This window comes from Triticum aestivum, chromosome 7B (assembly GCF_018294505.1).
Source record: "Triticum aestivum cultivar Chinese Spring chromosome 7B, IWGSC CS RefSeq v2.1, whole genome shotgun sequence".
NCBI classification, from domain to species: domain Eukaryota; kingdom Viridiplantae; phylum Streptophyta; class Magnoliopsida; order Poales; family Poaceae; genus Triticum; species Triticum aestivum.
This window is the reverse complement of record NC_057813.1, coordinates 156,369,568-156,441,656: the sequence shown is the minus strand read 5'-3', so window position 1 is coordinate 156,441,656 and position 72,089 is coordinate 156,369,568. Positions and strand designations below refer to the sequence as shown.

Here is a 72,089-nt window from a genome sequence, read left to right as displayed (position 1 = left end):
GCGAAAGAAACGGATGATGTGAATTAAACTCTTTATTTACACTTTGTCCAAGACAATAGTGAACTTTAGGATGGTAAGAAATGAGTTGCCTTTTCCCCCTGCCCACAACAAGTTACTCTATTAGACCTCAGTATCTGATATTTTTCTTTTTTCATTGGTTTCCGAAGCTATTTAATGATGATTACCTTGTAAACTACATGATTGGAGTGGAGGCAACTAAGGTTAAAATATTTAATTCAAGCTACCATGATAATGCTCTAGAAGTCTTCCTGAAGGCGGTGAAGGATGGGATGGCGATCGTCACAAGGGGTTGGACAAAACTTGTTCGTTCCTATGACATGCATGAAGACACATTATGTGCATTCCGCTTCTTCAACACCATCGGCAGTCAAAATGATTTACACTTGTCTCTTCACCTTTACCGCCTCTAAATATTGTGGTTCATCGTAGTTAATTGATGTCTAATCCTGTAATTACTGAACATATTATACTGACAATTTTATTTATGGATTCGTTGTTGAACCACTGTGCTCAGAATTTGAATTGCACGTTTCATATTTCAAAATTTCCTATTTGAATAATAAATTACAGGGGAAAATAAAATTATACAGGAGCGAATAAAACAATGTGCACACGGTTAGAAATAAAAACGGCGTGTGCGATAAAAAATAGAGAACAGACAGTTCTTTGACGTGAAACGTATGCGATGCCCGACAGACACAGACACGGTTTCGTCTCATATGCGTGTGCGATTCATGGTAATATGAAAAAAGTTTCAAACCATGTGCGTGTGTGATAGGAATACCAACCGCACACAGTTATGAAAATGGACACGTTGGCGTTAGTAGAGGCACCACACAGATTTTACATTCTTGAATCGTGTGCGATAACGTACCTATTACAAACATATCGGTAGATTAAATGTTGATGTCGACCTTTTTCACAAGACTATAGCGGCGTAATCGTTTAGGATGTCTCTTAGTCAGAAACCTAACGTTGAGATGTAACATGTGGGACTGGGACGGCTTCTCATACGTTTATTCTATGGCAATCGTCAGTAGCCGCTCGCCTATCCCCGACGGTTTATGGGTCGTGTGAGACGGACCCCCCTATCGCCCACACTCACTAGGTGCCGGTTTCAAATGCCGTCGCGGAAAGGGGTTAAAAACCGTTTGTATAGCATGATACGGTACTAGTGGTAGAACATTTTTTTTTGTTTTAATACTATGTTTCCCAACAACATGCACGACCACCAACGAAGCCGTTAGCGACCGTCTAGATCAGAGCGGTTCGGGACCGAGAGGCACTAGGCCGGGAAGGCGGTTGGTGAAATTGTAGGTACAGACCACGTCCATGACAGACACCCCTTGTGTCCTCGACGGGTGGGCCAACCTGGTTGGTGCCACCCATCCCTCCCGCCACCACTCCAAACATCACCCCCTGTGAGGCCCCACCATATCTCCCAACCTGACACGGCATATGGTAAGCAACATCCACCCGCCCACCGGTGGGAAGCGCCGGACTGGCCATCACCCGTCGCCTCAGAAGAGCTTAGGCACCGTCCACAAGGGCCACTCATAGACGAGATGCTGCCAAGACCTGCCAACCTCTATGGAGCGCCGCACCGCCGGTAGGCCACCGTGCCGCCATGGACCACAACCCATGCATCAGCCCCGAGGGCCTCCCTCACCACCCCGCGACGCCCACCGACAACCAGGCGCCATATCTAGCCAGATCTAGCAAGCACGCATCGCCAGGAGGCTGCAATAGCCGACGACCTCCGGCCTAGGCGCCGCTGCAATGTGGCCAGACCCCATCGACCAGGCTGCCCTCGGCACCAGATCCAGCCGAGCAATAGATCCAGCAAAGGAAGGCCAATACGACACACACTACCGTGGCCCACTACCCTTTACACCGCCTCCAGAAGGCCATGAGCCGTCGCTACACCCTCTGCAAGCGCTCCACCACCACCTGACTACCTCAGCCCGTGTTTAGCCACCCCAAGTGAGGGAAAGAGAGAAGGCCCTACTGAGGCTAGCCGAGCTTCGCCCGCCAACGCTCTGAGGCGGTGGCAAGAAGGGTAGAAGGGAGCGAGGAAGAAGTTGAGCGGGGCAGCTAGGGTTTCCCCTCGGGTCGCTTGCGATAGCGACTGCAAAAGGTGGAAGGAATAAATCTAGTGGGCTTACTAGCTAACACTAAGGTATCATTATTCCAAACATTATAATACCCTGGTAGCCAACTGTGTGAACTAAAGAGTTCGGAAAAAAGTTGCCAAAAATCTACCCATAATCATAGATATGCCTGATTATTTGACAATACAAAACCTCATTTACAACTGGTTATAGGTATGTTGAGTTGTTGACCATCTAATACAATGGCAGGGTGTAACTAGTTCTCTCGAGCTGCCGTGCTCTCTCAGTCTGACGACCATGGTTGCACCCTGAACAAAACTTCAACATGACTTAGAACCAATCATACAAATAAAAGACTGGTGAAGGAGATGGCGACACTCGATGGCTCTGGCGACGCCCCTGGCGACCCGGCGGCTCCGCCGCCGCCCCAGCCCCCGTCCCCTTCCTCGTGTGCTGCCCAACCGCCGGTGCCCCCCTCGCCTACCCCGCCGTCGACTCCCCCCGATGTCCCAACGCGCGTGGTCTGGGCGGACATCGCTGAGGCCGACGACATCACCGCGGGGCGCCCCATGGTGTGCCGGGACCGCGTTTCCCCCAAAGCCCCAGCCCGGTTGCCTCGGCTTGACTCTGCTGGTGGCCTTACTCCCAGGGGTGGGAGTTCGGCCGCCCGCGTGTCTGCCCGGCGCCGGCGCCGACAATCGGGCTCGTCTCAGTCAGTAGGGGGGCAAGCTGCCCCCTTGGACTCAGGATCTCGCCCCCGAGGACGTTGTGCCGGCGGTTGGGGAATCGCCGGCCGCGCCGACCGCGGCCTCGCGCGTTCCTCCCGAAAGGCCGCTGCCCCAGCGTCGTCCTCCTCCGCTCCGGCTTGCCCGCCCCCAGCGCTCTCGTCGGAGCTCTCGGCTGTATTTTTTCGGCGCTCCCCCTTTCGGCCCTTCATCTCCACGTTCGGCACCTCCGTTCCTCCGCCTCCAGGAGCCCTGCGCGCCCCGACCTGGCCTCGCTGCTCTTGCCCTGCCCCACCAGCGGCCACTGCGGCGGCGCTCGGGGAAACCCTTGGTCGCCCCGAAACTGTCGTACCGGGTCGCGCTGGTCTTGCGCCGTCCCGTGGGCCATGCCTTAGGGCCCACCCAGAGTGCCTCGGCCACCGGGCCGGCCAGTGGGGTGAGGGCCTTAGATCGCTCCATGGGCCGGTCTCGCCTCCCGCGACCCAGCCAAGCCCCTCGGTGAGCTCTAGCCCGGTCCGGCGTTCCATATGGCCTCCTCAACGGTTCCCTCGTCAACCCGCCCCAACCCCGCGCCTCCCGCTTCCCTCCCCAACGCGCCTCCCATCGCCCCTCGCCGCCCTCTGCTCACCGGCGCCTTCGGCCCCCTCGCGACCCGGGAATGGGGCGACGATGCGGGACGCCCCAAATGTCGTGCAGACGACCACCGTGAACCCCCAAGATCCTCCCCTGATGATCTCCGGCACGAGGCCGATCTCAGGTAGCAACTGTCTTCTCGCCCGTCCTGGTTGTCCCCTACCCGCGACTCTCGCCGTTCCTCCCCCCGCCCCGCCCGCCGGTCTCCTACGCGCGATGACCGCCGCTCCCGTTCCCCGGCGCGCCGCTCGTCCCCTCTGGCGGACTCGTGGGACCGCGGCAGGTCATCGGCGGGGGAGGCCCGACTGTCCTCCCGACGGTGGTCCTCCTCCGCGTCGCATCGTCGGGACCGATCCCCCTCCCCTTCCCGTCAGTAGCCACACACCGACGCCACCAACGCCCCGGCTGCCCGCCACTACCAGCCCCCACACACCCAAGCTACGTTCCCGCCTTCCAACGGTGGCAATGGGAACCGGGGATGCCAGGGTGCCAAGAAGAAGAAGAAGAGGGGTCCCCCTCGCCCCCCGATCTCCGCCACCACCGCCGCCGCGGCGGCTCCACCTCCGGGCACCAACTCCGCCTCTGACGGTCCGCCGTGCTTCAATTGCGGATTGACCGGACACTTCCAGGTGGCCTGCCCCAACCCACCGACGTGCTACCTCTGCAAGGACTCAGGTCATCCCGCGATCCTCTGCCCGGACTGCCCGTGACGGAGGAGATCATGATGTACGGTCACGGCATCGAAGACATGTGCTTCTTCCACATCGAGGTGCCGGAGGTTCCTCCTTGCTCCTGGCACTTGTGTCTGTCGTGGGCGAGGGCGTCGCCACCCCGGAGCTGATCGAGGCCGAGCTCAACCACTTGTGCAGGTGCACGTGGGATTGGCAGGTGACCCCCACTGCTGCCAACGTATTCATGGTGATCTTCCCCGATACCCTGAGCATGGGATTTTGCACCCGCAGCGACAACATCACCTTGGCCCTCAACGGGATAGTAGTGAACATTTGCGAGCCGAGGTAGGATCCCAAGGCCGTGGCGGTCCTGGACACTGCTTGGCTCCTCATCGCCGGCCTGCCAGATGTGGCCCGGTCTGAGCGTGTCATTCGCAGTATGTCCAAAATCCTGGGCAAGGTGGTGGTGGTCGATGAGCTCTCTCTGCGCAAGGAGGAGGAGGTCCGGGTCAAGGTGAAGTGCCTAGACTCCTCCAAGCTCAGTGCCACGATCCAGGTCTTCTTCAACGACGACTGCTACGACCTCAAGATCTGCCCCGAGCCTCTGAACCACATTGACCGTCCTCGCGTCTATGATGACAGCCACCCGGGGGGCGGCCCAGCTGATGCCGACGACTCCCATCGCAGGCGGTCCCGCCACTCCCGCCTCGACGACCCTGAAGATGATGAGGACTTGTCAGAGCACTCCCGCTCTCCGTCCCGCGAGCCCGTCAACCCACCTTCGGGCCGTGGCGGCTCCGATGCGGGGCACACCAGGGTGTCGGCCGCTGACCTCGCGGTGGCCCTCCGTCTGGCCGCCCCCCGGTCGCGCCCTCTCCTCCTCCGTCAGAGTCGGCCAGTGACATCTCCAGCGTGGGCCTGCTCGTCGTGCCACCTTCGTCGCCTCGCTCCCCGTCCACCGACTCCACCCTTCGCCCCACGCCGGCGGGCCCGGACTCCCTATCCCCCCTAGTCTGACCTCCTCGGTCCCCATAGGTGACGATGGATGGGCTCCACTCGCCGCGCCTTCTCCAACCCGCCCACCCGCAGGGGACGCGTCCGGCGACACCCTGGAGCTTGCCTCCCCGCTCCCCCCGCTGGTGGCCTCTGTCATCCACCATGCCTCTCCAGGCTCTCCGACCGTGGCGGTGGACGTGGTCATGACCACTCCGATCTCCGCGCACCCTCCTCAGAGGGTGGCGTACGCCAGGAGGCCCCGCTCCACCTCGACGCCGGTGACTGCGTCCCGCCGTAGCGCCCGCCTCGATGCGGCCCACCCGACAGACTCTTCGGCTCCGTCCATCTCCGAGCGTGCTGAGCTCCGGGCGGCGGCCCGGAACCTTGAGCCAGGTGTGGATCCCGCCCTTCACAGTTCTTCCAGCTGTTCCTTTTCCGTGCTTGAGGCCGTCCCTCTTGGTCACCTCGCCAAGGTGGCCACCGACTCGGCCATCATCTTTAGGGGGAAAGTTGGTCCCCGCGAGCAAATTGCGGCCATTAGGGCACGTGAGATCCTAGATGGCAAGCTGGCTAAAACACGGGCTCGCCTTCTTCGGCCTCCCGAGGAATTGACCGCCACTCCTGCGGTTCGAGCTCCTCCGGTGGCCGACGGGGTGATCCGTGGGACCCGTTCTCGCATAGCTGCTCTTCGCGCGCAAAGCGCATCTCATGTCCTGGGGTCAAGCAGCCCCCCGATGGGGGCTTTAGATGCAGGCCCTTTTCTGGAACATCCACGGCTTCGGCCATGATGGTCGACGCCGCCAACTCATCGTGTACATGTGTGATGAACACATTGACATCATTCCCATCCAGGAAACCATGCGCACATAGTTCTCCCTCCACGAGCTCGACTGTCTTAGTTCCCACCTCTTCGTCTGGCATTGGCTCCCTTCTAGTGGGACCACGGGTCATTCTGGTGGCATCCTTTTAGGGGTAAAGGATGCCACCCTTAAGGTGGGTGGCATGGACCGGGGGGAATTCTTCGTTAGTATGGAGATCTTTGAGCGTGCACTTAACCTCAAATGGGAGATCGTGATTGTGTATGGACCGGCGAACCACCGCCACTCCCCGGCCTTCCTTGTGGAACTACATTAGAAGATCTCCAACTCCCTCCTCCCAGTAGTAGTGGGCGGAGACTTTAACCTCACCCGTTCCCCGGATGAGAAGAATAATGATCAGATTAACCTCCCCCGGACGCAGTTGTTCAACGACTGGATCGCGGAGCTCGGTCTCCGTGAATTAGAACGGACGGGTGCCCGGTTCACCTGGACAAACCATCAAGTTGACCTGATACAATCCGTCTTGGATCGCGTCCTAGTTTCCTCGGAGTGGGAATTATGCTGCCCCCTGGCATCGCTTCGTGCGATTACCCGGATTGGATCTGACCACGTCCCTCTCCTCCTCTCCACCGCTGACGAGGGCCCCCCCCATCCCGCCGTGGTTCCGGTTTGGGCTCTTCTGGCTTAATCAGGCGGGCTTTCGGGAGGCTGCCGTCTCTTGCTGGATCTCCGCTCGCTCTTCCCCTCATCGCTCCATGTCCACAGTTGACACGTGGCACTTTTGTGCCAAGCTCGCCTGCCAGTTCATGAAGGAATGGGCACTACAGGAAACAGATAATTTGCCGTCTGTGGATTACATACGGCAAAGACCTAATTCCAGACGGCAAAGACTTTGCCGTCTGGAAGCAGACGGCAAAGATAAGTCGGCAAAGAATACTTTGCCGTCTGCTGTTTATCGCGATGACGGCAAAGAGTTTGCCGTCAGTCAATAGGGTTCACCGTGAGCGGACTAGCCAGACGGCAAAAATATGCCAACACACGGAGCGTCGCGCTAACGGACGGCGTCAAGTACTTTGCCGTCAGCTAGGCTATGTCTTTGCCGTCATCCTCATATACCCACACGGCAAAGCAAATATTTTTATTTTTAAAAAATGAAACAATGTAGAAGCCGTAGATGGCCGAAGGCGTAGGGAAAATCTTTCACAACTACGACGAACGAACGAACAAAAGTACTTTGCCGTCAGCTAGGCTATGTCTTTGCCATCTGTGTTTTCTTTAGAGACGGCAAAGTATGTATTTGCCGTCAGTTGTTCTTTGCCGTCAGCTGCTGTCGGCAAAATTTGTCTTTGCCGTCTGGCCCGACGAAATGCTGACGGCAAAGAACAGTACTGACGGCAAATCTCCTGTTTCCTGTAGTGGGGGCGCTAACCTTGGCCGGGACCTACGCGAGCACAGAAAGGCCCTCCTGCTGGCTATCCAAGCCATGGACGCCCGTGCCGACACCTTCGGGATCTCCCCGGATGAATGGATGCTGAGATATGATCTTGAAGACCAGCTTTCAACCATTTACACGGATGAGGAGGCTTACTGGAGGTTGCGTGGTACCCAACGGTGGGTGCTTCGGGCAGACGCTAACACCACCTATTTCCAGGCGGTCGCGAACGACCGGCGGCGTCGGAACTCCATCCACTGCCTATGGGATGGAGCTACGCCTCTCATTCGCCCCTCGGCCATCCGTGCCCATGTTGACGGCTTCTACAAAGCTCTATTTACCCCCACCCCTCGAGGTGGGGCTAGTCTCGCCTCTGACATTTGGTCGGGTGAACAATTGGTCTCTGTGGAGGCCAATGCGGCTTTGGTGGCCCCCTTCACCGAGGACGAGGTCCTCGCCGCTATTAAGGGGATAAACTCCTCCTCGGCCCCGGGGCCGGATGGCCTGCCCGTAACGTTCTTCAAAACGTTCTGGCAGACCATCAAACCGGAGGTCATGGCCCTTTTTGAGGAGTTCTTCTTGGGGTCCATGGATCTTGGGCGTCTTAACTACGGGATCGTTACCCTCATCCCCAAGGTCCCGGGCGCCTCAGACATCCGCCAGTTTCGCCCCATCACAGTGATTAATGTAATATTGCGGATCCTGGCTAAAGGGTACGCCAATAGGGTGACCCTGCTCGCTGACGTGATTACCCATCCTAACCAATCCGCCTTCATACAAGGCCGATTTATTCTGGATGGGGTGTTGGTATTCCACGAAGTCCTTCACGAAGTCCGGGTGAAACATCACCGTGCAGTCTTCCTGAAGCTAGACTTCCACAAAGCGTACGACACGGTTCTCTAGTCCTTCTTGCGGGAAGTGCTGCTCCGCAAAGGCTTTGACGACCGGTGGGTGACTAGGGTGATGCAGCTTGTCTCCTGCTGCCGAACCGTTGTGAACATTAACGGTGACATTGGGCCCTACTTCCCCACCCTTTGTGGGGTCCGTCAGGGTGACCCGCTCTCGCCGTTCCTGTTCAACATGGTGGTGGATGCCCTTGCCACCATCCTTGACAAGGCCAAAGCTGTCGGCCATATTCGCGGCATTGTTCCCCATCTAGTCGGAGGGGGAGAGGTCTCCCTCCTGCAATATGCGGATGATACCATAATAATGGTGGAGGGATCTGTTCAGGACATTGCTAACCTGAAGTTCCTCCTCCTGTGCTTCCAACGGATGTCGGGGCTAACTATCAACTTTGATAAGAGTGAAGTGATGGTTCTTGGGTATCCCCCGAGGAAGCACAGGCTATTGCGGATCGACTGAATTGTTGGTTGGGTTCTTTCCCCACGACCTACCTGGGGATCCCCATTAGTGATTCGCGCCTAACCGTGGCGGACCTTCGCCCCATGGTGACCCGGATGCAACATCGAGTTGAGCCCTGGAAAGGGCGCTGGCTGTCGAAGGCTGCTCGCGTGATCCTCATTAACTCCTCGCTTGCCAGCCTTCTTTGGTTCCTCATGAGCTTCTATAGCCTTCATGAGACGCTTCATCAGGAAATCGCCAAGTACCAATCCAGATTCTTCTGGGCTGGAGAGGGTGATAAGCAGAAGTACCATATGGTGAGCTGGCCCGATATTTGCAAACCCAAGGACCAGGGCGGTCTTGGGATTTTATCCTCCCGACGCATGAACATCGCTCTCCTGACCCGTTGGCTCTGGCGCATTGCTAATGGTGATGGAGGCCTTTGGCTCACCATCATCCGGAATAAGTACCTTCGGGGCCAGCCACTCGCATTCTGTGAGCGCTCTAGCGGCTCCCAGTTCTGGCAGGCTGTCATCCAGCTGCTACCTGTACTCCGCATTGGCACGTCCATCTCGATTAGTACTGGGTCCTCGACCCTGTTCTGGTTTGATCGATGGATTGGCGACCTTCCCCTGGCCGCGCGATTTCTGGAGCTCTTCGCCATTGCGATCGACCCTCGGGTCTCTGTCGAGGTGGCCCTTATTGACTTAGGGTGCCTCGCCTTCCGCCGCCCCTTCGGCCCACCTGAAGTGGATGCTTGGGATGCCCTCCTCCAGGACATCGCCCTCCTCCCGATGAACATTGCCGACACCCCAGACGCCATATCTTGGCGACTGGAGCCCTCCGGCTGCTTCTCCACCAAATCCCTCTACGCGGCCATCGCCCCCTCGATGGCCCCCGGGCCCTTTAGTTTGATTTGGGACATCCGCTTGCCCCTAAAGATCAGGATCTTCCTATGGCAATGGATCCGCGGCAGCCTCCCGTCCGGCGTTGAGGTCCTTAAGCGTAATGGACCTGGAGATGGGATTTGTCCCCCGTGCGGCACGGTGGAGGATGCGAACCACATCTTCTTCACTTGCTCCACGACCCAGTTTCTATGGTCCTGTTTCCATGAGACGATCGGTGGCCAGTGGTGCAACACCAACTTCCCTGACCTGCTTGTGGAGATTCACGCCTTCCCCCCTCGCTATCGCCATATTAGATGGCTATGCATTGGGGTCCTTGCCTGGATGCTTTGGACCGTCCACAATAAGCTTGTCATCCAGAAGGTGCCTCTTCGACGTGCTACTGACGCAATCCTTAAAATGTGTGGCTACTTGCAGCTTTGGCGGCCGCTTAGCCGTCCCCAAGACCGGGACGTCATCAATACTCTCCTCGCCGACCTTCGATTGATGGCCTTCCGCTTGGCACCTCCGCTCCCACGGCCCCCCTCCCCCGGAGCCCGACTAGTTGCTCTTTGCACCCCAAGTGTGCCTGTTTGTTTTTCTGGTTTTCAGGGCTTGTTGAGCTGTGCCTTCAACATTAACCCTTGGATTTCCCCTCTGTGTGAGACTTTTGTGTGTGTGTGTGTGTGTGTGTTTGAACCTTATTGGATGTTTAGCTTGGGCACTTGCTTTATAATATAAAGCGGGGCGAAAGCCTTTTTCGGTAACTAGTTCTCGAAACAGGCTTTTGCCCCGCTTTATAGATAAAGTATATGTCCATACAACCACAACTCAAGCACAGTCATAAATGAGAAATGCTGGGGCCACAGCACAAAGACGCCCAAATGAAAGAAGAAGAAACAGAAAGGCCACCAGGGGCAAGCTACGGGACCGACGAGCGATCGGAGAGCTGACGCGCGGTAGACACCAGGGCATCCAGGAAAAGCTGAAGGCGATCATGATCCCTCGGCCTAGCGAGCGGATGCCAATGCTGCGGGAAGGCAAGAAATTTGAAGAACGAGTCAGAAGCACGCCGCGGGGACACCCGCTCAATCACCATCTTGTTGCGAGTAGTCCAGAGAGTCCACATCATAGCCGCAAAGATGAGCCAGAACAGTCGACGCTTACGGCCAATCTGAGTAGCCCTAACATGCGGAAACTCTGCTAGGTCCTGAGCCTCCCACTCTGGCCCTAGAGTCTCACAAACAAAGCACCAAAGTGCCTGCACTACTAGGCAAGAAAACAAAGTGTGCGTTCCCGTTTCCGGGACATGGCACAAAGGGCAAAGGCCATTGCCCGGACCATGGCATTTCAGCACCTCGGTCCCCGAAGGCAGACGGTCACGGAGAAGCTGCCATACAAAAATCTTAATCTTCAAGGGTGGTGCCTTCCACAAAGGGGATAACCACTGTAGAAGCGGCATACGACATAATGCCTGATAGGCCGAACTAACGGAGAATTCACCCGAAGGAGAAAGGCTCAAAGAAACAGAGTTAGGGTCCAAGGACAAAGGAAGTGGGACTACTTCCCTCAGGTCAGTCCATTTCCGGACCTCATCTGGACCGAATGAGCGGCGGAACGCAATGTTCCACCCTTCCTCCAACGCAGCCGCAGATACAAGAATGGCCGGGTCATCACAAATCGCAAAGAGCCGCGGGAACCGCAAGCGGAGAGGCTCGCCCTCGAGCCAGGGGTCCAACCAAAATTGGGTCCCAGAGCCATTGCCAACCGAGAAACACACATCCAACCTAATATCTTCCTTGATGGCCTCAATAGATTTTTAGAACTGGGACCCAGCTTAGTGAGAGCAAGCCATGAGGGGTTGACCCTGCAAGTACTTGGACTCAACCAGCTGCAGCCACAACCCCCCATCTCCCCGCCAAATCCGCCAAACCCAACGCAGCATAAGCGCAACGTTCATCCGACGCGATGCAGGGATGCCCAACCCACCTCGATCCTTCGGCAAGCAAATGTCAGCCTACTTCACCATATGATACTTGGGCCGACCATCCCCTACCTGCCAGAAGAACCTAACTAGCTCCTTGTCAAAGGAGCTATGCACCCCATCATATACATGGGGAGGCTGGCAAGGTTAGAGCTAATGAGGACAGTTTTGCTACCTTTAGAAGTGAACCGACCGCACTAGGGCTCCCCACGAGACGCTACTCGTCCCACAAGCGGATCATACCCACTCACCAAGATCCTGGACTCAGCCAGAGGCATCCCCAAGTAAGATATGGGGAAGGATGCTAGTTGCCTCGATTTCCTTGCGTTTCACCACCAAAACATGCTACTATTTCTTTTGGTAGGCATTTAATCCCAGATTTCAGCATGAAAGTATTCGATAAATTTCAAATCTGGGCGCAAGGAGTAGACCGAGTTTCTTCACAATCTACTCTTATCTTTTGGATGGTTAGAAACATGCATGGTGTGATGGTGGAAATAGCTTTCTCTTAGCCCTTTGCACTATACAGAGAAGACAATAAAAAGCCACTATCTAGCAATTAATGCCTACATATATATGCCAATAAATATCTATACGGAGATCAAAAGTCAAACCAAAAAACATATGCCAATGGCTCCTTGGGCGTTTCTGATGGTCAAAGGCAAACAACGTCTACAACCTCCCGCTTGCATGCGCGCGCCCTTGGCAGCTACCACACGATACACAAGCAAACAACATCGTTGGTGCTCTCGAGGAACTCGATATCCCGTCGATAATAACTCGTACTCCCTCTGTTCCTAAATATAGGTCTTTCTAGAGATTTCAACAACTGACTATATACATAGAGATTTCAACAACTGACTATATACAAAGCAAAATAAGTGAATCTACGCTCTAAAATATGTCTATGTACATCTGTATGTGGTAGTCCATTTGAATTCTCAAAAAAGACTTATATTTAGAAACGGAGGGAGTAATAAGATAAGAGAGAGCAAAGGAGCTTTACATAAAGTCATTATTATACAAGCAATAAAACCCCGAGAACCCACGGATACCCAGCCAGGCCATCCGGAGCCGGGAGCTGCACTCCCCCGTATGCATGCAAGGCAACTCATTAATCGAGTACACTAAATACTTTAGCAGGATGTGTATCGCCAGCGTTTAATGGCCAGGCCGGGGCAGGGGGCCCACGCCGCGGTCCACCCACCCAAATTCCCGACGCCCCGCCGGCCGGCCTGGCGCCACGACGATTTGAGCAGAAGAAACAGAAATAGCAACCCATCAAAATCAGATCGGAGCCGTTTTTATTCCTAAAAACGAGAGCCATGATCACAACCTACTCGCCGCGGTGGGCTTCCTCCTCGCCTCGCAGATAAGGATTTGCGCTTGCCAGTTCCCACCACCATTACTCCCGACCGAGGAAGGAACGCGTTCGTTCATCATATAAATGCGTCCGTTCCTACTCCTTACCACCCGAAGAGCCGGCGGCTATCCCTCCCACTTCTCCACCACCGCAGCGCCCAGCTATAAGCAGCCATCGACTTCGTCTCCCCGCCCAGCCACCAAACCGATCCACTCCCCTCCCTCGCTCCGCCTCCTCCTCTGATCCGTCCCTACATGAGTAAGCGGAGCGGCCTGCTCTGCGTCCTGCTCTTGTCGCTGGTGGTGCTGCTGCAGGCTGCCTCTCTCCGCTTGCCCGTGGCCGCAGGCAGCAACCGCCAGCTCGTCGTTGCTGCTGCTGCTGCTCGGATTGGAGACGAATTTTTGTGTCAAGATCCGATCGGGCGACCCAGCAGCAGCAGCGTCATGTTCAGCAATGCTGGCGACGAGCTCAGCAGCCTACCCGCTGCTCCTGCTGCCGCCTTCACCCAACAGGGCTTCACTGCTCCTGGTGCCGCCTTCAACCAAGAGGGCTTCACTGCTCCTGCTGATGCCTTCACCCAAGAGGGCTTCCTTGGTGACGAAGCCTTCTCATCAGGTGACAAATACCCAAAAGAAGATGAAGACGAACTGCTATCCGGTGATGGATATTCAAGAGATCCCGAGAGATCTGTTGAAGAAGAAGGGCCTCTAGGCGAAGAAGAGGAAGACGGAGATGATCTGTTGCTCAGCGTTAAACAAGGTCCTCAAGTTGAGCCTAGCAGCAACAACTATGAATTGGATGGGAGCAGTGCCAACGTGCAGTGCCCTGAGTGCGGGAAGCTCTTCAGGAACGACAAGTCCATGTTCGGTCATCTCCGAAGCCATCCCAATAGGGGGTACAAAAAGGGTTCTGGTCATCTCAAAAGCCGTCCAAGCAAAGGCTACAAACCACCTGCCAGGCCCAGGCCACTGCCGAGCCGCAACGGTAAACTGTCGCCACTGCCAAGCCGCAACACTAAACTGTCGCCACTGCCGAGCCGCAATGCTAATCTGTCGCAACTGCCGAGCCGCAACGGTAATCTGTCGCCACCTGCCAACGACAGCAGTCGCGTGGCCAGGTACAGCCAGCGTGATCCCGAATTAAGTAGATTTGAAGTAATGATCGCTTACGTGATGCTCACGCTTAAGCAACGCGGTGATGGGGTAGCGCAGGATCAGTCTCACAAGAGAAAGCATGAGTCCAGCGAACTAGATGTTCCTGAAGAAGATTTGGTAAGGAACCAAGCAGGAGATGATGTCATGCTCGGTGATAACCATGGCACCTCTGTTGCTGAGATGCTAGGAGATGATGTGGTGCACCGTAGCGAACAAGGCAGTTCCCTTGTGGAGATGGCAGTAGATGATGCCGTGCTCGGTGATAAACATGGCACCTCTGTTGCTGAGATGCCAGGAGATGATGCGGTGCACCGTAGCGAACAAGGCAGTTCCCTTGTGGAGATGGCAGTCGATGATGTCGTGCTCGGTGATAAACATGGCACCTCAGTTGCTGAGATGGCAGGAAATGATGTCGTGCTCGGTGATAAAAATAGCACCTCAGTTGCTGAGATGGCAGGAAATAATGTCGTGCTCGGTGATAAACATGGTACCTCAGTTGCTGAGATGCCAGGAGATGATGCGGTCTACCGTAGCGAACAAGGCAGTTCCCTTGCGGAGATGGCAGGAGCTGACGTGGTGCTCCCGAACGAGCACCACGGTTCTGCTGCAGTGATGGCAGGAGATGACGTGGTGCACCGTAGCGAACAAGGCAGTTCCCTTGCAGAGATGGCAGGAGATGATGTCATGCTCGGTGATAAACATGGCACCTCAGTTGCTGAGATGCCAGGAGATGATGCGGTGCACCGTAGCGAACAAGGCAGTTCCCTTGCAAAGATGGCAGGAGATGACGTGGTGCTCCCAAACGAGCACCACGGTTCTGTTGCAGTGATGGAAGGAGATGTGGTAGTTCGCAACGAACATGGCAATGTCGAGGTACCAAGGAAGAAGGGGAGGAAGAAGTCCAAAGAAAGCACAGAGGCACGTAGAAAGGAGAAGGTGCCCAGTGCAAGTACGGTCAAGCGTTCTTACACATGCAAGCAATGCAAGGCAGAATTCCCCACACATCAAGCTCTGGGCGGGCACATGGCTGCGCACAACAAGGACAAGAGGATCCAGGCCCAGAATGAGCAAGCAGCAGCAACATGGGAGGCACATCAGAACCAGATAGACCGGAGCCTAAACAGGCTGGTAACCAGCAGCATGAAACCAGCATGGGAGGCACATCAGAGCCAGAAAGGCCAGAACCCGAACAGGCAGGAAACCAAAGGTGGCGGTGAGGAACCCAGGCAAGGTGGCGGCATGTTCATGTCCACCAGAGAACTGCTTATGGAACGCTACACCAAGCTGTTCAACCAGGGGTGGCTATCCAGGCAGGAGGCTGGAGGGTCCTCCAAGAGGCAGCACACTGAGAATAAGGATGGTGGCTCTCCATCGATAGCGCCGCCCCTTGCAGATGGAGGTAGGCGCAGGCCATTTGACATTGACCTCAATGCCGTGGCTCCAGAAAAGGAATAGAACAAACACATACCTTTTGTGTGTTTTAGGGAAAAGCAGGAACAAATAAAGCCATTCTGTAGGCATGTATCTTGAGAGAATCTTGTACTTTCACAACAATATTATATAATGTCTCTCCAAAGCTATACTTCCCAACAATACCCAGCAGAAAATATGTCATGTGAACACAGGTAAATTCGCCACCATGACACACTAAGAATACTATATATACTAGTAAAGATTGAATAGTAAATTTTATTTTGCGTCTATGGATCAGAATTAGTTCCAGACTAAAGTTTCCAAATAGTAGAATCGTGCTTGCAGTAAATCAATTCCAGACTATATCATTTTTAAAGACTAGTACACTTGATTTATCGACCAATGGACAGCATATATACATTCTTACTGATTTCTAAAAACTGCTGCATAATGCAAAAACATAATTCTATTATAATATTCATTAATATGGTCCAGTTGTAAAGTCAAATAAATAAGAACCTGCAAATGAACATATTGAGTATTAGCATGTGACGTATTCTTTGTTATCCGATCTCACATGCATGCTAAAGGATAGTCAGATACATACAAATCATGCTTGAACATCGGTTGTTTATTGTAATCTCCTTATTTCAAAGCTAAGATAAAAAGCATCATAAAATTCGTACTACAGGACATAATTAATATATACAAGGAAACGCCAAAAGAAGAAAGTTCTGGACCTCATGCTTTAATTTCCAATGCAAACGTGCTCTCCAAGATACTAACGTGCTGAATTGATAAGTTTTCGCATAACGTATTGTAGTATTCTCCCATGATCAAAGTAAGACAGTTCCACCTGCAAAATCATGTTTAAGGAAAAACCTTAAATTCTGTATGCATACTACTTGAAGAAATTATATATAATAAAAATAAAGCCATATCATACAGCCTGTCTACTAAACTATGCATATTTCATTAGAAATGAAATTTGATCATACAAAAATCAACGTTCTACTGCATCCTAAGATGTTATAAATAAGGAAATGTTGAAGACATTGCATTAAAGCTCAGGAAGATTGAAGTATTTTTTCGTTAGCATAAATTCTCACACGAAGTTCTTTGGGGTTTCATCTCCATAATAGTGGCTGAATTTTGATGTTGGCTCGCCAAGCCTATCACAACTCTCCTCCTTTATCTGGGCTTGGGACCGGCTCAGGATAGACAAAACTTGACATGGGAGGAGTCCATAAACAGGGACCTGAAGGACTGGAATATCACCAAAGAATAGCCATGGATAGGGGTGCGTGAAAGTTAGCTATCCACGTACCAGAACCATGACTAGGTTTCGAGATCTTTTAGGTTTTCCACCCAACTTGTTTGGGACTGAAAGCTTGTTGTTGTTGTTGTTGTTGTTGGTTGTCAGCATAAATTCTCACATGATATTAAAAATATAGATTTAAACAGTTTTTTTTATTTTGTACATTTCTTATAAATATATTCTATAGTTTCATAATATATTTCAAGAATTTCCTGAGTTATGTTTATCTCGTATCTTTTATATGATCAAACGTCAACCTAATGTGGCGTCAATAATACGGCACAAATAGATGCAGCAAAAGAGAGAAGGTTGGTTTTAGATGGCATGAAGTATTTTCAGTACAGGAACAACTCCAGAATATATATGAAATAATTTACTTCTCAATTTCACATTCCTTACATACAGAAGCAGCACTAGTTAGCATCCTTAAAAGGAAATTAGTTTACAGAAAATTAAAGGCTCCTAGAGGATTAGATACTTGAAAATTATATGCAGTATATTCTGAGAAGTACTTTGTAATTTGTTATTGGATTTAATAAATATATTATGATATTTTGTTAGTAAAAGTTGTGTTTTAGAGATCATATCTATGTCTAATATTACAGCTTTCAGGGAAACGGAAGGAGTAATAAGTAAAGGTTCCATTTACCTCTGTGTCAAAGCGAAGCGTACACGTAAACGATTTTCGTGTGCTTGTGGTAACAACAATATCCTGGCCGGGCTGCATTTCATGAATACTGCTTGGAAGATGAATAGTGTATTGTTCTTGTCCAGTCAAACCAATTGAGTCCATATCTTCTCCAGACTTGAAGCACAGAGGAATTACACCCATCCCGACTAAATTGCTTCGATGGATTCTTTCGAAACTTTTGGCAATTACAGCCTTAACTCCCTGCGGCGACACATTATTCCATGAGCCTACAAAGTGAGGACGTGCAAGGCAGGAAACTTCCGTACTAAAATATTTACCAGCAACATAGTGCCTTTTGCATCCCAGTCCCTCGAACTTCCAGTCCCATATTCAGAACCCGCCAATACAATTGTGTCTTGCCCATCATTCTTATACCTCTATCAATAGTATGGAGAAAAGAAGAAACATGAGTAGCACAACTGCTCTTTTTCACAAATAGAAAGTTCTAAAATTTTTTGCAGCAGGAGAAATAGCCATCAACTAATTCATGAATATGGGAATTATGGACAGTGGAAAAAACCAAGACCAGTCTTTTTGTGCAAAGGAACTAACCATGGCAGCATCATAGACATAAAGCTTCTCTCTTGTTGGAATGTGAATTGTTTTTGGTCCAGGTTCACCGTCCAAAAGCTTGTTGACAATCCTAATATTGCCGAAGGTTCCCCTCATCATTACTTCATAGTTTCCGCGACGGCTGCCATACGAATTAAAATCCCTGTGCTTCACAGAATGGCCAACGAGATACTTGGCAGCTGGGCTATCCTTGTGAATGCTCCCAGCTGGTGAAATATGATCTGTCGTTACACAGTCACCAAAGCTCAACAAGCAGTAGGCATCCTTTATACTATGAGGCCCAGGTGGATCCATACTCATGCCTTTGAAGAAAGGAGGCTCACGAATGTAGGTTGAATTAGGATCCCAAGAGTAAACATCTGCAGTTGGAACCACCAGTTGGTTCCACATGGGATTGCCTTTCGTGATTACCTCATAAGTACTTTTGAACATATCAACCAAGACATTGGAATGCACAATCTGTGATTTGCATTGTCAGCACACAACAATTAGAATCACCATTGAATAAGTTCATGTATGTCGTTTGTGTTAGACGTAGTGAGGGCAGTACCCGTGCGTATGAGGGTGATACCCAAGTGTGTCTGGATATGTTGTGTGTGTCTGTGTGTGTTAGGATATTTGTGGTATTCCACCTCTTGTATATATATAGTACAAGGGTAGCACCCGTGTGTATAAGGGTGATACCCGAGTGTGTCTCTAACAGTTAGAAGTGCCAATGTCCAACAGGAGTGCAGCTCCATTGCTAAATTGAATCTTGTTTGTGCAAAGGTGCATATGTGAATGCTGCCTATTCAACCTTTTCAATGTGATGTGCATCAATTGCTTTCCAAGAAAACTTACTTCTGATACTTCCTCGCTAGATGGCCAGATGTCCCTTAGGAAAATTGGTCTGTTGCCCTTTCCAGTTCCAATTGGCTCCTCTTCAAAATTGATATCAACCTAAACACGACACTCTAAACATAAGAATCCATACGTTTTGGGGAACAGGATCCACTTTTCTTCTTCTATTATCACAGTTCTAATTGGCAACATGATTTAACTATACAAAACAACCACTATGCTAATGGATATTAATAGCAAAACATACATAACAAAATACCCTATAAGTTACATATTTTTACGTTAGCTGGAAAGCATCATTGCAAACATTTACAATATTTCCACTTACGTGCCAGCAAGAGCATATACAACGACTAGAGGAGGAGAAGCAAGATAATTAGCTTGAGTTAATGGATGTATCCGCCCTTCAAAGTTACGGTTTCCAGAAAGAACAGCAGCCACGATGATGTCTAACAAAAAGATAAAAAATTATTCTAGTGTCTTCAATATGATACTTTGAAAGGAGTGAAGAGGCACATGCAAGAAGATAATACCATTTTCTGTAATTTCATCTGCAACGATTTGATCAAGATCACCTGAATTTCCGATACAGGTAGTACAGCCATACCCAACTAGATTGAAACCCAGGTCGCTCAAGTACTTCAGCAAACCACTGAAAATGTTATATTGCATCCATGATCAGTATGTTTGGAGGTTACAATACATAATTGCATCCAGGCCGGATTGCAGGAACAACAATAAGGGGCATATGATGAATTAAGTGACATGTAGAAACATACCTCCTAAGCAGATATTTGGTAACAACTCCTGACCCAGGGGCAAGACTTGTTTTAATCCATGGTTTGACCTTACCAAACAGAAGTAGGCAATTGAGTACCCTGGCTAGCCAAAAGGGCAGAGAAGGAAGATGCACACCTACAGTAACTATAAACTATTGACCATAATTAACCAAGTGCTGACCTCGAGGCCCAACTCGTAAGCTTTCTTTGCAACCAACCCAGAAGCAATCATAACGGTGGGGTTTGAGGTGTTTGTGCAGCTTGTGATAGCAGCTATGACAACAGTCCCATGTTTAAGCTCTGCAGTTCGCCCATGAAAATCAAACTTCACAACTCTATTTTGCAAATCTTTTGGGATACCATAACCCCGAAATAAATAGAATGAATCATCCTTGCTTCTGTCTTCTCAAGAGAATAGTTACATTAGGTAAAGCAAACACACTCAACATATCTTATGACCTAAAAATACCATGGATGTTAGTCAGCGCATGAAGCTATTGGAAAATGAGCAAAATTGGTAATTTTAAAATGTATCAGCACAGCCCATGAACTTTTTATGAATACAGACTTGAGACCAGAATTCTGGAATTTGTTTGCGAAGACAGGACAAGAGGCACACTTATAGGCTGTAACTAACGTCTAACGTAAGTTTTGATATATTATGTTTGCTCTCTTGCACAACACCTCAACCACTTGGAATAGACTTAAATATATAATCTAGGCATCAAGATTCCTTCAATTAGTATGAGCAAACAAATTTTATTTGTCTGATGATCTCCGCACCTTGAAACCAATTTTATTTTCCAGACATGCATGCCAGTCTGTCTTCATGTCTTTTAAGGTGACTCGATCATGAGGTCTGCAAGAAGAGCTTGTATTAAAACCATGCAAGAGAATGGAAGTATACCACAACATAACAGGATAAATTACCTCTTCGGACCAGAAATACATGGCTCAACATCTCCCAGATCCAATTCTATGTATGATGAATATGTCGGTTCTATTTTAGGCTAAAATCATAATGGAATACGCAGTCAATATTCCTGCATGGTGTTCACTATATTGATAACAGTGAAGAATTAAACTTACTTCATTGTAATCCACAAACATTTTGTTTGCACGTAGATATGCCTCTATTGTTGATACCTACATGGTCAAAGCATTCAGCATTACCGAATAAGAATGTAGTTCTCAGTAGAAATTATGTTAACCATCAGGACATGGATATACTAGTGTACGTTTTTGTTCCAAACAGCATCTGCAAAGCATAGTAATGTATATGTAGCAAAGTCATTTTGAAAGAACAAACAACCATTATACTCACAGTTTCATCTTCTCTTCCAGTCATTTTAAGATATTCTAAGGTGATATGGTCAACTGGAAAGAAACCAACAGTTGCTCCATACTCTGGTGCCATATTTGCAATTGTTGCTCTATCAGCCAATGCAAGCTCTTCCATACCTCGGCCTACACTTACACAGTAACAAAGCTAAGTTCCTGATAATAGCCGCTAACTGTTTGTGACAGGACAAAGGATATCTGCCAATGATCCAGACAGTAAAATACCATAGAACTCCACAAACTTTCCAACAACACCATGTTTCCGAAGCATTTGGGTAACCGTGAGAACTAGGTCAGTTGCTGTGACCCCATCCCTTAGTGTTCCATGTAGCTTGAATCCAACGACAGCAGGTAATACCATGCTCATGGGCTGCGGACAAAATATAGAAGAGGTAAATATATAAAGCATTCACTGAGCTTGTGGGAAATTTTTGTTCTCATGTACTATCGATTCATGGCTCGGTAGTCGCTGAACATTTAATGTTCATCAAAACTGCAGCAACAGACTGACAGGATCATTTACATGTTCCCAACAACTACCTAGACTAAAGTTAATTGTTATATTGATAATTTAATCTCTTGTAACCCTGTGCTCCTGATCAAATAAAACTATCTGCCCTGAAGGTGGTTCGAGGTCCGAACATAACATGAAGAATCAGCTAAAGGAACTATCTTTGCGAAGAATCAAATGGCCACCATGTTAGTCAGAAAGTTGAGGTCTCTAGACTCTGATCGGAAGCAATTTATGTGTTCCACATTACAGATTACTAGGTTGCTAATAACTTTAATTCCTGCTGTAGTAACAGACATGCTTTTATATTAAGTATGGTGATAATGGAATTAAAAAAGTATGCTGATAACTGAATATCTGAGCAAGGCAAAACATGCAAAACAGGGTCCTTGCACCATTTATGCAATAGTTTTAGTTGCAATAGTCAAACAATTATAAACATCATACTTGATTTGATCCCTGCGACAAATTGTTTCAAACTGAAAAACTAGCAAAAGAAACAGGCAAATATCACTCAGCATACTGTTTTCCAGGAAATTGCATATGCAAGCACATGTCAAGGCCAAAAGAATTTGAGCATGTACCTGACCAAGCATAGCTGCCTCAGCATCAATCCCTCCAACCCCCCAACCAACAACACCCAGTCCATTTATCATTGTAGTGTGGGAATCAGTCCCCAGGACACTATCGGGATAAAGAAGGCCATCTCTGTTGAAAACAACTCTGGCAAGATACTCAAGATTTACCTACACTAGATAACATAATATAAGAGTTCAGACATAAAAAAAGGGAACCCTTGATTTTATTCCTTTCACCTGATGAACAATACCAGAACCAGGAGGTATGATAAGCATATTGTGAAATGCAGAAGACCCCCATTTAAGGAAGGCGAACCGTTCCTTGTTTCTCTCGAATTCCAGTTCCATATTGGCCTGTATCGCATTTTGTGACCTCACCACATTAGCAGTTACTGAGTGATCAATTACAAGATCTGCTGGAACCTAAAAGCAGAAATACGGAACTGTATATTAACTACAAAGAATATGTGAAAGGAAATACCCTCTGACTAAATATAGTATAGGAAATAATTTAATACCATCGGGTTAATCTTATCAGGATTGCCACCTAATTCCGACATTGCGTCGCGCATGCTTGCAAGGTCAACAAGGACAGGCACACCAGTAAAATCCTAAGCCAAGGTATCATTAGAAAATCCTGCATGCAAAGAGTTTTATATGGGAAATCAACTAATGTTAGATCCTTGTACAGACGTACCTGAAGTATCACACGTGAGGGTTTGAATGGGATTTCAACTTGCTCCAGGGAGGTCTTCTCCCAGCCCATGATCTTTTCTACATCCTCCTTGGTTATTTGGAACTCGTCACAATTACGCACCGCAGATTCAAGAAGAACACGAATGGTGTATGGCAGTTTATCTGGAGAAGGCATCACCAAGCACTCTAATAAGTGATGTACTTCCTTCACCGTTCCTAAATGCAGCTTTGACAAACATTTTCTTATGATGTTCAATATATTTGCAAATATGTTGTTTGGTCCAACTTCAACCCTTAACTATACAACCTGTTTATAATAAACACTGAACTTTATAAAACCATTTAACCTGAGCCATAGCGTGATACTTGATAGTTGATTTTGTATTATAGGATTTTAAAAAATTATAAAATTCACAGGGGTAGAGAGTGCTCTGAAATGATAATCTGCGAAAATTCAATCAACAGTATGAATATATGTGTCCTGTGTAAAAATGAAAAGACAAATTCCTTTATCTCTTGTGGTTTTTTTGTATAGAACACAAATAGTTATACTGTATGATGCAGTTTTGATGGTTCTCACTTTATAGCATTTCCCTTAGGCATGAATTGTTTCAGATTATTGGTAACCCTTGGAGACCAACCACCCTTCAAGCCTTCCCACAATATTTAGGGTGGTTTTGAACCTATGAAACTTCAGAAAGCTTTGAAGTATGGAAGACTGAGAAACTGCAAATATTCATCCAAACATATCCGAGTATTTGTCCTCTGTAACAAAACAGTACTCTGTTTATCTATTCTCATTTCGTAAAATATATTTTTGGATGATATAGTATCATAACATTTACTGCATATATCAACTGTTTTACATTTTTTGGAAACCAGAAATTACGAAAACATTATACAAAACCAAGGAAGGGTTCAGTTTAAATGATTTTAGAAGTTCAGTGTTTGACATAGACGGTTTCATAGTTCAGAGCTTATGTTGGACCCAGCACCATAGCTCATGGTTAAAAATGGACGTTTTGCTACAATAAAACTGCAATGGAATTGTTGTAAAAAGAAAAGCCTAGGGTACCAACGCTAAAACAGAAAACTTGGAGAATATCATTATTACACAACTATTAGCCACAGCCCACATGTAACATGCGCCTGGCCCTGCATGCCATTCTTGCATGTGACGATTTATTCCAACCTATACCCCTTTTATTATGGCATATTCATTTTCATGCAGTTTATACAAGAACGTGTTACTGTCCGAATAACAAACCGGTTTGACCGTTAGCGTGGTCGTGGTGGAAGCATTATTTGTATGAAGCGGTTTGACCGTTAGCGTGGTTGCGGAAGCATTAATTGTATGTGAAATGCTGTTTTGTCCAAACATTTCAGTGGATTTCACGCGTGGATTCGAACGCAGGGTGCGCGAGTTTACCACCGCAAGATCTATCCACCGAGCTAGCGGCCGGTTCTCTCGTGGAAGCATTATTAATTTGTATGTGAAATGCTATTTTGTCCAACCCAGCATTTACCTATTCGCTGATCGCCTAGGTCAGGGATGCTGTAGTAGCTGCCACAATTGCCACCGTCGCGGTCTCGGAGCCCCCTCAAGGCGAAGCTGAATGGATTGCTGTTGCTGCTGCTGGTAGCTGCACACATAATCATCAAAAGTGCCTGATTTAGTTAAACTGATTCCATGAACTGCTACAAAATGACGTGAGAGCCGATCCCCTAAGTCGAACCGAATTACGGACCACAACGACGAAACAAAAAGGAAGGCTAAAAGCACATACACTTAAATTAACCCCAAAAATACGGCGAAATTCTTTGCAGCAAGGAGCAACGAGGACTCGACGTGCCTCGAAGATAAAAGTAAAAGTACAGAAATCGAAAAGTTGCAGCAGAAAATCGTACCCATGGCCACCGGACCGATCGGACGAAGAGGGGAGCAATGCGACGAGCGGCAGGCGGCGGGGGGATAGCATTTGGCGCGTGGCGTTGATGAGGATGGGGAGGCGCCGAGGTCGAGGCGCTGTCGTGGCGGGGCGAGGAGGAGGGACGCGAGCGATGCGCCTCGTGTCCCCCCGCGGCATTCCCCACCTGGACGACGACGGACAGCGGCGGCAGGGATGGAGACAAAAGTCCCACCAAAACGCGGGCCTGGCTGGGCCGCAACCGCTCTGCGCAGCAGGAGATTGGGCAACCGCCGATTCGTGATCGGACGGTGGCCGAGTGTAATTTTGAGTTTCGGGCCGACGATCTCCGGCCCAAGTTCTGTGTAGCAGACGTGTGGCCCATCATAAGCCCATCCAAGGTTTTACCAACCAACCAGGCCCTGCTAGCCCAAACACACAAACAAACACAGTTGGCCCTTAACTGAACACCTCGGGTGTCCGGCGGCCGGAGCGCCTCACTGCTCAGTCGCCATGGCGTCCCTCGTGCCCCGGCTCCTTGGCCGCCGGGCTCTGCAACCCGCCGTTGCTCTACGCTCTCCACGGTTCGTTGCCACTCCTCCTGTTAATGCCTCCATCGCCATCTTGTATCTTGGATTTGATTTATCCATTGCCTCCTAACCAGCGATCCTTGGATGCGATTCCACGGCGCAAATCCCCCACGCCCCTGCCCGCTGTTCCGGCCTTCCCTGGGGGTTGATGGATGCGCGAGAGCTGCGCGGAGATGGTGGTTTCTCTCGCCGGTAAGGCACCGGAGCACGGCGGTGACGCTGAACACGGACGGAGGCTTTGCGCGCTTCTCGGTCGGAGATCCGGGCACGAATCAGAATGGGGGGCAGAATCAGCCGCAAGCGAAGAAGAAGAAGATGTCCAAGAAGTCCAAGGTCAACCAGCTCAAGTGGTATCGCCTCAAGGCCAAAAAGAAGATGAAGTCGCCCAACCCCGAAGTCAGGATAAGATACAAGCTCGAAAAGGTCACTTGGTTTTAGCATGTTATATTACCACTCTGTTCCCTTTCGTATGTATAGTTGAGGAGAAATGCTGAAAATGCTGCATTGTCAATTTCTCATGTGAATTCAGGCCAAGAGGAAAGAAGAATGGCTGATTGAGAAACTCAGGAAGTACGAGGCCCCGAGGGCTCCGGAGCCGGTTCATGACCCTGAGATTCTGACCGAGGAGGAGAAGTTCTATCTGAAACGGACTGGGGAGAAGAAAAAGAACTATGTTCCTGTTGGGAGGAGAGGGGTGTTTGGTGGTGTGGTTCTCAACATGCACCTCCACTGGAAGAAGCATGAGACTATGCAAGTAGTCTGCAAGCCCTGTCGACCTGGGCAAGTGTATGAGTACGCAGAGGAGTTGGCGAGGCTCAGCAAAGGGACAGTTATTGATATTAAACCTAATAATACCATTATCTTTTATCGTGGAAAGAATTATGTGCAGCCAAAGGTTATGTCACCTCCTGATACTCTTTCTAAGCAGAAGGTAATCATCAGTAGTCCTATACCGACAAATCTGCTTGTTCTCATGGTACTCTTTTTCTATCTGAGCAGACTATCGTTCAGTTGGTTCAGTTGAATTGACATCATGTATCTATACTCCATGTCCACAGGCCTTGGAGAAATATAGGTATGAACAGTCTCTTGAACATACCAGTAAATTTATTGAGCAGCTGGAACAGGAGCTTGAAGATTACCAGAAGCATGTTGCTTTATTTAAGAAGCGTGAAGGGGCTATTTCTGAGCAAATCAGTAATGAAGACTCTGATGTGGATGACCTCACAACTAGCTCAGATACCGATTGAATTGCCTTCTTCCTCAATTGACATCTCATATTCCGTGATGAAGGTTTGAGAAGATCTCGCTACCCTAAAAACTTATGTCATATTTTCTTTTCACTCTTCCAAATGTTTGGCAGGTGCAAGAAACGTTTGGTAGCAGCCACATTTGTGGCGTGCCACACTTGTCTAACATTGTATTTATACCCCACCTATCATAGACCTTTATTTACCCAAGTTTTGCCACAAGTGTGGTGACCAATTTGATCGCCACAAAACTGCCACTTGCCATACCTGTGGCACAAAAGTGAGATAATTTATGGATGGCAGCCAAACATGCCCTTAGATGCAGAGCTTAATATTCATACTCAATTGAAAAGCTTGCCCTCAGATAGGTTGCAATAGGAATTAAACAGCGCTTCAATGCTCGGAATCAGGTAGAAAAAGAGCGGTAGAATATTCAGGAGTATTATACTTGAAATTATTAGTCTGGGTAGTTAGTAGGTACTTGGTACAAATGTTCTTTGTTTGTGTCTTGATGTGGTCTTGGGTTTGATACATCCATTTAATGAAAGATCTGCTACTTGAACATCAATGTTGTCTGCATTTGATCTTCATAGGGCTGGTAGTGAGTAAAAAGCTAGTTTTTTCTGTCCAGCTTGATTATATTGGTATGATTAGTTTCATGGGTTTTTATCATTTATGCCACTAGTTGTGTCCCACTAAGTTTTGCCGGTAGAAGTTACAACTGCTAAAAAATGCCATCGTTTTGTGAGATGCTTGCTCAAAAATGCCATTAGACACCTAAAAAATGCCATCCTTCCGTTAGATGCTTGCTCAAAAATATCATTAGACACCGTTACTGTCAGGTCGAACCCGTTGACCGTGTTATATGACCAAAATACCCCTAGACCCACATGTCAGCTCTCTCTATTTCACAATGATAAGTGTGGGCCCCACTTGTCATGAGTAAGCAAGCAAATAATTTTAGAGGAAAATAAGAACGTTGTTGGGGGTCGAGTGGGACCCACACTATCATAGTGAGATAGAGGGAGAGCTGACATTTTGGTCCATGGTTATTTTGGTCATATAACATGGTAAACGAGCTTTGAGCTGACAGTAATGGTGTCTAGTGGCATTTTTGAGCATGCGCCTAATGCAACGATGTCATTTTTGAGCAGTTGAAACTCCTAGTGGCAAAACTGAGTAGTGGGACACAACTAGTGGCATAAATGATAAAAACCCTAGTTTCATTGCACTGTTTTTAGGATCCTAAGAATAAGCGACCTTCTCTTTTAGAATCTGTTGTACATTGCCTTACAACCATTACCCGTGACTTGTAATATTGCAATAACCCTTGTGTAGGGTTCTCACGCTTCCTCGTCAAATGGAAAAAGGGGCAGTTAGTAGTTCAAGAACTATTATACTGTTGGAGTACCATGAACCCAAAGGAGCTACACCTATGAGGAATCAAGTACCATAAACATATTTATGGGATGGTCACATTGAGAGTTAGTAAAGTTTACGGTTTGAAGATTTAAGGTAGTAGTGGATGCTGATGGTGGAGGAGACGAGTTGAACTTTTTGAGAGAGATGGGCTTGCTTGTTGCTTCAATACTGATAAATCAACTTGGGTTATCGCTGCAAAGGAAGCCTCTCAAATGGAAACTGGTAAGCTCTTACCTGGATCTCAATGAGTAGATTAAAATAGCATACGTAAGATTGATGTTTTCAGATTAGAATTTACTTTTGTAAGAGTAGTTACTATACCGGCGGTGAAGTCAAGATAATGTCAAATGAAGAAATTATGGTTTACAGTAGCAAACTTATATAGTTTATACCATGTTTTACTCATGAGCAACATTTTGTTCTACTTATTGTTTTCCTTATGGTAGCGGGTAGCCATGAATGGGTTCAGCCCTATTGTCAAAAAAGTCAACTTTTTGAGTTTGGTTTCTCTTCTTAGTACTCACCATCCCTTTTATATTTCACATTTGATTGAATGCTTGATTTGGACATATATATTCCAAAGATAGTTTCAAAATTTTAGTTATTATAATATTAAAATTCAACCCAATCTACTTTTGGAAAACTGAATTCGGCAAGGATCATAAGATACTTGCGGTAATTGGTTTTACCACTGGGGTCTTGAACGCTGGTACGACTTACATGCCGCTAGCCATGATGCCACGCCATATGTTGGCACAATTGATGATCTCACCATTTCCAGCAATGCACAGACCATCTAGGGGAATACTAACTTGTGGCCCCGAAAAGGAAATGAAGTTATTGCTTGACTTCTTCACTTAATGACACTAGTCAAGTGGAGGACTACACATAATTAGTGAAATACCCACGCTTTCCAATTGATAAAGGATTATAAAGAATCATGGCATGCTATCGCCGCCGGCTCAATGGGAGTTGTACTTCCAAAAAAATTGTTTGGAAGTGGCTCAAGCAATGATCGTTCCTTGCATATGGTGTACAACATATGAATGGGACAAAAGGAAGAAGGTGGAATACACGGAGTCACAAGCAAACGAGCTAAGAGTTATGGTTAAGAGGATAGAGTTTAGTTCGGATGTTGTTAAGGAAGTAGAGTTGAGCAAGAAAACAACTTTCAAATATGTTCGTAACAAGCTACATATGGCAAATAATACCTTGTGGCAAAGATTAAAGGAAGGAAGGCTCATGTGTCACATCAATGCCATCAAGTCCATGTTGACCGAGAGAACAAGTTAGGCAGGATCCAAATTTGTTTATCGATGTTGCATAGCATTACAGAAGAGCCTGTATTCAAAGGAATGTAAAGTTTCATACACATTGATCAAAATTGATTGTACCGCACTTGTCGTACTTAGATTATAACTGGGCACTAGATGTGGCTGATCCCTATCGCGGTGAGCAGAGCTAAGGTTTTATTGAGAAATCTAAGGTCTTGGTAGTAGTAGCAGGGTCGATATGACATTGATTGTATCATGACGTTTGTTGGAATTTAGGCATTTGGTCTTTCTCGTATGAAAAGCTGGCGAAAAGTAGTGAAAGATGTGAGGTGGGATCAATGCTGAACAAGGTTCTGCTGGCACTGACACGGGATGTAAGCCATGATTATTTGGTTAATAGACTTCTTCCCGCCATAAAGAAGATCTGTGGTTAGCGAGTGTGTGTGCCTGTGCCATATACATGTTGCAATGCAACGTGAAGATCCACATTCTCGAATGTTTACCTGTCAACAGAAGACGTTATTCTTCGGTGCTGCATGAGATATCTTTCGGACTGAGGAGTTAGCATTTCTTGCTCCGCAATGAATGTTACCGTTGTGCTCAAATTCCGACCGATGGAATCGTGTCGTTCGGCCATTGGTTGATCCGCATGTCCAATTTGGTCAATTTCCATTAGGGAAAGCTGCGGCTATAAATAGCCACCCCGCTCCAACATTGTCCGTTGGCTGTTCTGCTTAAGATTTATGAGAAGATTGATTAAGCATCCCCTCTCCAAGAAATTTGGGTTTAAAATCCACCAAGAGAAAACCAAGAACCGAAATAGTAGTTGTGTATCACAGTAGTTCTGAGTTAGGGTTCTTGTACCTATTACACTTAGAGCTGCGCACTCTCTAGACCGATAGGTGTCAGCTTGAGTGACGAAGAGTAATTGTCTTCACCAAGCAAAGTCTTCAGCAACCAAGAGTAGTTGTGGTTCGCGAAGAAGTTTGTCGAAGGTTTGGAGATCGTCAATAAGTATCTACCATGAGTGAAATTAACTGGAGTCTGATCAGCTCCTAGTTGAAGGAGAATAGGACGGAGAGAGGTTTTCATCCGGATCATCCTACGGGCATCACCATGTCAAGAGTCCGTTTGGCATACATAAAGGTGAATCATCTCCTTCACGTGTGTTTACTTGACCCCTTCGAGGATCGTATACTACTTGACACCCCTCTCGTGTGCATAAATAGGTATTGTCGGAACTTCATGGACGACGAGGAGGAGTGCAAGCGTAAGGGAACGACTACACCATCCAAGAAGGAAGCTTGGAAGCGGAGAAGGAACCGTCAAGAGGAAGGCCAAGTTACACCAACACCGACGGGAAGATCTCGAGAAAGTCGGAAGCCAACAACACGAAGGAAGAAAACGCGCCCAGGCGACCCCGTGCGCACGACCCCTCCTGATCCGTGTGCACGACCCCTCCAAAGAGCTACCAGACTCCGCTGGACATACTCTATGCGCACGGGCCCAAGACCCCGTGCCCACGATACAAGCCCGTGTGCACGGGCTAAGTCGTCAAGCTGCTGGATACCCCGTGCGCAAGGGCTTCACTTACCCCGTGCACACGGGGCTGCCTGTGTGCAGCTGTTGGGCTTTGCCCCTGTATTCCCATTTCGCCCCTCCTTACCCCTTCATGTCTTGGACCATATATATTCCTCCATTTAGGGATAGCTAAGAATAGACCTAGACATTAGAGCTTAACTCATGTATCTCCCCTTGTGGGATTCCTCCTAAGAGAGAGAAGACTCCATTGGAGTTCACGACATCCATTGGAGAAGATCCTTAGGCATTCAAGACCCCTTCAAGGAAAGATTCCTCCATGGAATTCAAGACCCATCTCTCCTGAGATTTGGATGAACTATCTTGTATCTTTATTTCCCTTGTCGTCTTTCGATTTTGATGCACCTCTTGTATTACTTGTGCTTTGAGGAGTACGTCGTGTTCTTATGTTTTCCCCTTGTGTTTTGGTGTTCTTCCTCAAATCCACCTCCCATTAGGTGGCCTGATGTTCACGAATTGGAGGTGGATTTGAGGAAGGACACCAAGAACACAAGGGGAGAACACAAGAACACTCTAATGGACAAAATTCACTCCAAGTACTCCTCAAATCACAAGCAATACAAGAGGTGCATCAAGATCCAAAGACAACAAGGGAAATAAAGATACAAGATAGTTCATCCAAATCTCTTGGAGAGATGGGTCTTGAATTCCATGGAGGAATCTTCCTTTGAAGGGGTCTTGAATGCCTAATAATCTTCTCCAATGGAGGTCTTGAACTCCAATGGAGTCTTCTCTCTCAAGAGGAATCCCACAAGGGAGATACATGAGTTAAGCTCTAATGTCTAGATCTATTCTTAGCTATCCCTAAATGGAGGAGTATATATAGGTCCAACACATGAAGGGGTAAGGAGGGGCGAAATGGGAATACATGGGCAAAGCCCAACAGCTGCACACAGGCAGCCCCGTGTGCACGGGGTAAGTGGAGCCCGTGCGCACGGGGTATCCAGCGGCCTGACAACTTAGCCCATGTGCACGGGCTTGTATCGTGGGCACGGGCTTGTACCGTGCGCACGGAGTATGTCCAGTAGCTCTCTGAAGGGGTCAGGAGGGGCCATGCGCACGGGGTCGCCTGGGTGCGTCTTCTTCCTTTGTGCTATTGGCTTTCGGCTTCCTCGAGATCTTCCCGTCGGTGTTGGTGGAACTTGGCCTTCCTCTTGACAGTTCCTTCTTCGCTTCCTTCTTGTATGGTGTAGTCGTTCCCTTGCACTTGCACTCCTTGTCATCCGTGAAGTTCTAACAATACCTATGTATGCACACGAGAGGGGTTCAAGTAGTATACCATTCTCGAAAGGGCCAAGTGAACACGCATAAAGGAGATGATTCACCTTAATGTATGTGAAGTAGATGTGGCACGTGTCACCTGCCAAACGGACTCTTGACATGGTGATGTCCGTAGGATGCTCCGCATCAGGTTTGCTCTTGTGTTCAACCACAAGTCCCTCCAACCAGACATAGTCCTTTGTCAGACGGGTGAACTGGTCTATCAAATTCATCTGTCGCCATCGAGCACCACTGGTTCACTTTACTTTACTTCTTTTCCCTTAGCAGTTTACTTTCGTGCTCTTTGTCGATAGACTTATCTGATCTATTTTAGTATTTCGTGCTTTCCTCTGTTTCACTCTATCGGTTCGCATCCTTTTAGTTCGTACTTAGGTTGTTTGTCAGCATGATCTTCTCTGTGCTTGTCTCTATCTATTCAGCTTGTTTTCATTCGGTGTTATACCTGTTTTCCTAGCTAGTATTCCTCTTGGTTATATTGTTGTCATATATCTTCACATGCTACTATATCTGCTGACCTACTACATTATCATCGTAATAGTCAGACCTGTGATCTACTATGCACGAACAATTATCGCATCTTTCCTCAAAAGATTTGTTCCTCTCTGAAGTGCATGTTTACCTTTTGCTTTAGCGAACTTAATCCGCCGCTGTGATTGGTCCTAATAGTGTTGTCTTGTTGTATGTATGTGCTGCAGTTGTGTTCCGTTGTTTAACTATTTTCTGCTTTATGGCCGGAAGAAGCCTATCAACCATGTAATCATGACTTACATCTGCCAGTAGAACCTTGGTGACCATTCCCGCCTCACGGATTTTATTACTAGTCTTTACCATTTTTTCATACATGAAAGCTCAAAGGCCTATCTTGCCAATAAAATGTAATGGCACCATCAACATCTGTCGAGGCATTTCTACCTCCGTCAAGAACATAACTTTCTCGATAAAACCATGGCTCTGTTTATTGTGGTCAGGATCATCCTCATTTGGTGCCAAATAATAATTCTGAGTACCCCAAGTGCGGTACAATTACTTTGCATCGATGTGTATGATATTGTACATCCTTTTGATGTGGGCTCTTCCAAATGCTATGATCATCAAAGATGAATAAAGAAAACCATATTCTGCCAAACTTGTTCTCCTCTGTTAAAGTGTGCTTGATGACATTGGTGTGACGGATGAGCCTTCCTTCCTTTAACCTCTACCACAAGGTAGTCTTCGCCATATGTAGCTCTTTAGGAAGATCTTTCAAAGTTGTTCCCTTGCTCAATTGTACTTACTTTACAACATCTGAATTAAATTCTTATCTTTTAGGACCATAATTCTTAGTCCATTTGCTCGCGTCTGGATGTATTCTACCTGCTTTCTAAGCTCTCTTCCATATGTTCTACATTGTACACAAACAGCAACTGATGCCACTTCCAAGCTCACTTTCGTGGCTGAATACAGCTTGTGTGGTTCTCTCTAGGCGCATCGCATATATGGCATCTTCTCTTCATCTTTATATTGTCTGGTTTTAGCTCTTATGTTACCAGTGGTGCTTAAGAACCACTACAGTAAAAATAGTGACATGCCAAAATATTTTACTCGAACAAAATAGTGAGAAGATGCTGCCATTTCAAGAGAAAGTCACTGCCGTGGCAGAGAAAACTTGGATTCACTCAGGTTTCTCTGTCATGGCAGTGTTTTCCATAAAATTGCTTATGCACATAAGACTTGAACATGGTCTCTACGCCGACTACTGCATTCTCAAAAATCTGACCATGATCTCTACTCCTACATCATGAGTACATCATTTGCTCCTACAATCATGAGTACACAATTACCTGCGCTATTACGACCTTGTACATCCTCTTGGCCTCCCCTCTAGTCTCACCACCTCCATGTCCAAGCCCACTGCCCTCACGACCTTCGTCTCTCCACTCCCGCTACCCTCACGTCCTTCATCTTAGCCATGTCGCTCATCGTTTTCCGCCAAAGCCAACATTCATGTCCAGGCCAATAGTGGGGTGGCCAGTGTTCATGCTATGCCCGCGGCCTTTAAGACCGGGAGGACGAAGTTTGCATCTACTGCTTGACTGGCCGAGCCATTTGGTGATCACGGGACCGTGCTCGGCCATGACCCATCAGTCTAAGCCTTCCAAGGCTGCATGCGTTTGGACGCACCCGCCATGCCTGCGACCACCATGAGTGTGTCCACTGACCCCATGACTAACTGCTAGACTGTTGTGATTGTGACCATGTTTGCCTTCCATGTCAGGATGTAGGCGGGGCGGGAAACGGTCAGCCTGCACTTGCTAGTGCGGGTGGTCGTGGTCCCGGCGGTTTGCATGTGCTCGGGTGTTTCCTTGTTGGTTAAGCGGCAATTCGTGAAAGCCGCATACATCCAAAATCATGCAACTGTGACAGGGATTAGAAAGCAGGTAAGGGCATAAGGCGTTTCCTCACATCCAGGGCACAGTTCACCTGCAGCACGCAGCAGCCAGCACAGCTTCCCTACTGCGCATCCATGCAGTCCATCTCCCGCGCCACCTCAGGCAACACTGCCCTGCCGCAGACCGCCCCCGGCCGCGCAATTTTCAGGGTGCGAGTTTACTGTACATGTATAGTAGATCCGGCTTGCTCGTTTACTGGTGTGAATTTTTGGGGATTCTCCCGGTTGGATAGAGCTCATAGTACGAGTTATGTTTTAGTTGGAGATGCAGGATGCTGCAGCGCCCGCCGGACAAAGCGGCCATATCGTTTGAGCCCTCTTATGACCATATGGTCTATCCAATGGCGCTTAGCGGGCATACTTTGCGGGGCGGTGTTGCGGCCGAGCGGGTAGTCCCGTCCAGCTTGCATCCTGACTTCCACGCCACCCTAGGCCGTTCTCCTCATGACCGTGGACATGTCCCAAGTCGTCGTTGGCGCTATCAACATGATTGCAGGCAAGTCGAAGACCATTTGGGGCACTCTAATAAAACATGGTTCTCGATTACCTTGAGCTTTTGGGTGAATTGTCTGGTGCATGTAACTCGATACCACCTGGGGGTGGGGGGTTGCTAACTTATGGCCCCAAAATTGAAGTGAAATTATTGTTGAACTTTTTACTTTATGACACTGCTCTACTGGAGAACTAAGCGTAATTTCCAGAAACATGGTTCATCCAACTTTTGGTACAAGGGTCTAGGTCTCTGCAGTGCCATCTCTTCCGAATTTTGCTGTGAACCTGAACCGTGTAACCTAAATTGGTTTGTGTATGACAAAATTATTATGACATAGGCTTCTGTCACAAAACTCAGACCATGGCCCTAAGTTACCTTCCTAAAATATGTTTAATGTGGCAACATCAGAAAGTGAAACACCAACCAGCACATGTTTGTTGCTCTTTGTTTTTATTTTGTGCAGCCTTCACTTAATACCATATAAAGAATCCAACAATAAGAAACTGAATATCATAAATTGTTCTTGTCAAAGCCAGTTGCCTGGTGGGTACCACGTAGAAGTGTTCCAATTTCACAGCTCACGTGTCAATGTCGAAGAACCCTTTCATATTATCCTATCTGTAGGCCATAGCCAACTCCAAGACAAAGCACACCCCAAAGCCATTTGGATGTCTTGCACACCGCTGCCATTACCCCACATGCAAGACTAATATGGTCCCTTTCAGCTGTCCTGTGGTGTATGCTGACGAACAATATATGTTAGGCCCCAGCCATTGACATGACATGAGCCCTTACCAGTTGGCTCTGAAGGATTCCTAGTCTCCATTTTTGGTTCTAGTCCAAAAGATGATTAAATCGGTTTATCGGCAGCGAGATCTGTCAATCCCCAGAAAGCAATCACTCATCATGTAGAACTGGTCATCCTGCGGCGTTTTACACCATCTACTTCTGTGATACAGAAATGGTTTAAATTTAGAGCATCATGTCAATTGTGTAATACAGAGACCTCTGAATTTTCCCTTGTGAGTTTTTATGCTGTTACCATATGACGTTAGTTGGTTCTTGGTTGGTCATGTGTACTTTATGAAATATGAATTACTTCTGTGGATTTTGTTCGAAACCAACTCATACTGTATGACACATGAACAACATTACTATAACATGTATGCATAAATTTAGTTACAACTCAGAAGCTACTATTTTTCTTATGAGGACCCACAATCTAGTGCCTGACACTAATTGTACCCTTGTAACAGTGAAGACCTGGAGACGTAATGGATGCCGATTAGGGATTTCTGGACCATTGAAGAGCTGATTTACAGACCGTTGAAATGACAACATACTGGTTATTTTATATGTAGGATGATTTCTTGGATCATCTATCTGTGTTCTGCATGGAATGTGCTGCTTCACAAACTTTTGGTCTTCTTCACTCGAGAGATTAACAGATTATAAATGGACGAAGTCCTTATCTGCATGTAACTGTAAACTAGTTGTACTTTCTCATATATTAGAAGAAGAGAATAACACCGGTTAGTTATCAGTATCTTTGTTTTGCTGTTACTTTCGATATATGCATGTCCTGGGAGTCTTGCCATCCATCATGGGCAGCTCCCTCCACATCTAGAAGTACAGTACTTGTCATCCATCCATGTACTCTCTCCTTTCACAAATATAAGATGTTTTAACTTTTTTCTGAATCAGATGTATATAGACATGTTTTAGTGTGTTTGTTCACTTGTGTCAGCCTGTATGTAGTCCATATTAAAATATTCAAAACATATTATATTTGTGAATAGAGGGAGTAGCTGTTATTGGACGCGGCAAAACATCCAAACCAGTTGAATAGTTTGCCTCGGTGTTTTGCATTTGTCATTTGTTGCAAAATTTATGATAAGGAAATTGTTCGTCAAATGGAAATAGGAAAACAATGAATCGTTGGAGAACACACATTAACAAGTCATAAGTGTATCATATCCCAAATCTTTAGGCCATTGCAATACTTTTGTACATTTACAATACATACAGTGGTTGAAGCACTTGTACAGACAGAAGAAGAGCAAACACTGCAGTTGCCCTGCCTGTGTTTGACACAGTACTATTTCACATCCATCAGTGCTTTATGACATTGTTTATCTTCTTTGGTGTAATTGTAATTTGCAAGTACCTTGGCGTGCTCTGGTTGCAGATTTACCTAGTTGGGTCCATGCATGCGATGCAGGTGCGGTTCATTTCAGCCATTCTTCAGCTGCAGCCGCCGGCCGCGAAGCCGATCCTGGACTGCGCGACGTCGTAGACGACGCCGAACGTCTGCTGCTGCGTGTTCCCGATGATCGCTGTGCTGTCGGTGGCCGCGAACGCGAGGCACGTCGTGGACTCGTCCACGTCGATCAGCACATTGCCCGGCGCCAGCTTCAGCGTCGCGCCGCCGGCGAACGCCATGTCCACGGCCGGCACGCGCAGCGTTGACACCTGGCCCTTGAAGCACGTGTCCAGGATGGAGTACGCCGGCGCGCGGGGCGCCCCTCCCATGGCCGCGCCCAACGCCTTGCTCAGCGCCGTGTACACGGCCATGGGCAGGCGCGTGATCACAGTGCCGGAGTCGATGATCGTCGGCTGGCTGCCGTACTCCGAGGGCGACACGGCGAGCGGGCTCCCGGCGACGGACATGCTAGCGAGGCTGACGAAGTAGAGCGAGGCGTCGAGCGAGCTGGACACCATGGGCGTGTACGAGTACTCCGCCGGGTTGTACGACCCGATGGACAGGTACCCGGTGGACGCCGTGGTCGGCAGGCAGTAGGAGAAGGAGTCGCCGAGGCTCGGCGCGAGCTGGTAGAGCAGCGACAGCTTGTTGCGCGCGAGGCCGATGAGCCCGGCCGACCGGCCGAAGAGGCCCTCGTTGTCCTGGCCGCAGCCGTAGTAGAAGCCGGGGAACCTGCCGGAGCCAAAGGAGACGGTGTCCCTGCTGAGGTACCCCAGGGAGAAGGAGCTGTCGCCGTAGGTTGCCTGGTAGATGCAGACGCCGGAGGCGGAGCACGAAGACGGGTTGAGCGTGGCGGCCTGCAGCTCCCCGCACTGCGGCGCCGAGCACGGCACGGCGGCGTACGTGCTGGACGCGCGCGGGTTGTAGAGCGGGCCGGCCTGCCGGTGGCACGACACCACGCAGGGGGAGCACTGGAGCCACGTGAGCGACGACCCCGTGTCGACGACCATGGCGTAGGTGGTCGCCGGCGTGCCGAGGCCCAGCTGGGTGACGTAGTTGCCCACGCCGACCGACGTGCCGGGCGCGAGCGGCACCGAGCTGGCCAGTGAGTCGGCGAGGTGGTTATCGCCGGAGGACTTCTCGAGGTGCTGTTGGCGGAGCGACGTCGGGTGGCGGGAGGGAGTCTTGGCAAGGCGCGAGGCGAGGCGGGCGATGCGCGCCTCGTCGTGGGCGATCACAGCGGAGAAGGGGAGGTCCGAGGGCAGAGGCGCCGGCGAGCAGGGGCTCTGCGGGTGGTGCAGCGGCAGGTGCATGCCGGTGCCGTTCACGTGCTGAAAAACTGCAACAAACCATCGCATAGTTTGTTATTACTCACGCCATTACCTTCACATGTTACCGTTTGCTTTTTTTTTCTTTTCTTTTTTTTTTTTGCAAATACATGTTACCGTTTGCTGAGATTAACTGGTAGTAGTGGTTTATAATTTTCCAACTTAACTCTTCACAAGGGATCATGAAGAGTGCCCCTGCATTTTCTTTTTTACTACTCAAAATGTGGTTTGCTTTCAGATGGAGCTAGTCCGTCCGTCCAACATATTTTGGTAGCAGCGGACTGCACGTAACTTTGTACGCACATGACTATGACGCGTCGGGTTATTCACTCCAACGATGTTTGGATATAAGTTGGTAGGGAGTCACGGTCTGGTGTTGACGTGGAGAATTACAAAACGAAAGGGATCGTCAGCAGATTAGCAAACAGGAGAATCTGGCCTAACATTCTATGAAGACGAATTTTGTCACAACCCATTTTATCAATTATACGCGCCTTCCGTAACCATGTAACTAAAACCCTATCCATTTTGTCACCAGCTGCAACATAAATTTGTCGCCGAATCTTCTTTTTTTTTCTCCCTTTTTTTTCCTCTTTCTCCCTTCTTCTCATCCAGGCACCAACAGACGATGCTCCCATCCCATGGAGCACCGGTTGCCATGCCCTCTCATTTGTCTCCACATCACAACTTTCAAGTCTTTATCAATTATTGACAGGTTACCAATTTGTCCATGATTGTACTACCCAAAAGTCCAACGCCAGAGGAAACCCGTCAAACGGAGTAAACTGAATTGATTCGTCGACAGTTACGGGGAGGGAGAGTCAGACTGGTTCACGCAAGCGTCTATTCGTGCCACTTATCACTGCTTGGTTCGCTCTGTATGGTCACCTTCTCTTTTCCTAAGCACTGTTGCTTAGCTTAATGGTTGCTATCTTTGCTAATTATCTGGTTCGGTAACTATCTGGCGCCTGAATTTCTACAGAAATATGCCTCGTGAATTTCACATATTGTACGTGTTCTTGGAAATGTGTAATGCAAATCTCTAACAAAGTTGAAATCTGCGATGCAAACTGATTCTAAGATGGTTAGGTTAGTGAAACCGGGCCGCAGGTCGGGTTAGCAATCTCAAATCTTGATAAGATGGTTAGCGAAGGTGGTTAATAGTTATCACCCCTTTGCATGCTAGGGATTAAAACACATGAGTTGTATTATGTGTTTATATAAAGAATAAACAAAATTGGCGTCCTAAGCAGTAAACCACTAAATAAGGAAAATTTTGTAGACCTGACAATTGACACACCATCTACCGCCACATCCTCTCTATCTAAGCTCTACAACTCCAAAAGAACAAAGGACATAGGTATCCAGCCCTGATTCAACCATAAGCCATCCATCCGTCTATTTAAGTATTTATCATGGTCCCATGAACGGTTCAAGCTAGGTTGTGTACTGTGCAACAACATGGTATCTGACGATGATGAAAACTTCTATAATAAAAAAGCTATGATGGACGGAAAACTAACTGGGGAAGAGATAAATACACTGCCAATATTACTGAGTATTATGGGAGTACCATTAGCTTGTGAGGTGCAGGCGTTGGTGATCTCCCTGGCAGGAGCGGCAAGAGGGAAGATGAGAGAGCATGCGAGAAGAAGAAGAAGAAGAAGAAGAAGAAGCAACTCCATGGTGCTGCCGGCTAAAAGCTTCTGCTTCTTCTTGAGGACGTTCAGTAGGCTTGTTCTTGTGACCTCTATATAGTGTGTGTGAGTGGTTCGTTGGAATCTTCCCGGTAGCTTTCAACGCACATAGTTTGTCACAATAGATACGTTTGAGTTTATCCACCCAAATGATTATTTCTTAGGGACACAAATTATTGTCTGTGGTGACGATGCTCTGGGCGAAGTGATTACTGAATTATTTGACGAGTAAGGCCTTGTACAATGGGAGATGCTTAGAGAGGTGCTTAGAAAAATAAACCTGATTTTTTTAAAGCACCGGTGCCTATTCCTATAGAAGAGACGTTTAGTTAAGCGTCTATCCTGTACAAATAAGCACCGGTGCTTAAGAAAAGCCTGGTTTATTTCTCTAAGCACCTCTCCTAAGCACCTCCCATTGTACAAGGCCTAATATGGCGCTGCTTCTCAAGTCCCGACTCTCAGTTAAGTGCATAATTTGTGCACCGCTTTTGCTTAGGGAGCACAAAATTTAACTGCCAAATAGACGTATCTACGGTAGTTACACTTAGATGTAGGGTTTATTTTGTCGGCCGGTGCACGAGCAGAAAGGGAAATTAGGCACCGTTTGGAAGTTGATATTGAGGCTCAAAATTGGATAATGTTAGGACGCCGATAACGCCCACAAATGTGGGCATTAAGGGGTCTGCCCACACAGTTTGTGTGGTGTTTAAGAGGATTAGGCCACACGCTTACGTGTGGGCAAAACAAGTAATGCCCACACGCCTTTTTTTTTCTCACGGTCCCTCTCACATGCCTGCGTGTGGGCAAAATAGATAACGCCCACACGCCCGTACGTCAGACCTCCTACCTTATGGTCCCGCACGCCCCGTGTGACAGTCACCAGCGTCCCCACAGTTGTCATGGTCTGGACCCTCTTCCATGTTCATTTAACTGCAGTTGCCATATCACTGAACTACAGTTGCCATGTCGGACAACTACAGTTGCCATGTATGGTCTGGTCTACTGTAGTTGCCATGATTTCAAAACTTTAGAAGTTGCCACCTACTAACACTAGGCAGTTAAGAGAGTTGCAATGTGCTCACAAGCACGCTAGGGCAGTTGCCATGTAAAAGGAAGAGTTGTCATCTGCTTACGTGCACGCTAGGGCAGTTGCCATGTACCATGCAAAAAAACATGGCAAGAGTTGTCATCTGCTTACGTGCACACTAGGGAGTTGCCGTGTACCCTGCAAAACACATGGCAACTGACATGTTCGGGTAAAAAAAGAGAGTTGTCATATGCTTACAAGCACACTAGGGCAGTTGCCATGTACACTGCAAAACACGTGGCAACTAGCAGCTTGGGTGTGGGAGAGGAGACAGGCGTGTGGGCGAGATAGCAAATGCCCACACACCAGCCCTTGTGCGTGAGTGAAAACTGGCATGTGGGCGAACTGCTAAACGCCCACACACAGGCCCCTCCATGTGGTGAAACGGATGTGTGCGCGACTGGGTGAATGCCCACCCACCAGCCCAGTCCTACCTGGCACCACAAACATGTCAAGATTCATGCACCCACAAACGGACTCGGATCCACGGGTGTGGGCGAGATGCAAACACCCACACGTGTGGGCGTTAGTGTTTCCGTAATGTTATTGGGGCTATCTGAGTGTTGATATCTTTTTTGAGAAACACAATAAATATGCAGAAGCTCACAAACACGTACATACACTCATCCCTATAAATGCATGCACGCACACTCTACCCCTATAAACATCTCGAAGAAACTGAGCCGACGGTTCTTGAGATTGATGAAGACACCACAGACACCTTGCTGTCTACGGGAACGTCGCCTCCCCTGAAAGAATGTTCTAACTTTATGGGACATCAAAGCATCAAACCAGGGGTTTGTGATGGGGAACGAAGCATGAAAATCAAAAAAAAATTCTACAAACACCCAAGATCTAATCTAGAGATGCAAGGCAACTAGAGGGGAGTGTGTCAACATATCCTTGTAGACCAAAAGCGTTAGCGTCATAACGTTGTTGATGTAGTTGTACTCTTCACGACCCAATCGTGATCCAATCCAATCTAGTGCCAAACAGACGACACCTCCGAGTTTAGAACATGTACGGCTCGGCGACGTCCTCTCCTTAATCCAGCAAGTGAGGGAAAGGAGGTAGATAAGATCTGAACCAACACGGCGGCATGGTGGTGGTGGTGGTGGCAGCAGAATTTCGGCAGGGCTTCGCCAAGTGCTGATGGAACGTGGAGGAGTAACGGGAGGGAGATGGGGCAATCATGGAGGGGATGGCTGCCTCCTGCGCCTCCCCACTATATATAGGGGTGAGGGAGGGGCGTGCCAGCCTTAGCCTCCCTCCCAAAGCAGGGGGCGGCGGCCAAGGGGGAGGAGTGCCCTCCTGGCCAAGTGGAGGCCCTCCCCCTTAGGTTTTCCCTTCCTCAGGTGTATGGCCCTTGTAGGGGATGGTTCGCCTGGCCCAATAAGGCCAGGGTGCCCCCTATAGCCCATGCTACTGTATGGGGTGTGGTGGAACCTTACGGACTTTCGGACCCCTCCGGAGTCCTCCGGAACCTTCTGGAAGCTTCCTGGTACAATACCGAAAAAACCCAAACTTTTTCCGGAACCCCGACAACAACTTTTCATATATAAATCTTTACCACCGAAGCTCCTCGTGATGTCCCAGATACCGTTCGGGACTCCAAACAACCTTTAGACTTTCCACTATTAATATCTCAATACTACCCTAGCACTACCGAACATTAAGTGTGTGACCCTACGGGTTCGAGAATCATGTGGACATGATCGAGACTCCTCTACGATAAATAATCAATAGCGGGACCTGATGCCCATATTGATTTCCACATATTCAACAAAGATCTTTATCGCTTTAACCACGATGTCAAGGATTCAGTCAATCCCGTATGCAATTCCCTTTGTCCAGTGATATGTTACTTACCCGAGATTCGATCGTCGGTATCTCCATACCTAGTTCAATCTCGTTACTGGCAAGTATCTTTACTCTTTCTGTAATACAAGATCCCGTGACTAACTCATTAGCCACATTGCTTGCAAGCTCTTTATGATGTTGTATTGCCGAGAGGGCCCCTGATATCTCTCCATTATACGAAGTGACAAATCCCAGTCTTGATCCATACCAACCCAACAGACACCTTCAGAGATACCTATAGAGCATCTTTATGATCACCCAGTTACGAAGTGACGTTTGATAGCACACAAGGTATTCCTACGGTATCCAGGAGTTGCATGATCTCATGGTCTTAGGAATAGATACCTAACATGATGAAAGCTGTAGCAATAAACTTAAGTGATATGATCATATGCTAAGCTTACGGTTGGGCCTTGTCCATAACATCATTCTCCTGATGATGTGATCTCGTTATCAAATGACAACTCATGCCTATGGTTAGGAAACCTTAACCATCTTTAATCAACGATCTAGTCTAGTAGAGGCCTACTAGGGACACTGTGTTGTTTATGTATTCACACATGTATCTAAGTTTCTGATCAATACAATTCTAGCATGAATAATAAACATTTATCATGAACGAGGAATATGATAATAACCATTTTATTATTGCTCTAGGGCATATTTCCAACAGTCTCCCACTTGCACTGGAGTCAACAATCTATTTCACATCGCTATGTGATTAACATCAACGAGTTCTGGGGTTTGATCATGTTTTGCTTGGAGGTTTTATCAACGGGTCTACAACATTCAGATATGTGTCTGCTTTGCAAATCTGCATGTCATACTGTAGATTGTGCTACCACGCTCCACTTGGAGCTATTCCAAATGACTGCTGCACTATACGTATCCGGTTTGTGACTCAGAGTCATCCAGATCAGTGTCAAAGCTTGCATCGAGTAACCCTTTATGATGAACTCTTTATCACCTCCATAGCCGAGAAACATTTCCTCAGTCCTCATTAGGTGCCTAAGGATAATTTTGACCGTTGTACAGTGATCCACTCCTGGATCACTCATGTACCCCCTTGCCAGACTCATGGTAAGGCACACATCAGGTATGGTACACAACATTGAAGGAAATATGCCCTAGAGGCAATAATAAGGTTGTTATTTATATTTCCTTGTATCATGATAAATATTTATTATTCATGCTAGAATTGTATTAACCAAAAACTTAGTACATGTGTGAATACATAGACAAAACGGAGTGTCCCTAGTATGCCTCTACTTGACTAGATCGTTAATCAAATATGGTTGTGTTTCCTAACCATAGACATGTGTTGTCATTTGATAAACGGGATCACATCATTAGAGAATGATGTGATGGATAAGACCAATCCATTAGCTTAGCATTATGATCGTTACAGTTTTATTGCTACTGCTTTCTTCATGACTTATACATGTTCCTCTGACTATGAGATTATGCAACTCCCGGATACCAGAGGAACACCTTGTGTGCTATCAAACGACACAACATAACTGGGTGATTATAAATATGCTCTACAGGTGTCTCCGAAGGTGTTTGTTGGGTTGGCATAGATCAAGATTAGGATTTGCCACTCTGTGTATCGGAGAGGTATCTCTGGGCCCTCTCGGTAATGCTCATCACTATAAGCCTTGCAAGCAATGTGACTAATGAGTTAGTTGCAGGATGAAGCATTCCGGAACGAGTAAAGAGACTTGTCGGTAACAAGATTGAACTAGGTATGATGATACCGACGCTCGAATCTCGGGCAAGTAACATACCGATGACAAAGGGAACAACGTATGTTGTTGTGCGGTTTGACCGATAAAGATCTTCGTAGAATATGTAGGAGCCAATATGAGCATGCAAGTTCCGCTATTGGTTATTGATCACAGATGTGTCTTGATCATGTCTACATAGTTCTCGAACCCGTAGGGTCCGCACGCTTAACGTTCGATGATGATTTGTATTAAGAGTTATGTGTTTTTGATGACCGAAGTTTGTTCGGAGTCCCAGTGAGATCACGGACATGACGAGGAGTCTCGAAATGGTCGAGACATAAAGATTGATATATTGGAAGGTTATGTTCGGATACCGGAAATGTTTCGGAAGAGTTCGGACATTTTTCGGAGTACCGGGAGGTTATCGGAACCCCCCATGGGAAGTAGTGGGCCTTCATGGGCCTTAGTGGAAAGGAGAGGAGGGCCGCAAGGGTGGCTGCGCCCCCCCATGGCAAGTCCGAATTGGACTAGGGAGGGGGCGGCGCCCCCCTCTTTCCTTCTCCCTCTCCTCCTCCTTCCCTCTCTCCCCCTCTTGGAAAAAGGAAGGGAACTCCAACTAGGATTGGGAATCCTAGTTGGACTCCCCCTATGGTGCGCCCCTCCTAGCCGTCGGCCGCCTCCTCTCCTCCTTTATATACGGGGGCAGGGGCACCCCAAAGCGCAACAGAAAATCTCTTAGCCGTGTGCGGTGCCCCCCTCCACAGTTTAACACCTCGGTCATATCGCCGTACTGCTTAGGCGAAACCCTGCGCCGGTAACTTCATCAACACCGTCCCCACGCCGTCGTGCTGACGGAACTCTCCCTAGACCCTCTACTGGATCAAGATCTCAAGGGACGTCATCGTGTTAAACGTGTGCTGAACACGGAGGTGTCGTACGTTCGGTACTTGGATCTGTTGGATCATGAAGACGTCGACTACATCAACCGCGTTACTAAACGCTTCCGCTTTCGGTCTACGAGGGTACGTGGACACACTCTCCCGTCTTGTTGCTATGCATCTCCTGGATAGATCTTGCATGATCACAGGAATTTTTTTTGAATTACTACGTTTCCCAACAGACATGGCATACATTATACAACCTATGGTTGAGGCATAGGGGACGACTTTCATCCTTTCTCTTTCTTCTGCCGTGGTCGAGCTTTGAATCTTACTCAACTTCACACCCTACAATAAAGGCAAGAACGCCTTCTTTGACTGATCCATTTTGAACTCCTTCAAAATCTTGTCAAGGTATGTGCTCTGTGAAAGTCTTATTAGCCGTCTTTATCTATCTTATAGATCTTAATTCCCGATATGTAAGCAGCTTTACCAAGGTCTTACTTTGCAAAACTCCTTTCAAATAACCCTTTATGCTTTCTAGAAATTCTACATCATTTTCCAATTAACAATATGTCATCCACATATACTATTAGAAATGCTATAGAGTTCCTATTAACTTTGTTGTAGATACAAGTTTCTTCATAAACTTCGTATAAACCCAAAAGCTTTGATCACCTCATCAGAGTGTATATTCCAACTCCAAGATGCCTGCTGAGGGAGTCCTGGACTAGGGGGTGTCCGGATAGCCGAACTATCATCATCGGCCAGACTCCAAGACTATGAAGATACAAGATTGAAGATTTCGTCCCATGTCCGGATGGGACTTTCCTTGGCGTGGAAGGCAAGCTTGGCGATACGGATATGTAGATCTCCTACCATTGTAACCTACTCTGTGTAACCCTAGCCCTCTCCAGTGTCTATATAAACCGGATGGTTTTAGTCCGTAGGACAACAACAATAACAACAATCATACCATAGGCTAGCTTCTAGGGTTTAGCCTCCTTGATCTCGTGGTAGATCTACTCTTGTAATACCCACATCATCAATATCAATCAAGCAGGACGTAGGGTTTTACCTCCATCAAGAGGGCCCGAACCTGGGTAAAACATCATGTCCCTTGTCTCCTGTTACCATCCGCCAAGACGCACAGTTCGGGACCCCCTACCTGAGATCCGCCGGTTTTGACACCGACATTGGTGCTTTCATTGAGAGTTCCTCTGTGTCGTCACCGATAGGCTCAATGGCTCCTTCGATCATCAACAACGACGCGGTCCGGAGTGAGACTTTTCTCCCCGGACAGATCTTCGTATTCGGCGGCTTTGCACTGCGGGCCAATTCGGTTGGCCATCTGGAGCAGATCGAAAGCTACGCCCCTGGCCGTCAGGTCAGATTTGGAAGTCTTAACTTCATGGCTGACATCCGCGGGGACTTGATCTTCAACGGATTCGAGCCACAGCCGAGCGCGCCGCACTGTCACGATGGGCATGATTTAGCTCTGCTGCCAGACAGTGCCCTGGAGGCCGCACACGAGACCGCTCCGACCCTTGATTCGGAGCCGGCCGCGCAGATCGAGGACGGATGGTTAGACACCGCCTTGGGGGCTGCAACCTCTATGGTGATAGAGCCGAATACTGACTTTGTTCCTTCTGAAGCTCGTGACTCCAAGGTGTCGGACTCCTTGCCGGACTCCGAACCTCCCGCGCCCCCACCAATCGAATCCGACTGGGCGCCGATCATGGAGTTCGCCGCTGCGGACATCTTTCAACACTCACCTTTTGGCGATGTTTTGAGCTTGCTAAAATATCTCTCGTTATCAGGAGAGCCCTGGCCGGACTGCGGTCAGGACGGTTGGGATGCGGACGACGAAGAAATTCAAGATCCACCCACCACCCACTTAGTAGCCGTTGTCGATGATCTAACCGACATGCTAGACTTCGACTCCGACGACATCGACGGTATGGACGACGATGCCGGAGACGACCAAGAACCAGCGCCTACTGGGCACTGGAAAGCCACCTCGTCATACGACATATACATGGTGGATATCCCAAAGGATGGGAATGGCGAAGGAACAGCGGAGGAAGACCCCTCCAAGAAACAGCCCAAGCGCCGGCGTCAGCGCGGCCGCTCTAAATCCCGCCACAGCAAGAATGGCGATTCCGGCACCGGAGATAATAATACCCCAGACAGTGCCGAAGACAACCCCCTCCAGCAAGATTCAGCGCAGGAGGACGGAGATGCCAGCCCTCATGAGAGAGCGGTAGACGAAGAGGTCGAGGATGATAATTACATACCTCCCTCCAGAGACGAGGCAAGCCTCGACGACGACGAATTTGTCGTGCCTGAGGATCCCGTCGAACAAGAGCGTTTTAAACGCGGGCTTATGGCCACGGCAAACAGCCTCAAGAAAAAGCAGCAACAGCTTAGAGCTGATCAGGATCTGCTAGCCGACAGATGGACTGAAGTCCTTGCGGCCGAAGAGCATGAGCTCGAACGCCCCTCCAAAAGCTACCCCAAACGCAAGTTGCTCCCCGGATTAGAGGAGGAGGCATATAAACCTACATCACCAGAGCACAATATGGCTGACCGGCCACCTCGCGGCCGCGACAGAGAGGCCTCTAGGCCTTTCATTATAACTGTACCCCAGCACCGCTCGAACAACACAAGGCCACAAGGGAATGCTCCGGACTTGCGAGATATATTGGAGGATAAGGCAAGACAATCAAGATCGATCTACGGATCGCGTGGGCGCCCCATGATACGTGACGACAACCTTCGCGCCGGACACAGTAAGTCCGGCCGGGCCGAACACAATAGACAAAGCTCGTTGGAGCTTCGTCGCGATATAGCCCAATACAGAGGCGCCGCACACCCACTATGCTTCACAGACGAAGTAATGGATCATCAAATCCCCGAAGGGTTTAAACCCGTGAATATCGAATCCTATGACGGCACAACAGACCCCACGGTTTGGATCGAAGACTATCTCCTTCATATCCACATGGCCCGCGGTGACGATCTTCACGCCATCAAATACCTCCCACTCAAGCTTAAAGGACCAGCTCGACATTGGCTTAACAGCTTGCCAGCAGAATCAATCGGATGTTGGGAGGACCTGGAAGATGCATTCCTTGATAACTTCCAGGGCACGTATGTGCGACCACTAGATGCTGATGACCTAAGCCACATAATTCAGCAGCCAGACGAATCGGCCAGACAATTCTGGACACGGTTCTTAACTAAGAAAAATCAAATTGTCGACTGTCCGGATGCGGAGGCCCTCGCAGCCTTCAAACATAACATCCGTGACGAGTGGCTTGCCCGGCACCTGGGACAGGAAAAGCCGAAATCCATGGCAGCCCTCACATCACTCATGACCCGCTTTTGCGCGGGGGAGGACAGCTGGCTAGCTCGCAGCAACAACCTCAGCAAAAATTCCGGCAGTCCGGATACCAAGGATCGCAATGGCAGGTCATGTCGCAACAAGAACAAACGCCGCATTAACGGCGACAATAATGAGGATACGGCAATCAACGCCGGATTCAGAGGCTCGAAACCCGGTCAGCGGAAGAAGCCATTCAAAAGAACTACTACGGGTCCGTCCAATTTGGACCGAATACTCGATCACTTGTGCCAGATACACGGCACCCCCGAAAAGCCAGCCAACCACACCAACAGGGACTGTTGGGTATTCAAGCAGGCAGGCAAGCTAATCACCGAAAACAATGACAAGGGGCTGCACAGCGATGACGAAGAAGAGACCCGACCGCCGAACAACAGAGGACAGAAGGGTTTTCCCCCACAAGTGCGGACGGTGAATATGATATACGCAACCCACATACCTAAGAGGGAGAGGAAGCGTGCACTCAGGGACGTATACGCGATGGAGCCAGTCGCCCTGAAGTTCAACCCATGGTCCTCATGCCCGATCACTTTTGATCGAAGGGACCACCCCACCAGCATCCGCCACGGCGGATTCGCCACATTGGTTTTAGACCCAATCGTCGATGGATTCCACCTCACCAGAGTCCTGATGGACGGCGGCAGCAGCCTGAACCTGCTTTATCAGGACACAGTGCGCAAGATGGGCATAGACCCCTCAAGAATTAAACCCATAAAGACGACCTTCAAAGGCGTCATGCCAGGTGTAGAGGCCAATTGTACGGGCTCAGTCACACTGGAAGTGGTCTTTGGATCACCGGATAACTTCCGAAGCGAGGAGTTAATCTTCAACATAGTTCCGTTCCATAGCGGCTATCATGCTTTGCTCGGACGGGCCGCACTACGCATACCTCAAGCTCAAGATGCCAGGCCCTCGAGGAGTCATCACGGTCAACGGAAACACCGAGCGCTCCCTCCGAACGGAGGAACATACAGCGGCTCTCGCGGCAGAAGTACAATGCAGCCTCTTAAGGCAATTCTTGAGTCCGGCCGTTAAGCGACCAGACACGGCCAAACGCGCCGAAGTAACCTACAACAAGACCACCTGGCGCTCCGAGCACGCGTAGCAATGCGACCCCAACCCCAGCCCTCGCAAGACCGCAAGACGGGTCCTTCGCGTACATCATTATGCTCTGGAGATACCATGGGCATAGGGGAAGGGGCACGACCACGACAGGCCCAGAATGCGGCTCAACCACATCAGGGGCTCCTAAGTGTGTCATTTCTTTTTTTTCTTTCCTTTTTTTCTTACCCACAGGACTATGTTCACCAGAGGCCCTGTCTGGCAGTAGACCGGCCGAACTCACGATGCAACAGCCAGGGAAGGAGAAAGGCTGCAACGAATATCCAGGTGGTCTCCCTTACGAGCATTTAATCTGTTTTATACACCACTCCGCAGCCTATCCCTGGAGGGGGACATGTTTAACAGTCCCGTCCCTTGCTTATCGCACTATTTGTATCGTTCTGCATTCATAGCAGTACTTCTTGAATAAAACAATGCAGCACCTTTTTTGCTTATAATTGCATTTCTTTCTTATACATATGTTCATTTACGACATGTTGCATCCGTACACTTTGGTACGGCTAAAAACACCAGGGGTTTATGTTCCCACATCATGGTGTGATAAGTCCGAACACTTTCACAAGTGCGGCACTCCGAACTTATAGCATTATATGCATCAGCTCCGAATCATGTCTTGGGTCAATAGCTGGGTTTGCCCGGCTCCCATGTTTTGGTACCTTACGTTCCGTTGTATTGGCTAAGGTAGCACTAGGAGAACCACTGCAATTGCGCCCCAGTTGAGCTGGGTTAACGCCTTAGTGGAGAAAGCTAAAACTGACCGTCATGATGAGGCGAGAGCCGGTCGCTGTTCGAGAGGTTTTTTCGAGGCCCTAAAGACTTATGACACTTAGAGCGAGGAACCGGCTTTGTACGGCCCAGGCGTGGATAGCGCCCCGAATTCGGCCTTCCGAACACTAGGGGCTTCGCCGAAATTTAAAATTATAGAATTCTATGGCTAAGTGAGAGTGTTCAAGCATTATAAGTCCGGTTGCCTAGTTCGTCGTGTTGAGTGCCTCCCTAGATGGACCCAAATATGGGAACAAGAGTGCTCAAATTTATACCGAACACCCCAGCACTCGTGGCATGGGGGCTGAAGCCGACGACTTGCCATCTCTCAGATTTGATAAATAGTCGCACAGAAGGTTATATTTTAAATCAACAAGCGTTGCTTAGCGCATATGAACAAAGTTTTCTGCGCACAGGATAACAAAATGCGATTTTACTCAAATATTACATTATTGGAGCACTCACCCGCAATAGTGCGGGCACCCTTCAGGACACTCTTATAATACATCTCGGACGTGCGATACTCCTTGCCCGGCGGTGGCGCGTCCGTCACAAGCTTCTCAGCATCCATCTTGCCCCAGTGCACCTTAGCACGGGCAAGGGCCCGACGGGCACCTTCAATATAGGCGGATCGCTTGATGACCTCAACCCATGGACACGCATCCACCAGCTGCCGCACCAGGCCGAAGTAGCTCCCAGGCATGGCCTCATTAGGCCACAGCCGAACTATGAGGCCCTTCATGGCCTGTTCGGCCACCTTGTGGAGCTCGACCAGCTGCTTCAGCTGGTCGCTGAGGGGAACCGGATGTCCGGCCTCAGCATACTGGGACCAGAAGACCTTCTCCGTCGAGCTCCCCTCCTCGGCCCTGTAGAAAGCGGTAGCATCGGACACGCTGCGGGGCAGATCTGCGAACGCTCCTGGAGAGCTCCGAATTCGGGTAAGTAACACGTAATCCACATCCACATGCTTGCTTTGCATGAAAAATGCCTTACCCGACGCTATTTTCTTCAACGCCTCTATTTCCTGGAGGGCCTTGTAGGCTTCGGCCTTAGTCGCTTTGGCACTCTCAAGAGCCGATGCAAGCTCGGACTCTCGAGTCTTCGAGTCACGCTCCAAACTCTCATGTTTTTCCACGAGAGCCTGGAGCTCTTGCCGTACCTCCGCCACCCGCGCCTCCTGCTTCTCTCGCTCGGCGCGCTCCGCGGCCGCATTACATTCAGCCACGGACACTGCCTCCTTCAGGGTCGCCACCTCGTTTGTGGCCCCTGCAATACCCACGTTATCCTTGTCATTCTTTTTGCAACCAAATCCTTTTCTGTAAGGTACAACCTTAATAAGGCGCTACTCACCTTCTTTGTCCTCGAGTTGCTTCTTGGCACGGCCGAGCTCGTTCTCGGACCGCTCGAGGTTTTGCTTCAAAGCATTGACCTCCGCAGTCAGTGCGGCAGAGGTCAGCAGGGTAGCCTGCAATCCCATATCAACATACTTTCTATGACTCCTGCGTATATCTTTTTAGATCCTCAGTCCGGCTTTTCTTTCCGAACACCTAACCGAGCATCAGGGGCTACTGTCTATGCGGTACTATTTTACATATATTAATATTCTTACCTCAAAGCCTGATAGAAGGCTGCTGCAGGCTTCGGTCAGCCCGCCTTTGGCGAGCTGGACCTTCTGAATCACCGCACTCATGACAGTGCGGTGTTCCTCCTTGATGGAAGCGCCGTTGAGCGCCTCCAGCAAGTTATCCGGTGCCTCCAGTTGGACGGAGGCCGCCGGTGCCATGGTCTTGCCCTTCTTGCGAAGGGGCCGCCCGCCGGACTCCGGAACCACTGCAGGTTCTGGTGCGGAGTCTGGCACGAAGTCTGAGAGGTCGCCCTGTGCTACCTCCGGGTCCTCCTCCTCCGGATGGGTCCCTCTTTGGGATCCCACCTCGACGTCGTCAGTGTCGCGGGGAGAAGAGGCGGTTGGAAGTGAAGTGTTGTTCACATCCGACGAACCCAAGGACCCGCTCGACGAAGCGGGAACGTCGTCCTTGGGCGGACTGCAGGGTTGTATGCGGCGTTAGAAAGACACCAAGTGGCGAAAAGACAAATCATGAAGTCATTCGAGAGTCCGGATACTTACGATCTCGCCAGGGGCTTGGCCCTCAGAGGCCAATCCTCGTCGTCGTCACCGGCGTTGGCAGAACAGTCCGGGGGAAGAGTTCTTCCCTTCTTGGACCCTTCGGCCTCCCTCATTGGGGAGGCCCTCCTTTTCTTCCCTCCCCCCGCTGGGGGAGAGGCCCTTTTCTTCTTCTCCTCGTCCTCGGGGGAGGAGTCCGCCTCGGAGTCATCGGACACCTGAAAATGGGAACTCTTTCGAGTACCCGTGGCCTCCTTCTTGGCCTTCTTCTCCGGCACCACATGGGGTGCCGGAACCAGCAGCCCCGCCAGATGGGCATCCACTGGGTCTTCTGGCAAGGGGGCCGGACAGCTAGTCTGCTCGGCCTTTTTAGCCAGTCCTGTCAAAGGAAAGGGAGTTTAGATCCCGCATAGAGTCAAACTATGAAAAACAAGTATCCCGTAAAGGGTAAAATCATTTACCTCGTCAGCCGGACGCTGCGAGCGGAATCCGCGATCTTCGGTAGCGGATGTGGGGGCCTCGGCACCCTTAAAAAGCACCTTCCAGGCATCTTCGTACCTAGTGTCGAAGAGCCCACTCAAGGTTCGGTGCTGAGCCGGATCGAACTTCCACAGTTTAAAGGCCCGTTGTTGGCACGGGAGGATTCGGCGGATAAGCATGACCTGGACGACGTTGACAAGCTTGAGCTTCTTGTCCACCAGCTTCTGGATACAGGCTTGGAGTCCGGTCAGCTCCTCCGAATCGCCCCAAGTCAGGCCACTCTCCTTCCAAGAGGTGAGCCGTGTGGGGATGCCGGATCTGAATTCGGGGGCCGCTGCCCATTTAGGGTCACGCGGCTCGGTGATGTAGAACCACCCCGATTGCCACCCCTTGATGGTTTCCACGAAGGCGCCCTCGAGCCAAGTAACGTTGGGTATCTTGCCCACCATGGCGCCTCCGCATTCCGCTTGATTCCCCTTCACGACCTTCGGCTTGACATTGAAGATCTTGAGCCACAAGCCGAAGTGGGGCTGGATGCAGAGGAAGGCCTCGCACACGACGATAAACGCCGAGATGTTGAGGATGAAATTCGGGGCCAGATCATGGAAATCCAGGCCGTAGTAGAACATGAGCCCCCGGACAAAGGGGTGAAGTGGGAAGCCCAGTCCGCGGAGGAAATGGGGAAGGAATACCACCCTCTCATGGGGCCTGGGGGTGGGGATGAGCTGCCCCTTGTTGGGGAGCCGGTGCGCGATGTCGCTAGACAGGTATCCGGCGCCACGCAGCTTCTCGATGTGCCCCTCCGTGACGGAGGAGGCCGTCCATTTGCCTCCCGCTCCAGACATGGCTGGAGGAGGTCGAGGCGAGATGTGCGGACTTGGGCGCTGGAGCTCGAGTGCGTGGAGATGGATAAGCAAAGGAGGAAGAAGGCATAGGTGAAAAAGGTGGATCCTTATCCCCTTATATATGGACGGACGAAACTATGCGTCCCCACCGGCCTGGTAAAACTCGCTTTTCTCCCAAGCGCCGCAATCAATGGTGCGGTTGGGTTACCCACGTCCGTATTGATGAGAATCCCGGAATAGGGGGAGCATGATCTCTGCTTCAACAAGACATGCCAAGGAAACCGCTTCGCTAAACGCGCTGAGGCGGTATAATAAAAACAATTCGAGTGAAGGCTTGTTTGTGGTGTGACGTCACACCATGAAATACGTGAGCAGATTGAACTTGTGTAAATATTATTCTCTCTACGATGGAGTGTGGAATTTATTTTTGCAGAGCCAGATACTATCCTGGTGTTCACAATCTTCTACAAATTATTCGGAGAAGGAACCCGCCTTGCAATGCCGAAGACAATATGCGCGCCGGACTCGTCGTCATTGAAGCCTGGTTCAGGGGCTACTGAGGGAGTCCTGGACTAGAGGGTGTCCGGATAGCCAAACTATCATCATCGGCCGGACTCCAAGACTATGAAGATACAAGATTGAAGACTTCGTCCCGTGTCCGGATGGGACTTTCCTTGGCGTGGAAGGCAAGCTTGGCGATATGGATATGTAGATCTCCTACTATTGTAACCGACTCTGTGTAACCCTAGCCCTCTCCGGTGTCTATATAAACCGGATGGTTTTAGTCCGTAGGACAACAACAATAACAACAATCATACCATAGGCTAGCTTCTAGGGTTTAGCCTCCTTGATCTCGTGGTAGATCTACTCTTGTAATACCCACATCATCAATATCAATTAAGCAGGACGTAGGGTTTTACCTCCATCAAGAGGGCCCGAACCTGGGTAAAACATCGTGTCCCTTGTCTCCTGTTACCATCCGCCTAGACGCACAGTTCGGGACCCCCTACCCGAGATCCGCCGGTTTTGACACCGACACCTGCACCAGCTCATAGATGGATCACTAGAGTGTGCATAGCTTTTTAGCATCGTTAGGATCCATAAAACCTTTATGCTGCATCATATACAATTCTTCCTTAAGGAAAGTGGTTTTCACATCCATCTGCGAGATTCCATAATCGAAAAATGCAAAAATTGCAAACATAGTTCTGACAGACTTAAGCATCGCTATGGGTGAGAAAGTCTCATCGCAGTCAACTCCTTGAACTTGCTAAAAACCCTTTGCAGCGAGTCGAGCTTTATAGATAGTGACATTACCATCAGCGTGTGTCTTCTTCTTAAAGATCCATTTGTTTTCAATGGCCTGCTAGTCATCGGGTAAGTCCACCAAAGTCCACACTTGGTTCTCATACATGGATCCTATCTGGGACTTCATGGCCTCTAGCCATTTGTCAAAATCCGTGCTCATCATTGCTTCTTCATAGTTTGTAGGTTCATCGTTATCCAACAACATAAGTTCCAGGACAGGATTACCGTACCACTCTGGTGCAGAACGTGTCATGGTCGACCTACGAATTTCAGTACTAACTTGATCCGAAGTTTAATGATCATAATCATTAGCTTCCTCTTCGATTGGTGTAGGCATCACAGGAACTGCTTTCTATGATGTGCTACTCTCCAATTCGAAAGAAGGTACGATTACCTTATCAAGTTCTACTTTCCTCCCACTCACTTCTTTAGAGAGAAAGTCCTTCTCTAGAAAGGACCCATTCTTAGCAACAAAAATCTTGCCCTCGTATCTGTGATAGAAGGTATACCCAATGGTTTCTTTACGGTATGCTATGAAGACGCACTTCTCCGATTTGGGTTTAAGCTTATCAAGCTGAAGCCTCTTGACATAAGTGTCGCGTCCCAAACTTTAAGAAACAATGGCTTAGGTTTCTTGCCAAACCATAATTCATACGATGTCATCTCAACGGACTTAAATAGTGCCTTATTTAAAGTGAATGTGGTTGTCTCTAATGCATAACCCCAAAATGATAGTGGCAAATCAGTAGGAGACATCATAGAACACACCATATCCAATAAAGTATGATTATGACGTTTGGACATACCATTACGCTGTGGTGTTCTAGGTGGCATGAGTTGTGAAACAATTCCACATTGTCTTAAATGTGTGCCAAACTCGTAACTCAAATATTCGTCTCCATGATTAGATCGCAGAAACTTTATTTTCTTGTTACGATGATTCTCCATTTCATTATGAAATTCCTTAAACTTTTCAAATGTTTCCAGACTTGTGTTTCATTAAGTAAATATACCCATATCTACTTAAGTCATCTATGAAGGTTAGGAAATAACGATATCCACCGCACACTCCAATACTCATCGGACCGCATACATCGGTATGTATTATTTCCAACAAGTCACTTGCCCGCTCCATTGTACCGGAAAACGGGGTTTTAGTCAACTTTCCCATGAGGCATGGTTCACATGTTTCAAAAGATTCATAATCAAGTGATTCCAAAAGTCCATCAGCATGGAGTTTCTTCATGCGCTTTACACCAATATGACCTAAGCGGCAATGCCACAAGTATGTGGTACTATCATAATTAATGTTGCATCTTTTGGCACCAATTTTATGAATATGTGTATCACTACGATTGAGATTCAATAAGAATAAACCATTCACAATGGGTGCATGACCATAAAAGATATTATCCATATAAATAGAACAACCATTATTCTATGTCTTAAATGAATAACCGTCTCATAATAAACAAGATCCATATATAATGTTCATGCTTAATGTAGGCACCAAATAACAAATATTTAAGTTTAAAACTAATCTCGAAGGTAGATGTAGAGTGAGTGTGCCAACGGTGATCACATCAACCTTTGAACCATTTCCGATGCGCATCGTCACCTCGTCCTTAGCTAGTCTCCATTTACTTCATAGCTTCTATTTTGAGTTACAAATAAGAGTAACCGAACTAGTATCAAATACCCAGGTGCTACTACGAGCACTAGTAAGGTACACATGAATAACATGTATATCAAATATACCTTTGTTGATGTTGCCAACCTTCTTATTTGCCAAGTACTTGGGGAATTTTGCTTCCAGTGACCATTTCCTTTGCAATAGAAGTACTTAGTCTCAGGTTTGGGTCCAGCCTTGAGTTTCTACAAGGGAGAGGCAACTACCTTGCCATTCTTCTTGAAGTTTCCTTTCTTTCCCTTGCCTTTCTTTGAAACTACTGGTCTTATTAACCATGAACACTTGATGCTCTTTCTTGATTTCTACCTCCGCAGCCTTAAGCATTGCGAAGAGCTCGGGGATCGTTTTCTCCATCTCTTGCATATCATAGTTCATCACAAATCCCTTGTAGCTTGGTGGCAGTGACTAAAGAACTCTGTCAATTGCTACTTCATTCGGAAGATTAACTCCCAGCTGATTAATTCAAGCAGCTGTAGTACCTAGACATCTTGAGTACGTGTTCCCTAACGGAGTTGTTCTCCTCCATATTACAGCTAAAGAACTAGTCGAAGGTGTCATGCCTCTCAACCTGGGCATGAGCCTAAAATACCAATTTCAGCTCGTGGAACATCTCATATGCTCAGTGGTACTCAAAACGTCTTTGGAACTCCAGTTCTAAGCCGTAAAGCATGGCGCACTAAACTATCATGTAGTCATCACTTCTAGTCTGCCAGACGTTCATAGCTTCCAGATTTTCGGGAGCGGGTGGTTCACCTAGCAGCGCATCAAGGACATAAGCCTTCTGTGCAGCTATGAGGATAATCCTCAAATTACGGACCTAGTCTGCATAGTTGCTTCCATCATCTTTCAACTTTTCTTTCCCTAGGAATGCACTAAAATTCAGGGGAGCTACAACGTGATCCATTAGTCTACAACATGATTTGTGAAGACATTTGGACTATGTTCACAATAATTGGTTCGTTTAATCAAATTCCTAGTGAACTCCCACTTAAATCAACATCCCTCAAGTTGTCTAAGTGTTAGATGATCGACATCAACTACCCATGTCTGATCATCACGTGAGATGGGGTCGTCATCAATGGTGAACATCTCTATGTTGATCATATCTATTATATCACTCATGTTCGACCTTTCGGTCCTCCGTGTTTCGAGGCCATGTCTGTACATGCTAGGCTCGTCAAGTTTAACTCAAGTATTCCGCATGTGTAAAACTGGCTTACACCCATTGTATGCGAACGTAGAGTCTATCACACCTGATCATCACGAGGTGCTTTGAAATGACAAACTTTTGCAATGTTGCATACTTTAGGGAGAACACTTTTATCTTGAAATGAAGTGAAGGAATCATCTTATAATGCTACCGTCGTCCTAATTAAAATAAGTTGCATAAAAGATAAACATCACATGCAATCAAAATATGTGACATGATATGGCCATTATCATCTTGTGTTTTTTATCTCCATCTCCAAAGTGAAGGAAATATGCCCTAGAGGCAATAATAAAGTTATTATTTATTTCCTAATTTCATGATAAATGTTTATTATCATGCTAGAATTGTATTAACCAGAAACTTAGTACATGTGTGAATACATAAACAAAGCATAATGTCCCTAGTATGCCTCTACTAGACTAGCTCATTTATAAAACATGGTTATGTTTCCTAACCATAGACATGTGTTGTTATTTGATGAACGGGATCACATCATTAGGAGAATGATGTGATGGATATGACCCATCCGTTAGCTTAGCATTATGATCATTACAGTTTCATTGCTACTGCTTTCTTCATGACTTATACATGTTCCTCAGACTATGAGATTATGCAACTCCCGAACACCTGAGGAACACTTACTGTGCTACCAAACGTCACAACGTAAATGGGTGATTATAAAGGTGCTCTACAGGTGTCTCCAAAGGTGTTTGTTGGGTTGGCATAGATCGAGATTAGGATTTGTCACTCTGTGTTTCGGAGAGGTATCTCTGGGCCCTCTCGTTAATGCTCATCACTATAAGCCTTGCAAGCAATGTGACTAATGAGTTAGTTGCGGGATGAAGGATTAAGGAATGAGTAAAGAGATTTGCCGGTAACGAGATTGAACTAGGTATGATGATACCGACGATCGAATCGCGGGCAAGTAACATACCGGTGACAAAGGGAACAATGTATGTTGTTATGCGGTTTGACCGATAAAGATCTTCGTAGAATATGTGGGAGCCAATATGGGCATCCAGGTTCTGCTATTGGTTATTGACCGGAGATGAGTCTCGATCATGTCTACATAGTTCTTGAACCCGTAGGGTCCGCACGCTTAACATTTGATGACGATATGTATTGTGAGTTATGTGTTTTTGATGACTGAAGTTTGTTTGGAGTCCCTGATGAGATCATGGATGTGACGAGGAGTCTCGAAATGGTCGATACATAAATATTGATATATTGGACGGCTATATTCGGACACCGGAAATGTTCCAGAAAGTATCGGGTAAAACCGGAGTGCCGGAGGGGTTACCGGAACCCTCCGGGGAACTAATGGGCCACATTGGGCCTTGGTGGAGAGAGAGAGGGGCGGACAGGGCAGGCCACACATCCCCTCCCCCTTGGGTCCGAATTGGACTAGGGAAGGGGCGCAGTGCCCCCCTTTCCTACTATCTCTCCATCTCCTTCCTTCCCCCTCTCTCCCTCTTGGTGGAATCCTACTAGGACTAGTAGTCCTAGTAGGACTCCCATCTTGGGGCGCGCCCTAGGGGACGGCTGGCCTCCCCCTTGCTCCTTTATATACGGGGGCAGGGGGCACCCTAGAACACACAAGTTTATCTCCCAACCGTGTGCGGTGCCCCCCTCCACAGTTACACACCTCGATCATACCATCGTAGTGCTTAGGAGAAGCCCTGTGCCGGTAGCATCATCATCACCGTCACCACGCCGTCATGCTGACGGAACTCACCCTCATCCTCAACTGGATCAAGAGCACGAGGGACGTCATCGAGCTAAACATGTGCTGAACATGGAGGTGCCATACGTTCGGTACTTGGATCGGTTGAATCCCGAAGACGTTCGACTACATCAACCGTGTTATTGAAACGCTTCCGCTTTCGGTCTACGAGGATACGTGGACACACTCTCCCCTCTCGTTGCTCTGCATCACCTAGATATATCTTGTGTTTAAATTACCGCATTCCCCAACAATGGCATCCGAGCCAGGTCTATGCGTAGATGTTATATGCACGAGTAGAACACAAAGAGTTGTGGGCGATAATAGGCATACTGCTTACCACCAATGTCTTACTTTGATTTGGCGGTATTGTTGGATGAAGCGCCCCGGACCGACATTACATGACCGCGTTCATGAGACTGGTTCTATCGACGTGTTTTTGCACATAGGTGGCTGCGGGTGTCTGTTTCTCCAACTTTAGTTGAATCAAGTTTCACTACGGCCGATCCTTGTTGATGGTTAAAACAACACACTTGATTAAAAAATGTTGTGGTTTTAATGTGTAGGTAAGAACGGTTCTTGCTAGAAGCCATTAGCAGCCCCGTAAAACTTGCAACAACAAAGTAGAGGACGTCTAACTTGTTTTTGCAGGGCTTGCTGTGATGTGATATATATGGTCAAGGCATGATGTGATATAAATAGTTGTATGAGATGATCATGTTTTGTAACAAAGCTATCGGCAACTGGCAGGAGCCATATGGTTGTCGCTTTATTGTATGCAATGCAATCACCATGTAATTGCTTTACTTTATCACTAAGCGGTAGCGGTAGTCATAGTAACAATAGTTGGTGACATGACAACGATGCTACAATGGAGATCAAGGTGTCGTGCCAGTGACGATGGAAATCATGACAATGCTTCCGTGATGGAGATCATGAGCACAAGATCATGATGGCCATATCATGTCACATATTTTGATTGCATGTGATATTTATCTTTTATGCATCTTATTTTGCTTAGTACGATGGTAGCATTATAAGATGATCCCTTACTAAATTTCAAGGTATAAGTGTTCTCCATGAGTATGCACCGTTGCTACAGTTTGTCACGCCGATACACCACGTGATGATCGGGTGTGATAAGCTCTACGTTCACATACAATGGGTGCAAGCTAGTTTTGCACATGCAGAATACTTGGGTTAAACTTGACGAGCCTAGCATATGCAGATATGGCCTCGGAACACTGAGACCGAAAGGTCAAACGTGAATCATATAGTAGACATGATCAACAAAGTGATGTTCACCATTGAAAGCTACTCCATCTCACGTGATGATCGGACATGGTTTAGTTTATTTGGATCACGTGATCATTTAGATGACTAGAGGGATGTCTATCTAAGTGGGAGTTCTTAAGTAATATGATTAATTGAACTTTAATTTATCATGAACTTAGTCCTGATAGTTATTTTGCATGTCTATGTTATTGTACATCAATGGCATGTGCTACCGTTCCTTTGAATTTTAATGCGTTCCTAGAGAAAGCTAAGTTGAAAGATGATGGCAGAAACTACATGGACTGGGTCTGCAACTTGAGGATTATCCTCATTGCTGCATAGAAGAATTACGTCCTGGAAGCACCGTTAGGTGTACCACCTGCGCCAGCAACTGCAGACATTATGAATGCCTGGCAGATGCGTGTTGATGACTACTCGATAGTTTAGTGTGCCATGCTCTATGGCTTAGAATCGGGACTTCAAAGAAGTTTTGAACGTCATGGTGCATATGAGATGTTCCAAGAGTTGACGTTAATATTTCAAGAAAATGCCCGAGTTGAGAGATATGAAGTCTCCAACAAGTTCTACAGCTGCAAAATGGAGGAGAATAGTTCTGTCAGTGAACACATACTCAGAATGTCTGGGTACCATAACCACTTGACTCAGCCGGGAGTTAATCTTCCTGATGATAGTGTCATTGATAGAGTTCTTCAATCACTGCCACCAAGCTATAAAGGCTTCATGATGAACTATAATATGCAAGGGATGAACAAGACTATTCTCGAGCTCTTCACAATGCTAAAAGCTACGGAGGTAGAAATCAGAAGGAGCATCAAGTCTTGATGGTCAACAAGACCACTAGTTTCAAGAAAAAGGGCAAAGGGAAGAAGGGGAACTTCAAGAAGAATGGCAAGAAAGTTGTTGCTCAAGAGAAGAAACCCAAGTCTGGACCTAAGCGTGAAACTGAGTGCTTCTACTGCAAAGGGACTGGTCACTGGAAGCAGAACTGCCCCAAGTATTTGGCGGATAAGAAGGATGGCAAAGTGAAAGGTATATTTGATGTACATGTTATTGATGTGTACCTTACTAATGCTCGTAGTAGCGCCTGGGTATTTGATACTAGTTTTGTTGCTCATATTTGCAACTCGAAACAGGGGCTACAGATTAAACGAGGATTGGCTAAGGACAAGGTGATGATGTGCGTGGGAAATGGTTCCAAGGTCGATGTGATCGCTGTCGGCACGCTACCTCTACATCTACCTTCGGGATTAGTTTTAGACCTAAATAATTGTTATTTGGTGCCAGCGTTGAGCATGAACATTATATCTGGATCATGTTTGATATGAGACGGTTATTCCTTTAAATCAGAGAATAATGATGTTCTGTTTATATGAGTAATATCTTTTATGGTCATGCACCCTTGCTGATTGGTCTATTTTTGTTGAATCTCGATTGTGATGATACACATATTCATAATATTGAAGCCAAAAGATGCAAAGTTGATAATGATAGTGCAACTTATTTGTGGCACTGCCGTTTGGGTCATATCAGTGTAAAGCGCATGAAAAAACTCCATGCTGATGGACTTTTGGAATCACTTGGTGCTTGCGAACCATGCCTCATGGGCAAGATGACTAAAACTCCGTTCTTCGAAACGATGGAACGAGCTACTGACTTATTGGAAATAATACATATAGATGTATGCGGTCCAATGAGTGTTGAGGATCATGGCGGGTATCGTTATTTTCTTACCTTCACAGATGATTTGAGCAGATATGGTTATATCTACTTAATGAAGCATAAGTCAGAAACATTTGAAAAATTCAAAGAATTTCAGAGTGAAGTGGAAAATCACCGTAACAAGAAAATAAAGTTTCTACAATCTGACCGTGGAGGCGAATATTTGAGTTACAAGTTTGGTCTTCATTTGAAACAATGTGGAATAGTTTCACAACTTACGCCACCTGGAACACCATAGCGAAATGGTGTGTCCGAACGTCGTAACCGTACTTTATTGGATATGGTGCGATCTATGATGTCTCTTACTGATTTACCACTATCGATTTGGGGTTATGATTTAAAGACAACTGCATTCACTTTAAATAGGGCACCATCAAAATCCGTTGAGACGACGCCTTATGAACTGTGGTTTGGCAACAAACCAAAGTTATCGTTTCTTAAAGTTTGGGGCTGCGATGCTTATGTGAAAAAGCTTCAACCTGATATGCCCGAACCCAAATAGGAGAAGTGCGTATTCATGGGATACCCAAAGGAGACAGTTGGGTACACCTTCTATCACATATCCGAAGGCAAGATATTTGTTGCTAAAAATGGATCCTTTCTAGAGAAGGAGTTTCTCTTGAAAGAAGTGAGTGGGAGGAAAGTAGAACTTGATGAGGTAATTGTACCTTCTCCCTTATTGGAAAGTAGTTCATCACAGAAATCAGTTCCAGTGATTCATACACCAATTTGTGAGGAAGCTAATGATGATGATCATGAAACTTTGGATCAAGTTACTACTGAACCTCGTAGGTCTTCCAGATTGAGGTCTGCACCAGAGTGGTACGGTAATCCTGTTTTGGAAGTCATGTCACTAGACCATGGTGAACCTACGAACTATGAGGAAGCGATGATGAGCCCAGATTCCACAAAATGGCTTGAGGCCATGAAATTTGAGATGGGATCCATGTATGAGAACAAAGTGTGGACTTTGGTGGATTTGCCCGATGATCGGCAAGCCATAGAAAATAAATGGATCTTCAAGAAGAAGACTGACGCTGACGGTAATGTTAGTGTCTACAAAGCTCGACTTGTTGCGAAAGGTTTTCGACAAGTTCAAGGAGTTGACTACGATGAGACTTTCTCACCCGTAGCGATGCTTAAGTCTGTCCGAATCATGTCAGCAGTTGCCGCATTTTATGATTATGAAATTTGGAAGATGGATGTCAAAACTGCATTCCTGAATGGATTTCTGGAAGATGAGTTGTATATGATGCAACTAGAAGGTTTTTTCATCCAAAGGGTGCTAACAAAGTGTGCAAGCTCCAGCGATCCATTTATGGACTGGTGCAAGCCTCTCGGAGTTGGAATAAACACTTTGATAGTGTGATCAAAGCATATGGTTTTATACAGACTTTTGGAGAAGCCTGTATTTACAAGAAAGTGAGTGGGAGCTCTGTAGCATTTATAATATTATATGTGGATGACATATTGTTGATTGGAAATGATATAGAATTTCTGGATAGCATGAAGGGATACCTAAATAAGAGTTTTTCAATGAAAGACCTCGGAGAAGCTGCTTACATATTGGGCATCAAGATCTATAGAGATAGATCAAAATGCTTAATTGGACTTTCATAAAGCACATACCTTGATAACGTTTTGAAGAAGTTCAAAATGGACCAGTTAAAGAAAGGGTTCTTGTCTGTGTTACAAGGTGTGAGGTTGAGTCAGACTCAAAGCCCGACCACTGCAAAAGATAGAGAGAAAATGAAAGTCATTCCGTATGCTTCAGCCATAGGTTCTATCGTGTATGCAATGTTGTGTACTAGACTTGATGTGTGCCTTGCTATAAGTATAGCAGGGAGGTACCAAAGTAATCCCGGAGTGGAGCACTAGACAACGGTCAAGAACATCCTGAAATACCTGAAAAGAACTAAGGATATGTTTCTCATTTATGGAGGTGACAAAGAGCTCATCATAAAAGGTTACATTGATGCAAGCTTTGACACTGATCGAGATGACTCTAAGTCACAATCCGGATACATATTTTTATTGAATGGAGGAGCTGTCAGTTGGTGCAGTTCCAAGCAGAGCATTGTGGCGGGATCTACGTGTGAAGCGGAGTACATTACTGCTTCAGAAGCAGCAAATAAAGGAGTTTGGATGAAGGAGTTCATATCCGATCTAGGTGTCATACCTAGTGCATCGGGTCCAACGAAAATCTTTTGTGACAATACTGGTGCAATTGCCTTGGCAAAGGAATCCAGATTTCACAAGAGAACCAAGCACATCAAGAGATGCTTCAATTCCATCTGTCATCAAGTGTCGGCGGGGGAGATAGAGATTTGCAATATACATACGGATCTGAATGTTGCAGACCCGTTGACTAAGCCTCTTCCACGAGCAAAACATGATCAGCACCAAAACTCCATGGGTGTTAGAATCATTACTTTGTAATCTAGATTATTGACTCTAGTGCAAGTGGGAGACTGAAGGAAATATGCCCTAGAGGCAATAATAAAGTTATTATTTATTTCCTTATTTCATGATAAATGTTTATTATTCATGCTAGAATTGTATTACCCAAAAACTTAGTACATGTGTGAATACATAGACAAAACATAATGTCCCTAGTATGCCTCTACTAGACTAGCTCGTTTATCAAAGATGGTTATGCTTCCTAACCATAGACATGTGTTGTTATTTGATGAACGGGATCACATCATTAGGAGAATGATGTGATGGACGTGACCCATCTGTTAGCTTAGCATTATGATCGTTACAATTTCATTACTACTGCTTTCTTCATGACTTATACATGTTCCTCAGACTATGAGATTATGCAACTCCCGAATACCGGAGGAACACTTTGTGTGCTACCAAACGTCACAACGTAAATGGGTGATTATAAAGGTTCTCTACAGGTGTCTCCGAAGGTGTTTGTTGGGTTGGCATAGATCGAGATTAGGATTTGTCACTCCGTGTTTCAGAGAGGTATCTCTGGGCCCTCTCGGTAATGCTCATCACTATAAGCCTTGCAAGCAATGCGACTAATGAGTTAGTTGTGGGATGAAGGATTAAGGAATGAGTAAAGAGACTTGCCGGTAACGAGATTGAACTAGGTATGATGATACCGACGATCGAATCTCAGGAAAGTAACATACCAATGACAAAGGGAACAACGTATGTTGTTATGCGGTTTGACCGATAAAGATCTTTGTTGAATATGTGGGAGCCAATATGGGCATCCAGGTTCTGCTATTGGTTATTGACCGGAGATGAGTCTCGGTCATGTCTACATAGTTCTCAAACCTATAGGGTCCGCACACTTAACATCCGATGACGATATGTATTATGAGTTATGTGTTTTTGATGAACGAAGTTTGTTCGGAGTATCGGATGAGATTGCGGACGTGATGAGGAGTCTCGAAATGGTAAAGACATAAATATTGATATATTGTACGGCTATATTCGGACAGCGGAAGTGTTCCGAAAAGTTTCCGGTAAAACCAGAGTGCCGAAGGGGTTACCGGAACCCCCCGGGGAACTAATGGGCCACATTGGGCATTGGTGGAGAGAGAGAGGGGGGCGGCCAGGGCAGGCCGCGCTCCCCCTCCCCCTTGGGTCTGAATTGGACTAGGGAAGGGGGGCGGCGCCCCCCTTTTCGACTCCCTCTCCCTCTCCTTCCTTCCCCCTCTCTCCCTCTTGGTGGAATCCTACTAGGACTAGTAGTCCTAGTAGGACTCCCCTCTTGGGGCGCGCCCTAGGGGTCGGCCGGCCTCCCCCTTGCTCATTTATATACAGGGGCAGGGGGAACCCTAGAACACACAAGTTTCTCTCCCAACCGTGTGTGGTGCCCCCTCCACAGTTACACACCTCAATCATACCATCATAGTGCTTAGGCGAAGCCCTGCGCTGGTAGCATCATCATCACCTTCACCACGCCGTCGTGCTGACGGAACTCACCCTCGTCCTCAACTGGATCAAGAGCACGAGGGACATCATCGAGCTGAACGTGTGCTGAACACGGAGGTGCCGTACATTTGGTACTTGGATCGGTTGAAACGCGAAGATGTTCAACTACATCAACCGCGTTACTGAAACGCTTCCGCTTTCGGTTTATGAGGGTACGTGGACACACTCTCCCCTCTCGTTGCTATGCATCACCTAGATAGATCTTGCGTGATCATAGGATTTTTTTTGAAATTACTGCGTTCCCCAAGACAAAGCACCAGCATGATCTCCATCGTCACCGGCATGACACCACGATCTCCATCATCATGTCGTCACGTGGTTGTCTAGCCAACTATTCCTAACACATAGCGATAAAGTAAGGCAATTACATGGCGTTTAATGATTGACACACAGTGTAATGCCCCGAGACCGATGCGCCAGATGTCTTCCAGTTATTCGCCGTCGTTGCCATGTCATTTGCTTGCGTGTTGCACTTTGCCATGTCATCATGTGCATTTCATCTGCATGTTTTTCAAAACTTGCATCCGTCCGGGTCTCCCAGTTCTCTCCCTTGTCCGTTTTGAGTCCAGCCACACTCACACGCGCTCGCGGCACCTCCGAAATATTATTTTATAAGTGGGATAGTAATGTTCTCGGAATGGGATGAAGGATGGCATGAAGTGTTGTTATGTTGTCGGTAGACCGTCTGCCAAGTTTCATCGCATTCGGAGTCCGTTTGATGCCCCAACGAATTACTATAGCAGTAATATAGCCGGTCTGTTTGTCGGACGTTTTCGATTCCGAAAACCCGTGTCGGGCCGCACTTCATCTCTCTCTTCTCAGCTCAAGGCCTCCTACATAGCCCAACAACCCACCTAGCTAACCCCCTCCGACCGGAGCCGTCGGATCGCGATCGGAGGGCTCCGAAACGCTCCAAAACCCCCCTAACACTAGCCACCTTCCCTATATAAACAACCCCTAGTCCATTTTTGGAACCCTAGCCCCTGCCCCTACCTCCTAGCCCCCTCCTCCTCAGATTCTGCACCACTCCACCCCTGCCTCGCCACTTGGTGCCACCGTAGCCGCCAGCTGCCACCAGCGCCACCGCACACGCCCACTCCCCGCTTGCCACGTCGCCTCCCTGCGACCCATCATCCAACCCCGGCCTGCCACATGGCCTCCCCACGTCCTCCACCGCCCCGGCCCTGCAGGCCCATCAGGGGCCCTTCCGGGCCCGAACTCCGCCGCCACCCAAGTCGCATGCTCGCTCGCGCCCCCGTTTGCACCTCGCCTCCACCCCGCCGCCGCTCTCCAGCACCGTGGTCGCGCCTCGCCTCGCCCTCCGTCGGGGTCTCGCCGGCGCTCCCCGCCGCTGGGATCCACCTCGCCCCGACAGATCCGGCCTGCCAGCTGCCCTCGTGCCTCCTGTCAGCGCCCAAGATCACATCCGACGTCACCCGATCCGGCGAGCCGCGCCCGGATCCGGCCGCCGTCGCTCGTCCCCGCCGCCCCAGACACCTCACCGAGCTCACCGGCGTGCACCTTCGGCCATGGCCTCCTCCAGCCCGCGCCCGGATCCCATCGTCCCCGGATCTCGTCATCAACCGAGCCAAATGCGCCGCCATCCCCTGGACCGAGCCACCCCGTACCCCTTCGTCCCCGTTTTCTATGAGGTGAAAATGACCAAGTCCCAGTTTTCCAAACAACACATATGCATCTTTGTCATGTTGTAACTTTGTGCATATTGGTCCGTTGGTGATGTTCTTTATATGCATTTGTTCATCTCTTTGTGCTCTACATGATGGTTGCTATTACGTTCATGTTAAGGTGCATCTACATTTCCTAATCTTAATTGCAAAAGTGCATGTTGTTGTTAAGTGTTGAAACTGATATAATTTGCCAATTTGTCATTTTCTTATCTTTTTTCTGATTTTCTTTTGAGCATCATGTCCACATGTTTTAGGAGCATAGTCATGTCATCTTTGCATTGGTATAACTCACATGTCATGATATGTCTGTGGTGACTACCACAAGTTTGTAATGTGGGCTACTCGCTGTTTTCTGTTTTCAAAGACAATACATTATGTTAGTCTGCAACTATTATATTGTGTTGCCATGTTTACTTGATGCTACCGACAAATCTATGCATATTTTGGAGATGCTCGGTATTCATGTTTTGTAGACCATGTTATGCTCTATCCATCCATGCCTTTGGTTACAATTATATCCTAATGAAGATTGTTGTTTTCATGCTCTCAAATTGCTTAAAAATATTTCTGTCAGCATGTTAACAGCAAGTTCATTTTTGCAAAGTGCATAGTTAGTGTTCTATGCAACCTATGACCATATTCTTTACATGTGTAGATGCACAAACATGCCATCTTACTGTTGGTTGTATTTGAATAACATGATATCTTGTGTCTCGAGATACAAAAGAATGCAAACATGCCTACTTAATTCTGTTTCTGCCATGTCCAGTAAATTCCACAGTCTGAAAAGCTGTAATCATGTGCCATTTGCCATGATGTGTTAAACATGTTCTTGTGGTTTTCAACAGTAGCACAGTAATCATGTTTTGTAGTGCTTGACTTGTACTTCCATGGCATGCCCTTGGTTGCCATGTAAACTTGTTGTAGCCTCACTTAAGCTTGCTCTCAAGTTGTCATCATGCTAAATCTTTCAATCTGTTAACAACATGTTCCATTGTGCAAAGCTTATTGTAGTTAATCTATGCATCATAAGGAGTTATGCCCATGGAGTAAGTTGGAGTATGCCATGTCTACTATTTTCTCATGCCAATTTCATAAATGTTATAAAGGCTATGCTTGCTGTTATGTGCCTCCAAAGTCAGCATCATAATGTTCCTGTTTTGCATTCCCAGATTTTCACTGTCTGAGAATCAGCTTATTTCATGTTTGCCTCTTGTCTTGATGATTCCCATGAACATGTTGCTCCTATGTATATGCCATGTTGCATTATTTGAGATCCATGTTATGTAATAGCATGCTATACCTTTTTATGCCACGTTTATGCAATGTAGCATACTTGTTTCATGCCTCCAACATGCCATCATATTAACTCTGCTCATGTATATGCCCAGTTTTTCACTGTCCTAATCTGCGTTATAAAGTTGCTTTTTGGATTGATCATATTTGTTTAATCTTGATGCATATGTACCTGAACCTTAATGATATTTGAAGTATGTAATCTGTACGTGAAGTGCATTTCAAGTTTGTGGCCATATAGTTCCTGTAGCATGTTGTTTTGATGCTTGCCATATGCCTAGTTGTTGTTTTGGATAGGTCATTATTCAAACTTGTTTTGTGTGTATGTGTTGATCCGTTGCTCCGTTTTGATCATGTCCTATATGAAACTTGCTCGGTTTTGCATGTAGTTTCATCATGTCATGTTGCATCCTTTCTTTGAGTGTGTGCTTGATGTTTGAATGCATTTTGCATTAGTGCCATGTTTAACTTGTTTTGCTCATATTTTCTAGGTCGTAGCTCCAAATTAAATGAACTTTATATGTAGCTTGATTAGAAAAAACGAGTAGATCATCATGGTGCATATTAACTTGTTGTTTGACAACTTCAATATAATGTGTTATTCAGATCTGGACCAATTTCTACATTTGCATATGGGGACTTTCCGGAATTGTTATATGTTGTTCTCGGCCTCATTTAAACTTGCTCTGTTGTGATGTTCTTGTATGCATCATCTCTTGCCATGAGTAGCATCATATATCCTTGCCATGCATCATACTTGGTTGAGTATCGTGTCATGTTTATGTGTTGTGTGTTTACCATGTTGTTTGCTTCTTTCTGGTTGTGCTTCTTCTCGATAGTTCATGTTTCATTGTGATCATGAGGATTCGTTCGACTATGCTTGGTTCGTCTATGCATGTTCGTCTTCTTCATGGACTCGGTCTTCTTCCTAGCGGGACTTCAGGAAAGATGACCGTTACTCTGGATAGCACTATTATTTTTGTTTTCCTAGTTGTCTCAATGCTATCGCTATGTCGCGCTTCCTACCACTTGTTTTTCAAGCCTCCCAAATTGCCATGATAGCCTCTAACCTTTTCCACCTTCCTAGAAAACCGTTGTTTGGCTATGTTACTGCTTTGCTCAGCCCCTCTTATAGCATTGCTAGTTGTAGGTACAATTGTAGGTTGTTCCATGTTCAGACATGGATATCATGGATATCTTGGAATATCACAATATCTCTTATATTTAATTAATGCATCTATATACTTGGTAAAGGATGGAAGGCTCGGCCTTTTGCCTAGTGTTTTGTTCCACTCTTGCCGCCCTAGTTTCCATCATACCGGTGTTATGTTCCTTGATTTTGCGTTCCTAACACAGTCGGGGTATATGGGCCCCCCTTGATAGTTTGTTTTGAATAAAACTCTTCCAGCAAGGCCAAACTTTGGTTTTACCATTTGCCTAATAACAACTAAAACTTGCATATGGACCAGCTAGCACCTGAGGACTCTTAATCAACCCCCGGATCAGTGCTCCTCATGAGTGTTGGTCCAAACTAGAGCCCCTTGTAGCGCCACCACGGGGAAACT

At 47.5% G+C, this 72,089-nt stretch overlaps 2 protein-coding genes and 1 pseudogene across 5 annotated transcripts; 1 reads left to right on the top strand and 2 right to left on the bottom strand.

Moving 5' to 3' along the window:
- Positions 1-16,176: 16,176 nt before the first annotated feature.
- On the bottom strand, positions 16,177-25,292 carry LOC123160135 (aconitate hydratase, cytoplasmic-like; annotated as a pseudogene).
- On the top strand, positions 25,224-36,663 carry LOC123160134 (uncharacterized CRM domain-containing protein At3g25440, chloroplastic). 4 transcript variants are annotated; one of them, XR_006480010.1, is made up of 6 exons: positions 25,224-25,364; positions 25,445-25,793; positions 25,900-26,301; positions 26,429-26,663; positions 27,959-28,264; positions 36,379-36,663. XR_006480010.1 is itself a non-coding variant. In XM_044577952.1 (5 exons), the coding sequence occupies exons 1-4, from the start codon at positions 25,294-25,296 to the stop codon at positions 26,618-26,620; spliced, it is 1,014 nt and encodes a 337-aa protein (XP_044433887.1). In that variant the 5' UTR covers positions 25,224-25,293; the 3' UTR covers positions 26,621-26,663; positions 36,374-36,663. The 4 variants fall into 4 exon arrangements, 1 of the variants encoding a protein (XP_044433887.1); XR_006480009.1 differs by having other exon boundaries at positions 36,374-36,663; XR_006480011.1 differs by lacking the exon at positions 36,379-36,663 and adding an exon at positions 32,892-33,450.
- Positions 36,664-37,084: 421 nt separating this feature from the next.
- LOC123160133 (aspartyl protease family protein At5g10770) lies at positions 37,085-40,453 on the bottom strand. Its single transcript, XM_044577950.1, has 2 exons — positions 40,222-40,453; positions 37,085-38,659 (listed from the first exon to the last, which is right to left on the bottom strand). Exons 1-2 carry the CDS (start codon positions 40,331-40,333, stop codon positions 37,362-37,364), a joined length of 1,410 nt encoding a protein of 469 aa, XP_044433885.1. The 5' UTR covers positions 40,334-40,453; the 3' UTR covers positions 37,085-37,361.
- Between the last annotated feature and the right edge of the window lie 31,636 nt (positions 40,454-72,089).

Bases quoted from the DNA above. Each gene is read 5' to 3' on its own strand.
- LOC123160134 (XM_044577952.1), top strand. From the start codon at position 25,294: ATGGCGTCCCTCGTGCCCCGGCTCCTTGGCCGCCGGGCTCTGCAACCC. The intron at 25,794-25,899 runs GTCACTTGGTTT...ATGTGAATTCAG, and splicing joins TAAGATACAAGCTCGAAAAG to GCCAAGAGGAAAGAAGAATG. The intron at 26,302-26,428 runs GTAATCATCAGT...CCATGTCCACAG, and splicing joins ATACTCTTTCTAAGCAGAAG to GCCTTGGAGAAATATAGGTA.
- LOC123160133 (XM_044577950.1), bottom strand. From the start codon at position 40,333: ATGGAGTTGCTTCTTCTTCTTCTTCTTCTTCTTCTTCTCGCATGCTCT. The intron at 38,660-40,221 runs GTACTCCCATAA...GGTTTGTTGCAG, and splicing joins CTGCACCTCACAAGCTAATG to TTTTTCAGCACGTGAACGGC.